The 72,089-nt window shown below is 33.9% G+C and overlaps 3 protein-coding genes across 5 annotated transcripts; 1 reads left to right on the top strand and 2 right to left on the bottom strand.

The window, feature by feature from the left end:
* The first annotated feature begins 23,214 nt into the window (after nt 1-23,214).
* LOC130956191 (carotenoid cleavage dioxygenase 8 homolog B, chloroplastic) lies at nt 23,215-28,657 on the top strand. The gene is made up of 6 exons (XM_057883235.1): nt 23,215-23,558; nt 26,496-27,239; nt 27,340-27,533; nt 27,652-27,841; nt 27,957-28,059; nt 28,167-28,657. The coding sequence occupies exons 1-6, from the start codon at nt 23,247-23,249 to the stop codon at nt 28,310-28,312; spliced, it is 1,689 nt and encodes a 562-aa protein (XP_057739218.1). The 5' UTR covers nt 23,215-23,246; the 3' UTR covers nt 28,313-28,657.
* Nucleotides 28,658-28,821: 164 nt separating this feature from the next.
* Nucleotides 28,822-32,894, bottom strand: LOC130956192 (probable transcriptional regulatory protein At2g25830). 3 transcript variants are annotated; one of them, XM_057883236.1, is made up of 8 exons: nt 32,761-32,894; nt 32,517-32,677; nt 32,242-32,411; nt 31,912-31,973; nt 31,397-31,553; nt 30,421-30,698; nt 29,346-29,466; nt 28,822-29,066 (listed from the first exon to the last, which is right to left on the bottom strand). In XM_057883236.1, the coding sequence occupies exons 2-8, from the start codon at nt 32,605-32,607 to the stop codon at nt 28,974-28,976; spliced, it is 972 nt and encodes a 323-aa protein (XP_057739219.1). In that variant the 5' UTR covers nt 32,608-32,677; nt 32,761-32,894; the 3' UTR covers nt 28,822-28,973. The 3 variants fall into 3 exon arrangements, with proteins under 3 accessions (XP_057739219.1, XP_057739221.1, XP_057739220.1); XM_057883238.1 differs by having other exon boundaries at nt 32,517-32,674; nt 32,761-32,777; XM_057883237.1 differs by having other exon boundaries at nt 32,517-32,671; nt 32,761-32,776.
* A 15,376-nt stretch (nt 32,895-48,270) lies between these two features.
* Nucleotides 48,271-49,344, bottom strand: LOC130957526 (F-box/LRR-repeat protein 4-like). Its single transcript, XM_057884378.1, has one exon. It carries the CDS (start codon nt 49,342-49,344, stop codon nt 48,271-48,273), a length of 1,074 nt encoding a protein of 357 aa, XP_057740361.1.
* Nucleotides 49,345-72,089: the final 22,745 nt, after the last annotated feature.

Genomic DNA, 72,089 nt, shown 5'->3' with positions numbered 1-72,089 from the left:
GCACAACTAAAGAGTTTGAGTTTGCAGCGGCTAAATTCATATTTGTAGCATCCATGGATCAGAACCACAGTTCTAATACCATGAAAGGTCCCAGGAACTTGGTGAAGTGTGGTTAAAAGAATGAAAAAAGAGAGGGAAGAAACTAGAAAAGAGAGAATTGAGTCATAGAAAATTAAAAAAAATGAGGTGTATTTCACTTATTTCACGGAGATAAATTATATTTATACACATGTGAATGAGTTTATGATTAGTGGGTGACTCTAACAGGTATAATAGTTCAATTAATAGATTAACTAACAAACTTGTGCCAATTCACTAATTACTAATAATATCTAACTATTTTGTCACTTCTGTTGCATGATGTCTAACAAATAATTTTTGTACACGAACCAACTCATTATTCTATCTATGTAAGTTGGTTTAACAATACAATTAATTGATATTAATGTTGTTTATAGAAGAAGACACACAAATTTAAACATTAAAAAAATGATTGAGTAATTTAAGTGATGGTCTCTTGGAATGATCTCTAATAATAAGCAAAGTAAGGTATAACATTTTTTTGAACGAGGAAGACTAGCAAATGAATTACTAATCAGATAGAGTATGTAGTAATAGAGTATCCATGAGTAGGTGTATTTAAGTTATTTTATGTTTCTTTGATAAGCTCCACATTATTGTGTTGTGTTATTTTATTAAAAAAATATAATATTTCCTAAAGAAAATTTTATGCGGCCATCAACTTTTTATAATTTTGGTTATTATTTAACTATTATAAATATAAAAATATTATTTATATGTTTGTAAAATCTAAAAATATATAAGTGTAAATTGTATTAATTTATGTGTATAAATTTGAGTAAATATAAGTGTAAATTATATATTTTTTGTGTGCAAACACTTATAAGTATGGGTGCAAATTATTATCGTCAAGTGCTGGTCCAAAATCATGTGTGCAAACTCTGTAAAATATAGGTTAAATTGTATTGATTTATGTGTGAAAACTTTAGTAAATATAGCTACAAATTATATGTTTCTTGTGTGTAAATACCCGCAAATTATTGCCGACCAAATAATGGCTAAAAATAATAAATTTTAATGGCCCTCAAACATTCTTCATTTTTTAATTCACTTTTTGTTTACTATATTTGATGAAATTATGAAATTATTTAATGGCCCCGCGCATCTGCTACAGCACACCGACGCGTACGCGTGGGTAGTGAAAACGACACGTACGTGTCGGTCACGCCTATGCGTGGATGCACGTTTTGCCAAAAAATTTTCTAAGTTAAAAGCTGCAGAATTCACATATTCAACCCCCAATATTCCGACAGACATAACTCATTCATTTTAAATAATTTTTCGCCCGTTCTTCGAATGGCATGGACATCCCGGATCCAATTTCATTTCTAAATAAGTTTGGCACAAAACGGGAATTTGGAGTCCAAGTTATGGCCCCCGTCAAAGTATGCCCAAAAACCATATTTTCATACAAACCACAAAGTGCCATTTTCAAAACAAACCAATTTCATCCATTTTCAAAATCAACCCAAAACATACCAATTTCAACCCTTTTTGAAATCAATCAAAATATACCAAAAATCAACATTAAACATCCTCAACTCACACATTAACACTTTGCCACAATTTACAAAACCACCATCCAACCATTTTACCCATTACAATCAAATGGCTAAATTACAAACACATTAACATGTTATACATCCTTCCTCATCCCAATTTTCCAACAATACTATTTCCAATCAACCATCATTATACATAATCAATATCATACTCATCATCAACATGTTTTCACCCACAATTCAACCTCAACCATTCATCAAGTATATATCACAACATGCATTTTTCTCATATATCACACCATCAAGGCATCAATATTCATAATCACATATATGACCACATCATATATCTCAACCATTCAACAACATCAACAATTTAATACCTATCTTAGGGCCTCTAGCCTAAGTTTTCACACCACATTACATTTTAGATACAGAAAACCGAAACCATACCTTAGCCGATTTTCCACGCTCAATCGGAGCACTTCCAAACCACTTGTCCACAAGCTCTCAAGGTCTCAACACCTCCAAAAACAGATTTTTCCACACCAAAGCCCTTATTCAAGCTTTTCAAAATCCCAATCAAGCTCCAATATTCACATATACACTACCTAAGCCATAATTATCATACCCAAACACAACATCTCAATACCCAAATATCATAGAACATCAAATTACACTGGAATTAAGAATTTTACTACACCCAAAGTTCAAGAAGAGAAGATTAACCTTCTCCTTCAAGAGAGTTGGGTCCTATAACATCAAAGAGCCCAAAATCTCAACATATTTCTCCATGAAACTCAAAATTTAGGGATAAATAACTGAAATAATTTCATAGCTTACCTCAAGAATAAAGTAATGGGTTTTGTAGAGCTCTTTACGGTGAACGCGTGGCCACAAATAGTGCGGTAATCGGGGCTCTAGATCAAAAGTTATGGTGGTTTGAAAATCAAATGAGAGATAGAACTTGAAAAAGTGTTATTCCCCCCTTCCCTTCCATTTTTCATCATGAATTAGTGTATTGTGAGGAGAGAGAGTGCTGAAAATTAGGGTTTTGGTTTAGTTAGGTTGGGCCAAGGGCCCAATATGGGTCCCGTTGGCTCGATTTGCCCCGTTCGGTCAAATCTTGGTCCGATTTCAATAAAATTGGTACCGAAATTCTTGTCTCAATCTCCTCTATCATATTAAGCCATAAAATTTTGGCTTTCTAGAATAAATTCTTATTTATGAGCTAATTAATTGTTAATTAACTGAGTTTTACATTAACAATATTAACTTTTAAAATACATAATTTTATAGTATATATAACATCGTAATCATCATAACAAAAAAGTTTACATATATCTTTACTAAATAAGTTAAACATTTTAGAAAAGTGCTTTTATGACAAAAATTATACTAATATAATCCATATTGAATTTAATTTTAATGTATTATTAATAAATAATTTTTTTGTGAATTGTATAAATTAGATTTATACATGTATCTAATTAGGTATCGTTATATTAGTAAAAATATCTGCCTTTTACATTCATCGCATACATGATTTTCAAAAAAAAATAAATATAATTAGAGATTTTATAAAATATTTTACACTGTAAATATATCAAAATTAAACTTGTAACACCCTAATATTCAAATTCTTATGCTCGAGTCATAAGTCAATTATAATAAGGTGGTACGACACTCAATGTGGATTTTTAATACATAATTATAGGTATAACTGAAAGGAGTATTAATCGAGAAGCCTGAAAAGAATAAAAATAAAATCGCGAAGTCGTATCACTCACGCATCGACAACTAAAAGATAAAGCGTGAAGTCGAAAGCGATATACAGATAAAGGCATAAAGGAGACTAAGAGAATGACAGTATATAGATATATAACATAAGTAAATAGCCACTAGTCGCGACCCGCGAACCTTAGGCCGGCTAGGATACAGTATGAAAGTAGTTGTCAACAAAATCTCCTAATCTCTCCCAAAAGAAACATAAGAGCCTCTATAGGCAAGTTCAAAAGAGTTCAATACATAATATAAGCTTTTCAAAATAAAGGTGGAGAGATTCTAAACAAAATATAAAGTAGAGAATATAAAGATCTTCGCCATCTCTCAGATGAACCACAACTCACTTCTAAGCACTTGGACATGTATCTAAAAAACAAGAGATATATACGGAATGAGAACCCCCGACCCATGGGTTCCTAGTACGGTAAAAGTGCCAAATAAATACAATGCATTGTAATAAAAACTCACTAAGCATCCTAAACTTCCTTTCACCAAATATTCACCCTATGTTCTCGCTAATCCATAAACAGGCAACTGACATAAAGGAATGCTAAATCTAATTCATATATTTAATGCTTCCCAACTTTCTAACTCTCCAACAAATCAAAATCAGAATCACAAACAAAACCATCACCAGTTATTCTGTCTCAGCAATTCTATATCAATAACTCATATCCTCACTTGGAGCAAGTGAAATCACTTCACTGCGTCTACCTAGGGAGCTCAAATTATCTCAATATCAACCTGGAGCAGTGAAATCACTTCACTGCGTCTACCCAGGAAACTCATGTTAACTCATTCTCTACTTTGAGCAAGTGAAATCTCTTCACTGCATCTACCCAGGGAGCTCATGTTAACTCATTCAATAATCAGCAACATTATTCAATTACATCATCAACTCATCTCATCAAGAACAGCCCTCAGTGTCGACCGACACCAGCATGAGGGACCTCTCAACTGTACAAACACAAGCAATACAGGCAAGTAATACACAATAAGGTACAAGTAAAACTAGTAGCACATAATCAGGTAATATAGCATATATGATATAGCAATCCAAAACAAATAGGGAAACCCAAACAATTCAAACATATGCAAATGATGTATGCATGTCCTATGGCTGATGAGTCTCATCTATCGATTATAAAGCCAATCCGACAAGTCCTGGTAGCTAACCATTAGACTGTCCCTCTGTCGTGCATCCCCAACTTGAGTTATTCTCAATCATAAAAATAATCATAATCATAATCATACAACACCCACACTGGTGTTTATCCACGAGGACAAGTTCATCCAGAACTTTCACAATGTCTAGCCACACTTATGACATAGGGTCAGCAGAGTATCGAGTCTCAACCTGGAGCACGTGGTGGCTAGTCACTGCATCTACCCAAGGAAATTCGAAACTCAGATAATTTCACAAATCACAAATGAACCTCGATTGGGAGCAAGTGGAGGCTAACCACTACATCTATCCCAGGAGTTGCAAACCAAACCCGGGGTAAGTGGAATCAATGCCACTACATCTATCCAGGCAGGTATATCTCACCACATCCTGGAGAAAGTAGATCAATGCCACTGTATCTACCCAGACAGGTATATTTCACCACATCCCGGAGCAAGTGGGGCGAAGCTACAACCCTTACGTCTACCCGAGGAGCTTCTATACTAACCAACCTAGAGCAAGTGGGGCGCAACCACAACCCTTGCATCTACCCAGGAGGTATGTTCTCATATGCCCAGGAGGAACCAAGGAGGGGATCCTAACCTCCCACCATCTCGCTGGGGGTGATTTTACAATAACAGGAAGAACAAGGAAGGGGATCCTCACCTTCCTTCATTTCTCTAGGGTCGCACTTAAGAGAGCTCAAGATAAAACAATCATTCAAAGTCATATTTTCATTTTCAGCCATAAATCAATATTTATCATAGCTATCCGGCTCATAACATAACCCATAACCAGCCAATAATCATTATTAAATACAGCCCTTCGGCTCACGGCATACACCGCACTTCTATCATCACCCTCAGTAACTCATACAACCATCATTCCTCATCATTCATTATTGATTCTCACTTTACTTCATCCACAAGTTATCACATGTCCTAACTTCTTTTCATTACTAGGCATACTATAAAAGATTTAGGACTTAAAGGGTGAGAAAAAAGGCTTAAAAGTCTGAAATTCGGCTTTAAAAACTCAAAATCAATTTTTGCTGGAAACGGGATCACGCGTTTGCATCGCCCACGCGTATGCGTAGAAGATGGAAAAGTAGAGTGACACATGAGCGTCGCCCATGCGCGCATGTGAGATTCAGAAAAGCAGAGTGACACGTGCGCGTCAGCCACGCGTACGCGTGGGTACGTTTTGTGCTCCTCGAACAAATCCAACGCAGTACCCGCGCAGCTCTCTGGATTTTCTACGAGGCATTCGCATTAGTGCAGCGACGCGTACGTGTCGGCCAGGTGCATGCGTGAGAGAGTAAAAATCGTGAGTGACGCGTGCACGTCGGCTATGCGTGTGCGTCGGTTACGTTTTACCAAAAATTTTACTAAGTTAAAAAGCTACAGAATTACATTTTTAAACCCCAAACTTCCAACACACATAACTTCTTCTACAAAATTTCTTTTTCAACCATTTCAAAACCGTTGGAAAGATCGTTGAATCAACTTTCATAAAATCCAATTTTAAAGAGTTCCAAACTCCGTGGATCGAGTTACGGACTGCCAAAGTTGGTCAAAAATCAGTTTTTATCCAAAAATAGAAATCACCAATTTTTTCAATGTTCACGAGCCAAATTCATTTTCACTCATCCAAATAACCACAACCCAACCACATTCACATAATTACACTCAACCAAAATCAAACCTACCTCATCTACACAATTTCACCCAAAACTATCAAATTCCACACCTTAATTCCTCAAACCTTATTATTCAATAACCAAACCAATTATACACACATTCAATATCTTTAAACCATCCAATCTCTCATATCATCATACAATACACACATCAACATACCTTTCTTACCTCTTTCTGGCCTCCGACGCAAAATTCACAACCTCCGGCCCAAATTCACAACTTAAATGCATATTCTACAAACCAATATTCATTATCTAATTTATCAAATCCTCAACACACCAAAAATACAAATTTACACAATTCTCAACCAAATCATTAATTTACATTATGTATCAACAATGCATATTAGTACCAACCATTTACACAATCCAAACTTAATCCTAGGGGCATCTAGCCTAGGAATTCTCATCACACCACACGGTACTTAAATAAAACTTAAACCATACCTCTTGTAGCCAAAATAATTGAGCTTCTTCTTGAGAGTCTCTACCAACCGTTAACTCCAAGCTTCACCAAGGCTCCACAAGCAACACCAACCTCCCAATTATGCACCAAGGTCAACAAATACTCTAACATAACCAATTTCACACTCACCATCAACCTAGGATTCATGAAAATGATAAATCACAAGGGTTTGAACACTTCTTACCTTATCCCATTTGAAATAGCAATATAACTCACTTAGAATCTACGTTAGAGTATCCCTAAACAAGCAGAATTACAAGATTTTAACACTAACTACTCAAAAATGCGTAACCATGGGAATTCAAAAATTGGGCAGAGATGAATGAAATAATCACCACAAAACTTTGATAGAATTTTTGTAGAGGATGAGAAGAATGACGTGTGGCCATAAATGGCTCGTCAATCGGATTTCCGGAGAGAAAGTTATGGTGATTTGAAGTTTGATGGGATTATAATTTTCTCTCTTCTTCCTCCCTTCTCTATAGCTGCGCCCCAAACCCCTTTTTTAGGGTTAATGAGCTGAAATGCTCATAACTGATATTTATATATGTTGGATCTTGGGTCCACTTGGGCCCGGTTCACTTATTTTTTCCCGTTGACCCAATTTTGGGCCAAAACCTTTAAGATTAGAGTTTTAAATCGCATTTTAAATATTTCTATCTTTCCAAATTATAAATTATTATTTCTTAAAATTATTCACTTATAATTAATTTTCTCTGCCACAGTACCGAACAGATTGCAGCCGGTACTGCCGGTCAAATTTTCAGTGCGCGATTTTGTGCAAAAAACTATGTTTTCTGACTCAGAAAAATCCACTAAGCCCAAATATCATATTTAAATTGTCAAATTTTGATTGCTAAATTTTCTAACCATATTCGCTCCTATTTAATTTATTATTTAATTAATTACGGTTTGACTAGGTTTTACAAAACTCATACATATTTGTGTAATTATACATTTATTACATCTATTACATATTTATTTCGGTGATAATATAATTAATTATATATACAAGCATTTTTGTAACCAAGCCCAACCAAGTCCATATAGTATAAAAATTTTTGCACATAGCACCCTAAATTTTTATGAATGCTTTTTGTTAGTTGGCTGAGTCAATATTCTGCATATATGGTCCTTCAACAATTTTTTTGTACTGTGCACTAAAATTTTTTGCCATGACTAATATATGTGTTGCATACCAAAATTTATGTGTTGTACATATTTTGTTAGTTTGGTGTCAATATTTTAGGATGTGGTTCTTTAAAAATTTTTATGCTAGACATCAAATTTTTTGTGCTTTGCACCAAAATTTCAGTGTTGAAACCAAAATTTATGTACTCTAGTTGTTTGAACATATTTATAAGAAGAAGATGGCGACAATGACGATGGTGATAATGAAGGAGAATGAGGAGGAAAAAGAAAGAGGAGAAGAAATTAAACAAGAGAAGAATTAAAGACAATAACAACATTGCTGAAGAAGAAGCAAGAAGAAGAAGAAGTCGTTGAAAAAGCATGTGTGAATACCAAGAGAACTTAGTTAGACTTAATTCAAAAAAGACTTGGTCGTCTAGCTTTATTGAATTAATAAAGAGGAAATTATCAATTATGCCCCCAATTTTTAGAAGATTAACAATAATACTCTCAACTTTTGTGAATAATAATTATACCCTCCAAATATTTAAAAGTGCTACAAATATGCTCAATAGTAAGAAAAACTTTTCTTCATTAAATAGAGCTTAGTAATGTGGCAAATAAAAATCCAACGTGGGAACCGTTTAGGGTTACAATCCCATTTCAAACCAATATTCTGAATTCATGAAACCATAATTATCCAATTTAAATTGAATGACCAAATTAACCTTATATAGGAAAAGATCTTATTTGACCCTAACTACACTCAACGTACAAACTAAACAGTCTCTTTCTATTCTTCTTTTCCTATTTTTCTCTTTGTCTTCTTCTCTTCAAATTGATAACGTCGCATGCACACTCATCACCTTTTGCTGACATTTGGCATTGAAGAGGAAAGGTTGCCGGATTTAGGTTATACTAGGTATAATGAGGTGTACTGGTTAGAGCCAGGGATGGATTTAACTAAAGGGTTAAGGGTGATAAAAATGAATTCTGATGTGTTTAAGATGTGTGATGCTGTATTGAATAATGGAAACAAGGTCCACCTATATTTTGAGCATCCATTAATGCCGAATGAAAGTATGTTGATCAAGTTCTAGTTTCTGTGCGTGTGATGTGTGTAAGTGTGGCCTAGGGTTGGAGCCTGTCTAATTCATCCGACCAAAAAATAAAAAGAGGCTGGTCCAATGCATGTAGGGCCTGATGTTGAAGAAGTAGAGGGACTTCCTTCAAGAAACCAGGAAGAACAGCATGAATCTCCCCCAGTATGAGGAGGATGAACTAGTGTTGAACAACAATGGGAATGAGGAGCAGTGACAAAAATAAAGGGTTTATTGAGGTACAACCTAATCCAAGTCAAACAGCAACAACCATCACCAATGAGTCTCCCAATTTAGGAGACAATAATGCACATACGATAAAGCTCAAAAGAGAAAATCTAACCTTGAGGAAGTTGAGTGCAGTGGAAGGAGACATAGGAAGTTAACATTCAAGACCCAAACTATCTTGTAGCGCAGATCCTGCACCATAGAACAATAGTGATGCACATGCAGGTTAGTAGTTTAAATATTATATGATGTGAAAACTAATAATAACTTTTGTATTTTATTTACAAGTCCACACATAATAACTTTTGTATGATGTGAAGTAACTCAAATGAAAACTTTTGAAAGGTGATTTGGGAAGGCAATTGGTTGATGAAATGAGTTGTTATCAAGAAGGCCTCATCCCAAAACTTGAGTGGCATGGCTGCCTGAGCTAGAAGTGCAAGCCCAGTCTCTGTAACATGTCTGTGTTTGCATTCTGCTGGTGTGTGTAAGGATAGCTTAGTTTTTGGGCTATTCCATTTTGATGAAGAAACTGCATGAATTTTTGGGAGATAAATTCTTTTGCATTATTATCGATTTGGAGGGTTTTGAGCTTGTTTCCAATTCGATTTTCCATTATTTGCTTGTATTGAGTAAATGCTTAGTAAACATGTGCCTTGTTTCGTAGTAAGTAAATACTTGTGAACCTAGTTATTGCATCAATGAATGAAATATAGTATCTAAAGCCTGAGTTATAGATGATAATAGCTTATCCACATACATCCAAATACACAAGCTCCAAAAAGTTCTATAAACTATACTTTAAAATAAAAAAATGAAAAGTTATGATGCTTTCCTTGACAACAAGCATTACACTATGATTTAATCACCAAACTTAACTATTCATTAACTTTGCTAATATCAATATTACATAATTCCAGTACTAGCTTTACAACCTTGGCTGTTGGATATCCCAGCCTTCTATGCCATACATCATACAAATCTACAGAACTACATGTATCAGCTGCACTAACTTCAATATCTCTATTATTGCCACTAGAATTACTATCATTTTGATGCTCAACATCAAAAACAAGAACTTCTACAGCCTTATTTATTTCAATTGAGCTACTAGTATCTTGGTTCTCAACATCAGAATCTCTGTTTTCTACAACTATACTATTCTCTAAATCAGCGACATTAGAAGTGCTTACAATGCAATTCGAATCTCTTGAACTTTGTGAGTTTTGAGTAGGCACTTTATCAAAACTAGTTTTTTACGTGCAGTTTATTGATGTAACCTTTACAATGATACCAATGTTATCAAAATGGTAGAGTCCTCCCCTATGAGAGCCTCAGAGCAGAATTTTCCTGGTCACCTGAGATTTCACAAAGCAGTCAAAAGGATGAAATTCAAAAATACATGGTTGTCACGGGCAAACTTGGCTACACTAACAAGGTTCCTGGTTCTTAAAAGGTTCAAAGAGCAGGTTTAACCATTTGAAACAGGATAAGGGATGAGACTTATAAAATAAAACAGATTTACCAATACCTCTTATGTTCATACCTTGTCCATTACCTGTGAATACCTGATTTAAGCCTACAGAATCTGAGCTTCTGATGAGGTTGTTGCTGTTAAACATGAGGTAGTGAGAAGAATCGATATCCAAGTACTAGGCTCGATCTTTTAGAGGAGTTGAAGGTAGAGCAGCAGCAAGAAGAGCTCTAGCTTGTTGTTCCTGTTGTGACTGTGATTGATAGAAGGAAGTGAGGGAGGTATTGGTGAGTGTGAGGTTGTGCCTCGTGAATTCAGATTGAAGAAGTTTTGGTTGATTCTATGGTAGCATTCCCAAAATGTATGACTGAGCCTTCCGCATAGTTGACACTGGATACGAGCTTTATAAAAGTTAGATCTACCTCTATAGAAGTTAGATCTACCACCTCTGAAACCTCTTTATCTAAATCTGCCTCTAAAATTCTAACCTCTTGCTTGATAGCCTTGTTGTTCCTAATAGCTTTATTGTTGTCCTTGACAAACCATTGCTAGATTTGCCTTAGACTTAGTTTTTTGTGACAAATTCACTTGAGTAGCTCTTAATTCTACTTTCTTGAATCACTCAACTATTTCTTCTTGACTCACAAGTAGTATCTACACTTCACTTTCAATGATAGTTTTAGCTCTTGATGGGATTATAGTGATGAATGCACTGTATTCCTCAGTGAGGCCATATGTTAATGCTTCTACAAATTCTTCGTTAGAGAATGACACTCTTAACGCTGAAAGAGTGTTGGATATCTTCTTTATTTTTGTCAAGTATTCAGAAACTGACCTTTACAATTTTAAGATTTTCACTTGCATATTTAATTGCTTGGCCTTTGACTTCATTCTTTTAGCAAAATAATCATCTAATTTGTTCCAGATCTCACAAGTTAATTTACAATCCACTAATAGTGAAACCTTGATCTATTGAGGCAAAGAACCACGACACGAGAAATTGATAATCCTGCTCCCACTGTATAAACTCTTTTGTTTCAATTTCAGCTAGTCTGTGTTCATCAGATTCATACTGCACCAAAATTTTTCTTGCGTTGAGGTGATCTTTGAGACCGTTCGACTTCACAAACGCTAGAACTTAGCACTTTTATGGTACAAAGTTGTTCTCATCTAATTTGAACGAGACGGTATTAATTGCTACTCTGAAGTTTGAATGCACAACTAAAGAGTTTGAGTTTGCAGCGGCTAAATTCAGATTTGTAGCATCTATGGATCAGAACCACAGCTCTAATACCTTGAAAGGTACCAGAAACATGGTGAAGTGTGGTTAAAAGAAAGAAAAAAGAGAGGGAAGAAACTAGAAAAGAGAGAATTGAGTCATAGAAAATTAGAAAAATTGAAGTATATTTCACTTATTACACTGAGATAAATTATATTTATACACATGTAAATGAGGTTTATGATTAGTAGGTGACTCTAATAGGTATAACAGTTCAGTTAATAGATTAACTAACTAACTTGTGCTAATTCACTAATTACTAATAATATCTAACTATTTTGTGTCTTCTGTTGCATTATGTCTAACAAATAATTTTTGTTCACGAACCAACTCATTATTCTATCTATGTAAGTTGATTTAACAATACAAGTAATTGATATTAATGTTGTTTATAGAAGAAGACACACAAGGTTAAACATTAAAAAGATGATCGAGTAAGCTAAGTGATGGTCTCTTGCAACGATCTCTAATAATAAGCAAAGTAAGGTATAACATTTTTTTGAATAAGGAAGACTAGCAAATGAATTACTAATCAGATAGAGTATGTAGTAATAGAGTATCCATGAGTAGGTGTATTTAAGTTATTTTATGTATCTTTGATAAGCTCCACATTATTGTGTGTTGTGTTATTTTATTAAAAAAGATAATATTTTCTAAGAGAAATTTTATGTGGCCATCAGTTTTTTATAATTTTGGTTATTATTTAACTATTATAAATATAAAATTATTATTTATATGTTTGTAAAATCTAAAAAATATGAATGTAAATTGTATTAATTCATGTGTATACATTTGAGTAAATATAGATATAAATTATATATTTTTTGTGTGCAAACACTTTTAAGTATGGGTACAAATTATTATCGTCAAGTACTGGTCCAAAATCATGTGTGCAAATTCTGTAAAATATAGGTTAAATTATATTGATTTATGTATACAAACTTTAGTAAATATAACTACAAATTATATGTTTTTTGTGTGTAATACCTGCAAAATATTGTTGACCAAATAATGATCAAAAACAATAAATTTTAATGACCCTCTAACATTCTTATTTTTTAATTCACTTTTTGTTTATTATATTTGATGAAATTATTAAATATATAATTAATTTTTTATTTATATTTAACAATATTAACTTTTAAAATACATAATTTTATAGTATATATAACCTCGTAATCGTCATAACAAAAAAGTTTACATATATCTTTATTAAGTAAGTTAAACATTTTAGAAAAGTGCTTTTATGACAAAAATTATACTAATATAATACATATTGAATTTAATTTTAATGTATTATTAATAAATAATTTTTTTTGAATTGTATAAATTAAATTTATACATGTATCTAATTAGGTATCGTCACATTAGTAAAAATATCTGTCTTTTACATTCATCGCATACATGATTTTAAAAAAAAAGATAAATATAATTAGAGATTTTATAAAATATTTTACACTGTAAATATATCAAAATTAAACTCATATATATTTATGTAATTATACACTTATTACATCTATTACGTATTTATTTCGGCGATAATATAATTAATTACATATACAAGCGTTTTTGTAACAAAGTCCAACTAAATTGGCACAAGTTCCGAAAAAAATGTATACAGATCTCACTGTTTCTCCTTTACTATTTATGTAGCACAAAAAAATTTTTGTTGGAGAGAACAAAAACTTATTGATATAGAAAAAAATTTTACACATAGCACAAAAATGTTTGTACATAGCATACAAACTTATCCATATAGTATAAAAATTTTTGCACATAGCACCTAAAATTTTTATGAATGTATTTTGTTAGTTGGCTGAGTCAATATTTTACATATATGGTCCTTCAAAAAAAATTTTTGCCATGACCAATATATGTGTTGCATATCAAAATTTAAGTGTTGTACATATTTTTGTTAGTTTGGTGTCAATATTTTAGGATGTGGTTCTTCAAAAATTTCTATGCTAGACATCAAATTTTTTGTACTAGGCACCAAAATTTCAATGTTGACATCAAAATTTATGTATTCTAATTTTTTGAACATATATATGAGAAGAAGAAGATGATGAAGAAGACGGCGACAACAACGATGGTGATAATGAAGGAGAATGAGGAGGAAAAAGAAAGAGGAGAAGAAATTAAACAAGAGAAGAATTGAAGACAATAACAACGTTGTTGAAGAAGAAGAATGGAGAAGAAGAAGTCGTTGAAGAAGCGTGTGTGAATACCAAGAAAACTTAGTTGGACTTAATTAAAAAAAGACTTGGTCGTCTAGCTTTATTGAATTAAGAAAGAGGAAATTATCAATTATGCCCCCAATTTTTAGACGACTAACAATAATACCCTCAACTTTTATTAATAATAATTATACCCTCCAAATATTTAAAAATGCTACAAATATGCTCAACGGTAAGAAAAATCCTTCTTCATTAAATAGAACTTGGTAATGTGGCAAATAAAAATCTAACGTGAAATCCGTTTAGGATTACAATTCTATTTTAGTCCAGTATTCCAAATTCATGAAACCATAATTACCCCATTTAAATTGAATGGCCAAATTAACCTTATATAGAAAAAGATCTTATTTGACCCTAACTACACTCAACGTACAAAACTAAACAGTCTCTTTGTATTCTTCTTTTTCTATTTTCCTCTATTTTTCTCTTCGTCTTCTTCTCTTCAAATTGATAACGTCGCATGTAGACTCATCATCTTTTGCTGACGTTTGGCATTGAAGAGGAAAGGTTGTGGAATTTAGGTTATACTAGGTATAATGAGGTGTACTGGTTGGAGTCAGGGATGGATTTAACTAAAGGATTAAGGGTGATGAAAATGAATTCTAATGTGGTTAAGATGTGTGATGATGCATTGAATAATGGAAACAAGGTCCACCTATATTCTGAGCATCCATTAATGCCGAACGAAAGTATGTTGATCAAGTTCTAGTTTCTGTGCGTGTGATGTGTGTAAATGTGGCCTAGAATTGGAGCCTGTCTAATTCATCCGACCAAAAAATAAAAAGTGGCTGGTCTAATGCATGTAGGCCTAATGTTAAAGAAGTAGAGGGACTTCCTTCAAGAAACCATGAAAAACAGCATGAGTCTCTCCCAGTATGAGGAGGATGAACCAGTGTTGAGCAACAATGGGAATGAGAAGCAATGACAAAAATAAGAGATTTATTGAGGTACAACCTAATTCAAGTCAAACAATAACAACCATCACCAATGAGTCCCACAATTTAAGAGACAATAATGCTACATAAGTTAAAGCTCAAAAGGAAAAATCTAACCTTGAAAAAGTTGAGGGCAATGAAAAAAGACATAGGAAGTTAACATTCAAGACCCAAACCATCTGGTAGAGCAGATCCTGCACCACAGAACAATAGTGATGCACATGCAGGTTAGTAGTTTAAATATTATATAATGTGAAAAGGAATAATAACTTTTGTATTTTATTTACAAGTCCACACATAATGATGCAGAGAAATAATTTCACTCTTTTTATGTGCTCCATCATCATCATTTGATCTCCATATAGCATCTCAGCCTGAATACTATTATATCTTCCTTTCAAATATCCACTTGCATTGTCTATTGGTGTTCTATTCGCTGATCATTCCTCCACACCAACTACATCGTCATCAGTTTTATCCATCCATTAAAAGTAATGACACTCAACATTCTTCTTCTGTCCAGCACAAAATCCAACCATGAAAATACAATTTTCGGTAATGGAGATCAAATGAAGCAGTAAATTCATACATACCTTTCAAAGAGGACACCTGAAAAACTATCTCTCCGGATTTGTCGTCGTCTTCAACTTTAACACCACCACCTGAAGACGGCTGAAACACGTCCCATTGTAGGGCTCACTTTCATATTTTTTGAATTCTTTGTAGCTATTATTTTTCATTTTTTGACTTCTCCGATTTAAGATGAACATTTCTTTGCTTCGACATGCATAACAATGGTGTCTGTTTTAGGGATTGGGGACTTACCCATTCAATTACTTTCGCACCGGACGTTCCCCAAATGGATACTCTCAGGTCGAGTGAATTTTATAATAGACGTCTGTTGGCATTCCAACCTTCCTTCTCCTTTCAGTGTTATCCGAAAAGAAAGAGAATTCAGTACTTCTTAGTCGTGAATATTTAAATAGGACAAACCGCCCCGTAGATATCTTTGCTTCGGAACAAAACAATTAGAATTAAGCTTGCCTTCGAATTTTAATTTTGGGTGAAATTGAAAAACAATAGAGAAATCTCATATTTAAATAAAGAAGAAAACATTTTTCTTTATTATCACGTTAAATTTTCATTTGCTACATCATCAAATTTTGTTTAACGAGAAAAATTCTCCTTATCATTAGGCTTATTTGTAGAGTTTTTAAATATTTAGAAAATATGTCGTTAACAAAAATTGAAGTTATTATTATCGGTCTTTTAAAAAATAAGGGATATAATTAGTAATTTATTTATTAATAAATATAGAATTAAGTAACTTTGAATTAATTTTGGTTGATCTTTTTTTCAAATATTTTTGGTGTTGTTTACACGTAACAACCTCAAACACTCGTTTACATTGCATAAAGATTAAAAAATTGTGTTTAATCTGTTATGATAAGAATGACAGATGGATGCCCCTTAATGCTGAAGTTTTCAAGAGAGAAAGATGAGATTATTATGTAGACCAACTTTAATAAAAGCTGAATTTGTAAAGCTATAAATAAGGCTTCATAGCCTTACGTACAACATACAGCAATAAAAAAAAGAAAGCTAATATACTCTCTCTCTCTCTTCTTACGAATACTTCTCTCTTTTATGTTGCAATCAAATACCCTTCTTCTTATATTACTATTACAATTCTTTCTCTTCTTTTATTTTATAAGTATTTTAAATTCTATTTTCTATTACTCTTTACATATAATATTAATAGCTATATTAACCATCTTTATTATATTGAGATAGTATCAAATGCAAATTTCTCTCTCTTTATTTTTAATACTTTTTCTTATCTTTGTATATATATACACAATACAACATATAATATTATTATATATATATATAATAATTATTGAGCTAATTATATTAATAATAGAGTCTTCTATTTATACATCTTTATTTTATCTTTTATTTATTTCACAATACGTTATCAGCACGAGACTCTGATCAAATTTTTAGGAAGACTCAGGTAACAATTTTTCATTATGTCGAAGCTCTCTCATCTTGAATTCAATGCTCTTGATATATCTGGAAACAATTATTTATCATGGATATTAGATGCTGAAATCCATCTTGATTCAATGGATCTTGGAGATACCATTAAGGCTGAGAATAATGCATCCCAGAAGGATAAAGCTAAAGCCATGATTTTTTTCCGTCGTCATCTTGACGAAGGATTGAAAAATGAATATCTCACATTAAAAGATCCTGCAGATCTTTGGAAAGACCTTGAAGAAAGGTACAATCATCAGAAAACGGTGATACTTCCTCAAGCCCGGTATGAATGGACGCATTTGCGTTTACAAGATTTTAAATCTATAAATGAATATAATTCTGCAATGTTTCGAATCACCTCACGAATGAAATTGTGTGGGGAAAAAATAACTGATCATGATATGTTGGAGAAAACTTTCTCAACCTTCCATGCCTCGAATGTGCTCCTGCAGCAACAGTATCGAGAAAAAGGGTTTAAAAATATTCTGAGTTAATTTCTTGCCTTCTTTTTGCCGAACGCAACAATGAGTTGTTATTAAAAAATCATGAAGCGCGCCCAGCTGGCGCCGCCCCATTTCCTGAAGTAAATGCGGCAAATCATTACCCCAGAAGAGGTAAATGGCAAGCTTTTAATAACAAGAAAAATTATGGAAGGAAAAAGAATTATGTTCAAAAGAGAGGATCTCACCAGAAGTGGGACAAAGAAAGGAATATCGGGCAGAATAAATCAACCGAGGAGAAGTGTTTCCGCTGTGGTGGAAAGGGCCATTGGTCACGTACCTGTCGTACCCCAAGGCACCTAGTCGATCTTTACCAGCCATCTTTGAAAAAGAACGACAAAGGAAAGGAAACAAATTTTGTTTCAAATGATGCTGAGAACTCCACCACTCATTATGATGTATCTGATTTCTTTGAGGACCCTGAAGGAAATATTGGTCATTTGATCAATGATGGAATAGTTTAATATGTGGGATTGTGAAGTATATATGTAAATAAATAATGTAAAGAACTTATTGTTAAGTTTTATTTTCTATGTATTTAAGTTTCAAATTTGATGTACATAAATAATAAAATATTAATATGAATTTTGAAATTATTAAATGTGTCAAATTTTAAAATAAAATTTTAGTATATGACATTATTTTATGTACAGTGTTTCTTAGAAAAATAATTCTGATCAAGTACTCAAATTTAACTGTGCATACTACTCATTTTATTATTATTTGTTTTTGAAGAATGGCAAGGATATGTAATGAAGATGTATGCCTTGCGGATAGTGCAAGTTCGCACACTATTCTCAAAAGTGATATATATTTTACCCATCTTGTGCCAAAAGAGGAATATGTTAATACTATTATTGGCTCAGGCAATGTGATAGAAGGCTCCGGAAGAGCTGTAATTTTGTTTCCTGGAGGAACAAAATTTATAATAAATAATGCACTATTATCTACCAAGTCTCTGAGGAACTTGTTGAGTTTCAAAGATATTCGCCGAAATGGATATCATGTTGAGATGATGAATGAGGGAAATCATGAGTATTTATGTATCACAATTCATGATTCAAATAAGAAAGTTATATTAGAAAAATTACCCTCTCTTTCATCTGGGTTGTATTATACCAAGATTAGTGCAATTGAATCACATGCCACTGTAAACCAGAAGTTTACTAGCCCAAAGGAATTCATAACTTGGCACGACCGTTTGGGTCATCCGGGAACAACCATGATGAGGAGAATTATTGAAAATTCTCATGGACATTCACTAAAGAACCAGAAGATTCTTAAAACTAGTGAATTTTGTTGTGCTGCATGTTCTCAGGGAAAGTTAATTTTAAGGCCATCACCAGTAAAGATTGGATTTGAGTCCCCTGAATTCCTAGAAAGGATTCAAGGTGATATATGTGGACCTATTCATCCACCATGTGGATCTTTTAGATATTTTATGGTTCTAATAGACGCATCTTCGAGATGGTCACATGTGTGCTTATTATCTTCTCGCAACCTGGCGTTTGCGAGATTACTGGCTCAAATTATTCGATTAAAAGCACAATTTCCAGAAAATCCAATCAAAGCAATTCGTCTTGATAATGCTGGTGAATTTACTTCCCAAGCTTTTGATGCTTATTGTATGGCTAATGGAATAAGTGTTGAACATCCAGTAGCTTATGTTCACACGCAAAATGGGTTAGCAGAATCACTTATTAAGCGCCTCCAATTAATTGCTAGACCCTTGCTTATGAGAACAAATCTCCCAACCTCGGTTTGGGGGCATGCTATTTTACATGCCGCAGCACTTATTCGTTTGAGGCCAACGAGTTATCATCAATTCTCTCCTATACAATTAGCTTTTGGCCAGCAGCCAAATGTTTCCCATTTAAGAATATTTGGGTGTGCAATATATGTTCCCATTGCACCACCTAATCGCACCAAAATGGGACCCAAAGAAAATTGGGGATATATGTTGGATATGATTCTCCTCTATAGTGAGGTATCTTGAGATACAAACTGGTGATGTGTTTAAAGCCCGGTTTGCGGATTGTCATTTTGATGAATCAAAATTTCCAACATTAGGGGGAGAGAATAAGCTTCCTGAAAAGGAACTTAATTGGAATGCATCATCGTTGATGCATTTAGATCCTCGATCAGGGCAATGTGAACTAGAAGTTCAAAAGATTATACATTTGCAAAGGATAGCAAATGAATTGCCTGATGCATTTTCCGATACAAAGAGGATAACCAAATCTTACATACCAGCGGAAAATGCCTCAATTCGAATTGACGTCCCAGTAGGACAAGTAGCCACTGAAGCAAATTCACGCCAAAAGCGTGGCAGGGCGGAAAATGCCCCAATTCGAATTGATGTCCCAGTAGGACAAATAGCCACGGAAGCAAATACATGCCAGAAGCGTGGCAGGCCTGTCGGTTCCAAAGATAAAAATCCTCGAAAGAGAAAAGAGGTAAATACGATTCCTGTTGAAAAAGACATAGTAAAGACACCGGCAGTTGTCCAAAATTCTAATATAACGCCAGAAGACGTTCAGGTACCTGAAAATTGTGAAAATGATGAGATCTCAATAAATTATGTCTTTACAGGAGAGAAATGGGACCGAAATAAGACAATTGTCAATGAAATATTTGCATATAATGTGGCATTAGATATCATGCATGAAAGTAAGGATCTTGAGCCAAGATCAGTTGAAGAATGTCGACAAAGAAATGATTGGCCAAAATGGGAAGCAGCCATGAAGGCTGAATTAGACTCACTTGCAAAACGTGAAGTCTTTGGACCTGTAGTCCGTACACCTGAAGATGTAAAACCTGTTGGATATAAGTGGGTATTTGTGAGAAAACGAAATGAGAAAAATGAAGTTGTGCGCTATAAAGCCCGACTTGTGGCACAAGGTTTTTCACAAAGGCCCGGTATAGATTATGAAGAAACGTATTCACCTGTAGTGGATGCGATAACATTGCGTTATTTGGTCAGTTTATCTGCATATCATAAACTGCATATGCATTTAATGGATGTGGTAACAGCCTATTTATACGGCTCATTAGATCGGGATATCTATATGAAAATCCCTGAAGGACTAAAGATATCTAAACCATCCAATGAATATTCGCAAGGGTTATACTCAGTCAAATTGCAAAGATCTTTATATGGTCTAAAGCAATCTGGACGAATGTGGTATAATCGTCTTACTGAGTATCTGGCCAAAAACGGATTCAAGAATGATGATATCTGCCCATGTGTTTTCATAAAGAAATCTGCATCTGGATTCGTTATAATTGCTGTGTACGTTGATGATTTAAATATCATTGGGACTCCTGAAGAGATTCCAACAATTATAAAACTCTAAAAGAAGAGTTGAGATGAAAGATCTTGGAAAGACTAAATTTTGTCTCGGCCTGCAGATCGAGCATATAAAAGACGGGATCTTTATTCATCAAACAACATACACAGAAAAGATCTTGAAAAGATTTTATATGGATAAGTCACATCCATTAAGTACACCAATGATCGTAAGATCTTTGGATGTGAAAAAGGATCAATTCCGTCCTAAAGAAGAAAATGAAGATATCCTTGGTCCTGAAGTACCATATCTTAGTGCCATTGGAGCGCTAATGTATCTTGCTAATAATACGCGACCTGACATATCATTCGCGGTGAATTTACTAGCAAGGTATAGTTCCTCTCCAACCAGAAGACATTGGAGTGGAATTAAACAAATTTTTCGATATCTTCATGGAACGGTTGATATGGGATTGTTGTATCCCTATGGATCCAAGTCACAACTAGTTGGCTATGCAGATGCCGGATACTTGTCTGATCCACGTAAAGGGAGATCTCAAACAGGATACCTGTTCACATATGGTGGTACAGCTATATCTTGGAGGTCCACGAAACAGACGATTGCTGCAACATCCTCTAATCATGCTGAAATACTGGCGATTCATGAAGCTAGTCGCGAGTGTTTTTGGCTGAGGAATCTGATTCAATATATTCTGTCATCATGTGGACTGATTGATCATAAGATAGCTCCAACCGTCCTGTTTGAAGATAATACAGCATGCATTGCTCAACTTAAGGGTGGATACATCAAAGGTGATAGAACAAAGCATATTTCTCCCAAATTTTTCTTCACTCATGACCTTCAAAATCAAGGGACAATTGATGTCCAACAGATCCGTTCAAGTGACAATCTGGCAGATTTATTTACAAAGTCACTCCCAAAATCCTCCTTTGAAAGATTGGTACATGAGATTGGGATGCGCCGATTTCGAGACGTTAAATGATGTCGGCAAGAGGGGGAGACTGTACTCTTTTTTCCTTGGTCAGGTTTTTTTCCCATTGGGTTTTTCTTGACAAGGTTTTTAATGAGGCAGTCCCCATCACTAATGGATATTGTACTCTTTTTCCTTTACTAGGGTTTTTTTCCACTGGGTTTTTCTTTAGTAAGGTTTTAACGAGGCAATAATCCTAAATGGTCATCCAAGGGGGAGTGTTATGATAAGAATGACAGATGGATGCCCATTAATGCTGAAGTTTTCAAGAGAGAAAGATGAGATTATTATGTAGACCAACTTTAATGAAAGCTGAATTTGTAAAGCTATAAATAAGGCTTCATAGCCTTACGTACAACATACAGCAATAAAAAAAAAAAAAGCTAATATACTCTCTCTCTCTCTTCTTACGAATACTTCTCTCTTTTATGTTGCAATCAAATACCCTTCTTCTTATATTACTATTACAATTCTTTCTCTTCTTTTATTTTATAAGTATTTTAAATTCTATTTTCTATTACTCTTTACATATAATATTAATAGCTATATTAACCATCTTTATTATATTGAGATAGTATCAAATGCAAATTTCTCTCTCTTTATTTTTAATACTTTTTCTTATCTTTGTATATATATACACAATACAACATATAATATTATTATATATATATAATAATTATTGAGCTAATTATATTAATAATAGAGTCTTCTATTTATACATCTTTATTTTATCTTTTATTTATTTCACAATATAATCCTACTTAATTATTGCAACTTTTTCTTATTTCTTAATCACTTACAAGGAGTCAAGATATCAACATCATATGCCTATCGATCAACAATCCATTAATAATCTCTTGTGTTTTGAGAGACAATATATATTATTAGAAAGGTAAGAGAACAGGATAAAAAAAAATATGTGTATATTCAAATTGTGTGTAATTATTCAATATATAAAAATATTTAGATATATTAAATAATTTTAATAAATATTAATTGATATAACATAAATAAATATAATAATAACTGGATCGGACAAATAATATTTCCCAATCGATAAACGTAGAAAGACTTATTTAAAAAAGAAAAATAAAGCTATAGTTTAACGGGAGCGAAGGAAGGGCCCAAGAAAAAAACAAGGCATGTCTCGTAGTGAAAAGGATTTCCACCAATACAAGATTGAAGATTCCCATGGCCACAAAGAAAGCATAGTTCTCTTTGTACATTTTTTATTGTCCCTTGCTTCATTGCCAATACCGTCCTATAAATACCTCACTCTCCCACACTCCCACTCACATTTCTCCTCACTACTAAGAAAAACAAGTTCATATATTTTAATTTATATGGCTTTCTCAGTCTTACCCTCCTCACTATCAATCAGAAGCTCCATTTCATATCCAAGAAGCATGGTTGTTTCTAATAAAATGTCTGATAATAAAATTAATAATGTTGGAGAAGGGTTCCTTTCACCTCCAAACAAGGGCATCTACAAAAGCCAACGCTCCCTTCAAGACCTGACCGTTGCGAGTGTTGCGAGTCGTCTACCGCCTCCGTCAGTGGCGGAAGGGCACTGGCACCATAGCGCATGGACTAGTATCCGTCAAGAGAGATGGGAAGGGGAGCTGGTTGTTCAAGGAGAAATACCATTGTGGCTGGTAACTTGTAGTTTTATATGTCTTATGACATGAGCACTTCAATGCTATATACTGCTATCAATTATTTTTAATATCAACAGTGACAAATATAAAAATTACGCAAAAATTAATACATATAATATTTAATTTCTTATATGTCTTTGATATAAAAAAAAAAACAAAATTGTTATCTGTACATTAATAATATCAGCTACTAAAATCATCCATTATCCATTATGTATTTATATATAAATATATGTTATTTAATTAATTTTTAATATATATTTAATATTTTAGTATATATTTTATATTAATAGTTAATTTTAGTAGTTGATTTTAATGTATATGTAGTATGGTTGAAAAAAAAAATTACATTAACAAATAAAAGCTTGTTTTATTGAGTAATAATTTCAATAATTAATCTCAAATGAGCCTCCAAATGCTTGACGTAAATAAATACAGTTTAATTTTGTCCCAAGTTTGTGAGCTATTATATATGTCCTAAGTTTAATTCTCCTAGTTAAAGTTATTGGATTTTTCTGATTCTTTCACATATGTAAAGTAAGAATTCTAATGACTTTTGCTACTGTAATCTTCACCCCATTTGTTTTTTCTTTTTGATTTTAAAACATTTAACGACCAAGAAATTTTTTATTTATTTCTTGTTTTTTAATAACATGCATAAAGTTAATTATTTTTATTTGGTATATAATTGTATGCGAGTTTATTTAAGAAAATTTCACTAATAATACATAGAGAGATAACCTATAATTTTTATGAATAATACTCCTCCAATTTTAATTAATTTGTAATAAAATAAAAAAATTTGAACTTTAAACCGTAAAATAAAATTTAAAGAACGTATGAGTTAAAGTAGAATTTAATTTTATTGCATTGATCATGTAAAATATTTTATATAAACATTTAATTATATTATTTTTTAAATAAATATTCATATGATCAATTAAAAAACAATTATTTTTATTAATATAATATTATATAATTAAATATATGTATAAAACTGTGTTTTCAAGAATACATCAAAATTAAATTGTGTAAAATAACTTTTGTTAACTTAATTGGATGAAAGTGATACATGGACCACTCATCATTCAAATCTCTATATATATATATATAATTAAAAATCATTAGTAATGTGCAAATTAGTTGAATTTCGGACCTTATGTAATTGAATTCGAGTCAGCGTATTAAGCGTCATAAAAATTTAGTAAAAACACAGACAAAGTGGGAAGGGAAAAACAGAAGGGAAAGAAAAAAAAAGAAGAAAGAGAAAGAAAAGGAAATCTCATATCCTCGTTTGTAGCAAAGAAAAAAAAGCTTCTTTCCTTTGGAAATTCACAGTATCCATAAACCATAATCCATCCATAAACTAAATACAAATGAGGAAACAAAAGTCTGCTAATAGGACACGTAATATAGGGTTTAAGTATTAAACTAGCTACTATGTGATTGTTCGCATATAATGTGTCAGAGAATTATGTGAAGCCACCAAAGTATATTCCTACTATAAATTAATTAAATAATAGATGTTCCAATTAATTGATTAGAATTACATCAACATCAATAGATCTTAGAATTAAGTATGCCTATCATTGATTCTCACATTCTCTCCCCCTTTTCTTTTTAGTTGTTATCATATTCTAAGTTTCATTATATGTATGGACATATATAAATTTTAACCTAAAACGTATAAATAACTGCATCGACAATTTTAATTTTGTATTCTAAAGTGTTTAGAAGTCGGAATTTTGTTATTTTTTAGTCAAAGTTGACACATCATCATATGCATGCTTTGACTCTCAAATGTAGAGTGCATAATAGTGATGTAGTAGAATCAACTTTTGTCCTATTCGATTTCTTCCCATCTTATAATAACCAACATAAAATTTATTCCATTATCATTTATAGAGAATAAAAAATTAAACTGTAATCTATTTCATTCCTATAATTATCAAAAATTAAAAATAAAATTTTAAAATTTATATAATCATAATTACATATATAATATAAATTATAATAAAAATTTAAATATATACAATATTATTAATTATTTATATATATTATATATAAGAACAAATAAAAAAGAATATTATGTAAATTCGATCCTGTCCTATTTCATCTAAAATTTTATCCTGCTAAAAATCCTTTTAAAAAAATGAACAGATAAAGACGAATATCTGCAAATTCGAGATAAATACATGTGTGGTAAATAATAAAAGATCAAAATATTAATTTTATTTTAATAATATTCTTTTATATTGTCAGTATACAAGAATTGGCTTAATTTATATTAAAAAATTTAGTTGAAAAAGTAATTGTTAAGATAATTTATTTTGCTTAAATTATAAGAAAAAAAATGTTTATTTGAGCTGCCATTTTTCGGGTCTTATATATGAAAACAGTTTTGATTATTATCATCAGGTGGAGTTATATATATATATAGCACAATTATGATTTAGCTGAATTAAAGTTACAAATTACTTGAATAATAACTAAAAAAAATATTATTCACATCAAAATATTTTTCTATCAAAATAATAATTAAGATATAAATATATATTATATTAAATTTGTTAGTCAAATTATCTAATAATTTTCTGTTATTATTTTTATATAAATAATTACCAACTAAAAATTATCCAATTAATAATTTAAAAATTCATAAAAATATAAAACGGTTAAACTATTTACATTACACATATGAATATTATATTTGTATCTTTACATAAAAAATTATGTAATCATTTTCATCTAAATTTTTGACAAATTATAATACTGTGAAAACTCACATGCATCTATTTTAAGTTTTTAACTAAATAATAATAATTCTTAACTACTAATTTTGCACTAAGAAAATGAATTTCCACCTTATTACAGTTTTTTATTCTTGGAATTATTCTACCGTAAAATTAACATTATGCAACCAATTACATGCAGAAAGGAACATACCTGAGGAATGGGCCAGGCATGTGGCACATTGGAGACTACAACTTCCGGCACCTCTTTGACGGTTACGCCACCCTCGTCAAGCTCCACTTCGAAGACGGCCGGTTAATCGCCGGCCACCGCCAACTGGAGTCACAAGCCTACCAAGCCGCCAAAAAGAACCAAAAGATCTGCTACCGCGAGTTCTCGGAGGTACCAAAGGCGGAGAACTTCTTGGCATACGTGGGAGAATTGGCGAGCCTGTTCTCCGGCGCATCCCTGACGGACAACGCCAACACCGGAGTGGTGAGGCTCGGCGACGGCAGGGTGGTGTGCCTGACGGAGACACAGAAGGGGTCTATTGTGATAGACCCCGAAACACTGGAGACTAAGGGAAAATTCTCCTACAGCGATTCTTTGGGGGGTTTGATTCACTCGGCGCATCCGATTGTGACGGAGGAGGAGTTCTTGACTCTGTTGCCGGATCTGGTGAAGCCTGGCTACGTGGTGGCAAGAATGGAGAAGGGAAGTAATGAGAGGAAGGTGATTGGAAGAGTCAACTGTAGGGGTGGACCTGCACCTGGCTGGGTCCACTCTTTCCCTGTCACCCAGAATTATGTTGTTGTTCCCGAAATGCCCTTGAGGTACTCTGCTCAGAATCTTCTTAAGGCTGAGCCTACCCCTTTGTACAAGTTCCGCTGGTATCCTCACAACAATGCTTACATGCATGTCATGTGCAAGTCCACTGGCAACATTGTAAGAACTCTTTAAAACACTTTTTTAACCCTCCTCTTATGAATCTTCACATGAACAGCTTTTCTGTGTGCTAGTTTTATATTGTGGTTGAGTTTTGAAGGTGGCAAGTGTGGAGGTGCCTCTGTTTGTTCAGTTCCATTTCATAAATGCATATGAAGAGAAAGATGAAGATGGAAGAGTTACGGCGATAATCGCCGACTGTTGTGAGCACAATGCAAATACCGACATTCTTGAGAAGCTCAGACTAAACAACCTTCGTTCCTATAATGGTGAAGATGTTCTACCCGACGCTAGGTAATAAAATTAAATAACAATTAGTTTATGCATATGAATTGATCGAACTGAATTGAAATAGTCACGCTAATAAGTAATTATCACTCATTATAATTTGTTGATTTTTTATTATTAACAGGGTTGGTCGATTCCGAATACCATTTGATGGGAGTCCATATGGAACCTTGGAGGCAGCATTAGATCCAAATGAACATGGGAGAGGCATGGACATGTGCACCATAAACCCTAATTATTTAGGAAAGAAATATAGATATGCTTATGCTTGTGGAGCACATCGCCCTTGTAACTTTCCCAACACCATCACCAAGGTCTCATTTGATTCATTATTATTACATCCTAATTATTAATTTTCTGTTCCAAATGCAACTGGTTTTTCCCTTGCCTACATATTCAGTGGAAAGTTCTTTGGCATGTAATATGCAGATTGATTTTGAGTTGAAAAAGGCTAAGAACTGGTATGAAGAAGGTACTGTGCCCTCGGAACCATTCTTTGTAGCTCGGCCGGGTGCAACCGAAGAAGACGATGGTAAGAACACTATCCTGGTACCTTCGCGCTCTCTTTCTTTTCATCTATATGTTAATGTCACATTTTGTTGGAACTTCTATAAACTATCTTAATTTCTCTCATGGCAGGCGTGGTAATCTCAGTAGTTAGTGAGAAAAATGGAGGAGCATATGCGTTGGTGTTAGATGGTTCCACTTTTCAAGAGATTGCTAGGGCCAAGTTCCCTTATGCAATTCCATATGGGTTGCATGGATGCTGGGTTCCAAAAAATTAGCAACATATATGGCTATAAATTGATGCTTTAATTACGTTGCTTGGACATGGATCCACAAGAAATAGTGCTTCAACTCGAAGTGCATGCATGGTTAGGAACCGTGGTTCTATATATGAGTGCAAGCTGAATAGCTAGCTGATGGTGGTGAAAAGCTAAGTTTATGTGTATGATATAAAGTAGCATTTAGGGAATTCGTTTATCCCGCTGCACTATAAATTATAATATACACTTTGTGGATTATATATTGATAATTCATAAATTTTATAGGTTTAATAATATGTTATGAATCCTTGTTCTAAATCAAGAGTATTATATGTTAATAAATAATTGACTTTGATGGTGCCATGTATGTTCTCTTGCAAAAGCGTTTCTTAAAGCCGTTAAAAATAACAATAACTATATATCAGATTCTTAATTGGCACGTAGATATGAGTACATGAGGGTATACAAAAATCCAAGGAAGTCGTTGCAAAGAAATTGCTCTAGGATCAATGTACAAAACCAGAAAAAGGATCAAAGGTTAAATTGTTTTATTATTATTCAGGACAATACTTCAAGATCCTGTGTTTTTAATGAAATAATTTCCACATGAAATTCTCCCTTCCCGAAAGCATGCTTCTAGACATCTATCAATACTCAGCAAAATAAAACTAACAAATGATTATTTCTGGTCTGTATAAACAGCATCAACATCATCAAGCTCAAGTAATTTGTTCATAAGTTCCTTGTTCAGGTCCATAGCTTCATCATCTACCTGGAAATCAACAATAATAGGCTCCAGTAAGTTTTCCCTAATTGCTTTCTTGTTAAAAGGTACACAATAAAAGTATTTGATGGACGAACCATCTTCACAAATTATGTAATGAGCTTGACATGAGGCTATATCAAAGGTATTTTGTAAGATTGCATACCGCCATGTGACATATTATACCTACAACCTAGGTTGTTTGAAAGTTGAAATTTGTATATGCCATATAAAATCAATTACGCGTATGAATCAATTACGCGTATGCTACAGCCAGTTGGTACAAACCTCAATTGTAGCATTTGGAAGTAATTCAGAACCATTATCAGGCTCAAAATTTATGCCTTCCTCTCGCAGCTTTGACAGTATAGTAGCATAGTTATCAGAAGAACCTACAATTTTATAATACCTGGAAAAAAAGAACAAAAATGAATCCATGTGAAGATCCAAACGAATAAAACAACAGAAGCTGGAATTTACTTTATGCAGATAAATTAATCGAGAGACTACAAAATCAATCAATCCCATGATGTAAGACATGCTTGACCTATACACGTGACATATCTCGGAGGCCAATCAACTTGATACTAATGTGAGACTTTGGTATGGATCCAATAAAATATTAGAAATGGATCTTCTCAATTTTTTCTCTGAATTGATCTTGTCCAAGTGTTGATTCTTTACCATGCACTCTCTAAATGGAACCAAGAGAACACATGAGAGAAGATTTTGTATGGTGGGAGAGCACACCTGAAAAGATCCAATCCCCTTATACATCCAATAACTCATAATGGAGAGTAATATGTTGATTTTACTTGACAAATTCCAGAACATCTGAACAAAACTCTATTCAAATAGTTGACATTTTCTTTTTGTTTCAGCAACAAGTTATCTAGATATCAGAGACCACTATTTCCTCTGCGTCATGCTAGCCTCGTACTTTGCCTGGAGATAGCAATTCGCAAATGACCAAGGGCACTAGAGATGCATTTGCTTAAACTATTAGAACCTAGGGTTTCAATGCAGGTCATCAATTTCTGTCTTTATTCATACATCTAATGACTTGAACAATGAAGGAGTTCTAATTGTGTTCATTGGATGCTGACTGTTGACCTGAGAACTCACATTTGAATCCAAATGACAACTGTACCACAGAAACCCCAAGCTCATCCACATTATGTAAAATTGTAGAGCATTGCTTTTACTGACACTGTACTAGATATTATTCAATAATTTGGTTTTTGCCGAGTAAAATTATTAACCTCGTATAACTAGCTCTCCCAAATACCATGCCCATGACAAAGTGTTAATAAAAATGATTATTCGAATAAGAAACCCAAAAATAATAAAATTGATCTTTTACCTTTCTGACCTATCCTCTTCAGTGTCATCCTCATAAGTTGAAGGTTCAATTACATCCTCTGCTCCAGCATCTAATGCAATGGAAAGCAGCTGATCTTTGTCAGCATCAGTGACTTTTATATTTACTACCCGAACACGTCTAAACTTAAATGTAACAGATCCAGAGTCTGCCATCTTTCCTCCACAGTCCTTCACCACTTCTCTAATCTTTGCCACTGATCGATGTACCTTATCAGTTGAGACCTCAACTACCATACTAACCCCTCCATAGCCATAAACCTGAAGAATAATGAACGTGATTGGTTAAAGACCTAAAATAAAGTCCCAGTAACACAGCCCATAAAATAAGGGTTGGTGATTGATCGGTTGTATAGTAGGTAATATAGTACTCAAGCCATTGGCAAAACAAAAAATAAATGCACTCCCAGGCCCCGCCCACAGTAAACTGAATACAAAAAAGGCTACATTCCCCTGCACCCAACTGTTTGCCTAATAAGCTTGTGGCTGAGAACAAAACTAACAATACCATCAAACAAACATTGTTCTTAAACTTGTTAAACATCTCAAACTTCCAAAAACAGTGCTATTAGTATGACTGACATGAAATGAATCTCAAGGAAATGCGTTTTGAAGATTAATATTGAAATTATGACTTTTGGAAGACTAACTAGTGAACTTCTGCAAAAGTAATTTGTCAAACGAGTGTATTTCAGATAGCAATGGGTAAAATCATGCATGGGGAAAAAAATCAGAAACTAGTTGAAACTATATTTTAAAAGCTTAAACAAAGGAGATGGGGTTGCAAACTAACCTTACCTAAATGTTACTTCTACTCAACTCAGGTGCAACTTTGAAACGTTTTGAATATTTCTGCTCAGCAGAGATTCAAGATGTTTAAGGAACCATAAGTAACTTTCGCTATGGGAATAACCCGGCCCGCCCTTTAGAAATCAAATCAAGATCATTGTTAAACTAACCTCATAGACTTTCTCAATATAAGCCTCCTGTCCCTTCTCTGAAGCTCTTTTGATGTTACGCTCAACTATATCTTTTGGCACATCAAGCTCCTTGGCTTTCTCAAGTATAGCGGCTAACAATGGATTAGATGTTACATTTGGACCACCTTTCTTGACACTGCCCATCAACGTTATGAAAGTCATGCCCATTATGGTCCCTTAAGCAAAATGAAAAAACAGTATACCAACGTACTGGTCTAATAAAATCAAATAATCAAATTAAAGAACGGACACTAGATATGGATTGATGATTAGATTTTGAGATCAAGCAACAATCTGGCACATGGTAAAGAATACCCTAAAGAAAAAAAAAAAAAAAAAAAAAAAAAAAAAAAAAAAACTCCAGATAACCAAACTCGTGTCTTTCATGTCCGAGCATTGGAAGGATAATTTTGCAGTAACAACATGAATATATAATAACTGCTTTATACTCGTGGTGTATTAAAATTCCAAATATTAGTTGAAGAAGAACTTACGCAGACACAACCTCCTTTCCCATCCTCGAGTACAATTTAGCCTTTTTTGCATTTTGGGCTTCCTGTATTCGAGGCAAACACAAAGATTTAATATACCAACATAAACATGAACTATAAAGAAAACAGAAAATTCATACATATCAACTACAGACCAACTTAAAGCCAATGAAGAATGGAAGATACTCGATTACACGTACTAGTTATGATAGTAGGGAATGGGACTTGAAAAAGGGGTAAACTTAGAGAGGATTTTCATCAAACACTTGGCATGCAGAGCCAGCATGACAGTGATGAAATCAATAGTAATTAAAAAAAAAAAAAGTGAGAGACCTTTCTGCCAGCGATTTTGGAGGAGCGCCTGCCCATGCAAACGGGAGGAAAAGTGGATATCCTCCTAAATGGTAAGTTGCCATTGGAGAAAGTTGCGGCTTCCAAAGATGGCGGCAATGACAATGGCGGTGGCGATATGAACGACAAGCTTCTGTTCCGCAAAGCAAAACCTGATGGGTGGAAAATGTCTGATTCAGGAACCAAAAAGTAATGGAAAAAAGAAAATGAAAATTGAAACGAAGAACAGAGAGAGTTGGGATAATAGTATTATATACTCTGTGGGTGAAGAAAGAGGGAAGCGGGTCGGGTAGAGGAAACCCGAATGGGAAGTGTTTGAAGGTGAAGAACCGCTCTGAATGCTATCATCGAATCGTGTAACTAACTAAGTAACAACACGATGAGGTTGCTTTGTTTCCCGCCAAGCTTGGTTCTGCTGCTGCAAATGCAATTCAGCTCTCATACAATGCAGAGACAGACACGGTGCTAAATGTCAATAAATTACCAAGTGAAATTACGTACCTGCCTTCCCTTTGCCCTGGATTTTTTTTCTACTATAAAATAAAAATATATATATTATTTTTCTAAAAAAAATATCCGAACTTTAATTTTTAAAATACTATTTTTTGCGCATTTCACTCAAGTTTGCTGCGCCTCGCGCGAACTCTACGAATTATATAAAATTCGTCGTTTCCCATCAAACTTCACATTAAGTTTGCCTAAATATAAAAAGCGCGGAAGACCACTTGATTTTTCATATTTTTATTTTACCTTACCACTTGGTTTTTCACATTTTCATTTCTCCTTTCTAACTCTTTTCACTCTCATTCTCCCTTTTGTCGTCAAGGTTATTTTTTTGACATTGTTAAAGTTTTTAATCTCTTCAATTAGTTTAGATGATTCTGTTGTTCTATTTTTTTTTTAATTAGTTTGTAGTTGTTATGTTTCTCATATTTCACGTTTCTATTTCACATTTTTACACTATTTGCTCTCATCTTCTCTTATTTATTTTTTTAGGTTATTTCTCTGGCATCGTTAAAGTTATTGATTTCTTGAGTTCGTCAGTTTTACGTAATTCTATTGTTATGTTTATCTTTTTTGTTTAATTTGTTGTAGTTTATTATTTGAATATGTTTGTTAATTAGTTTGATAAGTCGATGATACATTTATTTTACATGATTATGTATGTGTTATTAATTTAGAATATGTAAAACGATGATATGATTGTGAATAGATGTTAGATAAGAAAAAAATTGATTTTGATTATTGTTTTGTTTGAATTAATTAGAGTTAATTTTGGTAATTTCGTTATGTTATTTTTTGTTTCATTTTATTATTGTCAGATGAAATTGGCAATATAATATAGTTAATTTTAAATTAAGTTATTCTATCTAAAATTATGGTATAGGTGCATTTGATTTTTTTTTAGATTTACTTTTAAAGTAAGTGATAAAAATTTAGTTAATGTGAAATAATTTAGTTAATTTGAAATAATTTAGTTAATTTAGTTAATTCAATTAATTTTAAATGAAGTTATTTTAATTTGTTCTGTTAGAGTGTAGTTTTATGGAGTTATAATTATTGGGCTACGAAGATATTTTGTATAGACTGGATCAGGTTGACCATATTGCAGGCATATTTGACCGAGTGGTACATATTGTAACTCGTGTCGTTTATATATTTAAAATTTGAATTTGTGTTGTCACTTGTTGATTCTTTTTTATTCTACTGATTTATTTTATTTGGTAGGCATTTAGGGTCTTGCATACCAGGAGAAATTTATTAAGATGTTCAACCGAGCATGTTGCTTACATGGTGGAGTGGGAGCATGATTGACTATTGATCTCAGCTTTGATCAAGAGATGGCGACCCGAGTCCCATACATTTCACTTGCCATGTGGGTAGTGGGTAGATGACCATCATTCTACATGACGTGATGTACCAGCTGGGTCTCGTCATTGATGGAGATCCAGTCAGTGGATGCATCGGTAGATGGGAACAGTTCTATCAATGATGGTCCATTGAAGAGTTGTGCAGCAGTTATTGGGAGCTTTTCTGGGCCCCGATAATAAACAGTCACAGAAGAAGTGAACTGTCATGCTGAGTTGGTTTCAGAACACTGTTTGTGGGGATCTGGAGGAACATCCAACTGAGGAGTGCCTCTGCGTTATACTAGGAGTTATATCATGCGGATGATCAGGGCATTTTGTTTTCGGATTCCTCTTACTCAAGAGTGCACATTAGATAGTTACCTCTTTTGGAAGACCTTGATTGATGTGGGAGATTATCATGGAGCTCAATAGTGCTGGCCTAACTTTATCGCTAGATGTGCTGAGCTACGGATTATCGACAGCAGAATCTGGGTAGATGCGATTGTTTGTTAGTGTCATGGGCATATCACTATATACCACTGCTGAATCCAAAAGGATATGTCACGCGCCATTTTTTCTTCTTGTAAAGTATAATTTTTTTTGTAGCATCTTTTTCGTAAGTTACTGAAATAATTTTGTGGTGTCATAACTATAGTGATATTATAGGTGAGCGAAGTTGCAGCCAGATAATGACAGAAGTGAGAATAGACTTCATACTTACAGACGCTTCCTCAATGGACTAGGGATCCTTAACGTAAGTAATAACCATAATTGTTATGAATTATTTAGTTATTATATTTGTGTATTAATTAAATTTCGAACTTGAATATTATATTGTTTGTGTTTTTGAACAGGTTGACTGGTCGGTCATACAGTTGAGAAATGGCAGGCTGTGTCAATGCAATTTGTGTGTCACCGTAATAGTTCATCTTTTTCTTCTCCTCACTCTCATTAGAAATTTTTGTTGGCTCAACCTCAACATCTTCACCGTCATCAGAATCGACTTGATAGGAATCCGTCATTGGGTCTCTAATCGCAAAATTCTCATGACTTTCAACATCAGATAGCATCATGCCATCATTAGAATGTTCAATATTTGATCCTTCTTGGCTACCTTCAGGTGGCGTATTTAGGATAACCATCGTCTTTCTATTATTTTTTCTAACTACTCCACTTAAAGGGCTATCATCAACAGTATCCGTAGATGTTCCTCGTCTACCTAACTCAACTAGGAAACAAATAATTCCAACAGATGGACATTTATCCAACGGTTGTGCCACACGCTTATAAGACATATGTCCTCGTCATCACGTAGTCGATACCTAAATAAAAAAACATAAATTATTCTCAAAACCTCAACTATAATACAAAAAATACAAAAATAAGAATCACAACATCTATAATATACCTTTTGTAAAACAAAATATTATCTATTTCGGACGAATATCAGTAGTAAATTTTTTTATTCTTTTTGTGTGTTGTTGCCCAATGAAATGTAATATTAAATTCTTCAATGCTATTAAACTGTTGACTTCGGGTGCCACGTATGCAATCACTAGTTGAGCAGGCCTAAATACGATAAAACCTTTTTCATCATATACTATTTCACCATCATAATAAATGGATAACAATGAAACTTTAGACGTTGTAAAGAGTTAATTAAAAAGATGAGCAATATCAAAGAAAAGAATAAACAACTCGTTAAATTTGCACGGATATTTATGGGCGAGGTGGGTTATAATTCATAGAGTTCGTCGGGAGTGCAGCAAACCTTATTAGTATAATGAGGTTCGTCAGGGATATGGAAAACTTGAGTGAAATGCCAATAAAACAAAATGTATTCTAAAAATTAAAGTTCGGATAATTTTTTTGAAAAAATAATATTTTTTTTATTTTATAATAAAAAAATTTCTTTGCCTTTGCCCTTGTTACTTTCTTTTTTGGGTTCTTATTCGGCCACTTTTTCCCATTTTGGTTTGGAAAGTAGAGGAGAGAAGTGATTCTTTGTGAGAAAAATCGAGAAAAGTGATATATAATTTTAATATCTTCTCTCATTTATTTTCTTAGTTCCACTTGAAGAATATAAGTTAAGAGATCGACTTTACTAAATAATTAAAAAATTAAAAGAAAATTCATTTCTATATATATATATATGATGGTGTTAGGATTTGGTTGAATTAGTCTCACATTGCTTAGGATAGCAAATGGAGTGGGTGGCCTAGGCTATAAATATGAGACTAAGTTCTCCATTTGTTTTTGCACCAGTCATAAACACTTTAAGCTTGTATCTGATTTTTTCTTTTCCTCTGTACTCTTTGATTAGAGAGTGTTGTGAGGTGTAGTTAGATATTTGCTTTGAGAGAGTGTGGGTGTACTGGGGTGCCGGTGTTAGAGAGAAAGAAGTCTATGTATTGTAACAATTTTCACATAGTGATATTCTCTGGTTGTCATTTGACAACGGCCATGGTTTTTTCTCCGGTAATTGAAGTTTTCACGTTAAATTCTTATGTTGTGATTGTGTCTATTTTATTTCTCTGTCAAAGGTGTTTTCTCAAGGGGAAATGGTGTATTATTCCCAACAGATGAATTCAACACTATAATATTGTGATTATGAAATGTCTTTTTTTATATTTCAATAATATATATTTGATAATTATTGTAGTATAAATATACTAGAATAATTATATATATACAACAAAGTTTAGAAATAGTAAAAAAATTGATACAATAAAGAGGAATAGATAATAGAATGAGGTAATGTGCCTAAACTCCATTAATGTTACATGGTAGATTCTAAATTTGAATTTATCTAAAATTTAGAACTTATCTAGAATCTAGATAAAGAAAGAGAGTTGTATTAAATTATCAATGGCCAATATAAAAAACTTTGTCAAATCTCTACGACAAGAATAAAAAATAATATTGCGCTAAAGCTAAGTCGTTTTCAGGTGCATTATTTTTCTTAATTGTTAAATGAGCAAGATTATTTTAAATTACTAATTTAATATGTTTGTTATTTAAATAGTAATGTTCCAAGAATTTAAAGTTAGAAGAAGAATGATAAGACATTTATCTTTTGTTCCGATGATTACTTGAAACTGATTGCTTTTGAGCTTGAACGTGAAGTCCAAACGCCTTTGAATGGTCTGTCCGGCGTCTTCTCCGATGAGAAGGAAACCATCCGAGTTGTATGTGAAGACGTGGAGGTAGTACATGTAAGGGACTCCAATACTTAAGTTAGCAAGGCTTTTGACCTGAAGGTGTCAGTGTATTTATAGTAGAATTAATAACTATCTTTTAAAGTAGTTCCATCTTTGTTGGTGGGTGACCGTTCTCTTTTTTAGAGAAGTCGCTGAGATCTCCATTTTAGATGAATGAGAGATATCTTAGGAGTCGATTATTTATTTGGATAAGTAGAGCCAGACTCTTATCGTTGCGTCCGACCTCTATAAGGTTGGATAGATGTAGACTAAAGCAGACCTCTTAATTTGGGCATTTTTCAATTTAGGCCTGACTGTGTTTTTGGATCAGGATAAGAACATCTTTATTTGTGTTATTTTAATTTTATTAAGGACTTGATGATCATGTTATTTTATAATTTTATATTAAATTTCTTTAAAATTTTATTGTTTTTAATTTTAATTTGAACTTAATTTTTTATTTTATTAATATGGATGAAATATGGAATGATTGAATTTTATATTTATTTAAAAATTTTTTATTTTTCTGCAAGTAAGATTGGGTAGGATAGAGTTGAGAATTTTAGAGTGCGGATAGGATTAAGGTGGAGAGATTTTCAACTAATGAATAAGGTAGGATTGAGTTTTGAAAAAAATTTTAATCCATAGATAAAGTTTGAGATTAGAATAGAGTATAAACTCTACTTTGTTTTACCCTATCCTATCTTACTTTACCATTGTGAGTCCTAATAATATCATTTTATTTGTATAATTGAACTTATTTAAATTTAGGGCTGACAATATATACTCTATCTGCGGGTATCTAACTCAGACCAACCTGTTCGAGTAGGGTTGTCTACCCGCACCCCTAATATATATATATATATATATATATATATATATATATATATATATATATATATATATATATATATGTATGTATGTATGTATGTATGTATGTATGTATGTATGTATGTATGTATGTATGTATGTATGTATGTATGTATGTATGTATGTATGTATGTATGTATGTATGTATGTATGTATGTATGTATGTATGTATGTATGTATGTATGTATGTATGTATGTATGTATGTATGTATGTATAGTGAAAAAAGTGAGTGTTGAACTCACAATTTTTCTCTTATAAAAACTTGAAATAACCACTAAACTAGTTGATGATCATATTATTTGTAATTTTATGTTGAATTTCTGTAAGATTTTATATTTTTTAATTTTAATTTGAACTTAGTTTTTTATTTTCTATTTTATTAATATGTATAAAATTTAGAATGGTTGAATTTTATATTTACTTAAAAAAATTTTATTTTTTTTGCGGGTAGGGTCGGGTAGGATAGGATTTAGAACTTTAGGGTACGGGTAGAGTTAGAGTTGAGAGATTCTCAACTTGTGGTTAGAATATGGTAGAATTTTAAGAAAGTTTTCAACTCGCGGATAAAGTTAGGGTAGAGTTCAAATCCTACCCTATCCTACCCATTGCCAGCCTAATTTAATAGATAAAAACTTTGTTAATGTTAAATTTTGTTGCGAGACTATAACTCTAATTTTTATAGGGTTTTTTTAGTTATTAGTTTTAATAAAAAAATTATTTATTTAAATTATTATTTTGAGTATATAAAGATATATAAACTAGAGTATCTTGAAATTTTTTTTTCGGAGATCTTATTCATCAGAGCACAGTAGATTAATTTCTTAAATTTTATTTTGACATTAGACTTGTAAATATCACAAGTTTAGAAAGATAAACCAGAATATTTGAAACTGGCTGACATAACAAATAAATAGATATATTCATGCAATTTTTCCCTTTCTCTTCGTACTAAAGTTAAGTGATGATATAATATTTAAATTGGTTCTTAAAATTTATCACAAATTTTAAATTAATTTTTAAAATTTTAATTACTTTAATTTGGTATTTAAATTTTTTAATCTATAATTTGCATTTATGTTAGTCCGTGTCACGTGTCAGAATAAGATTTGATTATGTAAAATAAAGAGATGCGGTATGTTAAAATAAAGGGGCACTCTACTATACAGATTGGATGGTATAGAGAGAGAATATAAATTCCTTTTATAGTTATTTTTTATTATTTTATTTTTATTTAAAATGTGAATCCTACTTTTATCAATTTCTCTTTTATCCTATTAAAGGAAACATCTTTAAACTTACATCTGTACCTTATAATTCATCTAAAATAAATCGTATCGCGTATCAGAATAAGATTTGACTATGTAAAATAAAGAGATAATAAGATTTGGGGGTTACTAGTGTACAGATGCAATTCTGTACAGATTTACAGATTTTTGTCTTTTAGTGGCTTTAAAGCGTGTCATAAAAAAGTGTTGTTTAAATGGAAAATGTTGCTTTTGAATCGTTACTTTGGCTCTGATACCAATTTTTGCAATTGTGATCAAAAATTTTTGCAATTGTGATCAAAATTTGAAATACTGTATTTAAAAATTTTGTTTTGCTCATATTTAATAACAAATTTTTGAAATATCTTTCTTGCAATTTTTGAAATATCTTTCTTTGGTTGGGTTTGTATTATTATATTCTTCTATTTCTTCTAGCAATTTTTCTATTTCTCTTGTTATACAATCTATACAATTTTTACAAAATTGTTCTACTTCTTCTCTATTTCTTGTGTAAATATTACTATTCTGTAATCTTATTTCATAATATCTTTTTTGATTTTTCTGAAAATCTAAATCATTTTTTAAATCTTGTAGTGTTTGATTTGCTATACCAGGCATTTAGATTATGGGATTTTGTATGGGTGATAAAGGCTCTTGTAAATTTTGTTCGGATTCAATTTGAACAATTTGTAAAGATTCAGGTTGCATTACTTGAATATTTTGAACATGTATTCTTGATTCTAAAGCTTGTAATGCAATCATGCTTTGAATATGAAGATAATGTAATCTTCGACTATGAAAAATACGTTTATTCTTAATACTTTCTTTTAGATTTTTAACTGTTTTCTTGGTCCTTACATGTTGTAAAAGTTTTCTTGTTTTAATTATTTTTTTAGTTATCTTTTTAATTTCTACTTCCAATTCTGAAGATTCAATTGTTAGTTTTCTTATTTTCATGGCTATAGCCAAAACCCTTGTTTTCATATTTCTTTTAGTATTTTTTAAGGAAATAAGTCTTTTTTGGAAAACTTTCATATTGAAATTTCAGCATCTTCTGCCATAGATTCATGATTATTTTCTAAAGATTCTATTATTTTTTCTAATTCTTCGACTTCTTTTTCAGATTATTATAAGATAATACTAAAGCTTCGAAAGCTCTTTGATTTATTTCAGAAAACCTTAAGTATTTCAAGTGATTTTCTCTTTCAACGAGTTCTTGTTTCTTATTTTGATAAGATACATATATTTCTTCTTTATTTATCGTCATAACTTATTATTCAGAGTTTCATTCAACTTTTCAATTCTTTTTGTTAACTCTTTTATTTCAGAATCTTTTTCTTCAGTTTTTAAATGAGATAAACTTAGAGGACTATTGATTTTAGATTCTCTTATTCGAAAACTAGAAGAACATGATTTTCTTGATGGATCCCTTAATAATAAAACTGGTTTTTCAATAGGTTTGCGACTTGGTGTTTCAGTTTTGACAACCTTTTGGAATAAATCATCAATATAAATTCCTTCTTTGTTTTTAAATTCTATACTATGATGACTATTGGTTAATGCATAGTTTATTGCATATGTAATTGAAAAAGGTTCGTCGTTTTGTTCCATCAAACTTTGTCTATGAAATTTATAAGCTAAGCTTATGGATCTATCAAAATTCTTTGTTGATAAGGGGATAGCATATCCAATATGGGTATTAAATTTAACATTTACATTTGCCAAATTTCCATGAATAATTCCAATTATTTGATCTGTGGGATCAATAATTCTTTTATCACAGATTGCTAAACTTATTGGTGAATTAATTCCTTTCATATATGTTGATTTTACTAAAACTTGGATAGTACTAATATGAATCCATCCAATCTTAGATCTTTTTTGTTGATCTTTAATTTTCTTTATTTGTTCATTTATTTGTTCTTCATCTATTAGAGCTATTTCAAGTTCTCCATTAGCAGATTCTATTTTTACAGGTGCTTCAAACTGCATTTTTCCATAATATATTATGTTCTTTCTATTAAAAATTTCTTTTAAAAAGCTTTGTTTAAAATTCTCATTTGCTTTGAGATCTAGTTCTGATTTTAAAATAGCTTGTTTTTCATTATCAAGTAAAGCAGTTATTTTATAATAATCAGATTCTTCAGTTATTTCCAAATTTTCTAAGTAATTCATAATAAAAAGATTGAGATGAAGATGTACCTTTTCTGGAGATGAACTTTTATTTAACGTTATCTTACAATAGGTGTTTTTCTCCAGAGGGGAGATTTTACAAATTAACTCCAGAGGGGAGTATCTTAGAATTATTTTTCTAATGGATCAGACTCCAGAATCGCCTCAGCTACTTCCTCTTTGCCCTCCTGGCCTGTGAGTACTCTAAGCTTCCTGCTTTCTGATTTCTGATACTATAACAAATGACTTAACACTCTATTTATAATGGTTGGGTCTGATGGACAAATTCCATCTTTACCCTTCTTGTGACGTTATTGCATGCGTCACTGAGCACTTAGTTTGCACCAACTACATTATTGGTGCTTTTGTGACGTAAGCTCTTACGTCATTCAACAATAATGTTGATGGATGACTCAGATGTCTCATCCTCTTCTTTTCCCACGTGGGTGGGGTCTTCAGCATTGTTGCTTTCTTCAGACATTTCTGAGGTGCATAGCTGGCACCTATGGTCTTCTTTGTCTTTTAGTAAATGGCATAGATTCCTTCTTATCCCGTCAGGAAGCTTTTCCAGTAATCCAGAAAAGTTGTAAAATGCTGATTCGAAATCTACTAGGAGTCTCATTTCTCTTGATTCAATTTGGTTTTTCTTACTAGAAACAATTAGAGTGTTTCTGCTTTTATAGTTTATTCTTGTTCTGGATTCTTTGTTTATTTTTTGGGCTCTCTCGAAGACTCTTGCCAATGTACTGGCCAATCTTCCTTCGTCACTATAAATTGATAGATCTTGAACTTGTTCTATTGGTTGAAAGTCTCCGGGGAAGACTGACATGAAAACTACTTGAAATGCTGGGATTAGACATTCTCCTTCTTCATTGAAGATTGGTTGACTACTTGTGAATTTTAGGGATATATCCCTTGGTTCTCTTGCATCAATCATACTTTTAAACTTTTTCACTGCATCTATGAAACCTGCAGGAAATTCTTTAATGATATTTAAATTTTCAAAAATTAGGATTGTATCAATTAATCCGTATTGGAAAAATTGATATGTATCAGAGGGTGAAGCCTCTGGGAAGATTACCAGCTTTGTTAGCTGTTCTTTGTTTATGGGATAATATCCCAATGTTGCTCTTTTTCTAGAGTCCAGTTTAGAATCAGATTAAGGGTTTCTCTACAGTTTGATCTGCAGACCCTTTTCTTGTCATTTATTTCGGCCTTTGTGGGAATATTTTTTAGCATTCCTGTTCGAACTTGGACTGGAGTCCTTTGGGCTTGGACTGGAGCTTTGTCAGCTCTTTTTAGAATTTGCTCTGGGTGGAGCACTTCATATTCTCTGAGGGATTCTTTTGCTTCATCTATTGTCAAGAATCCTCCTTTGTGAATAGTTTTGGGCTGATGGGTAAATGGGGCTGCTTTTGCCCAATCATCATAAACTCCTTTCATTGGGCCATTGTAAATAACATAATATTTTTTGTCCTGGGTCGATTTTTTAATTATTTCTGCCAAAGTTTTATTTTCAGAAATTTTTTCAATTTTTGGTTCAATTTTTGGTTGGTCCACCACGCTTAGCTGGCTGAACTCTGATGGTGTTGTCAGCATTGGTATTGGAGCAGGTAATGTTGACTGCTGGGTTACCTTCATGGCTTCCATGGCCTTCTTAATGGATTGAATTTGAGCTCTTAGCTGCTGACAGTGATTGCATCTTTCAAGCTCTTGTTCAAGCTTCTGGATTTCTTGATTCATTGTGTTGACAATGAACTCCATTCTCTTGTCAATGTATCTGCAATAATATTTTTATTTCCCTTAATGTACTCGATTTTTATCGGATATTGTAATAAAAACATTTGCCATCTTACCAGACGACCCTGATTATAATCAGATTGTAAATTATATCTAATAAAACCTGTTAAATAACTTGAGTCTGTTCGTAATGTAAATTCCTTTGGAAGTAGATCAATCCTCCATTTCTTAATAGTTTTTATTGCTGCTAGAGTTTCTTTTTCATGAGTAGTATACCTCTGTTCTGTTGGTGTAAACGTTCCAGAAATATATCTGCATAGTAGTTCCTTTGAGGAATGTTTAGAATCTAGTGATTCTTTTTCTTTGTTCAAGCTTTTTTCAGCTTTTTTAGCTTTTAGACAGCCTGACCAGGTTTTGTCTGAAGCATCTGTTTCTACTATTAAATAGTCATCTTCTTCTGGAATATAAAGTTCTGGAAGATTTTTACAAAGTTCTTTAATTTTTTGAATCTGCAGGCTATCTTTTTCTTCCCATTTCCAAATCTTTTTTATACTTATTTTTGAAAATAAGTTTTTAGTATAATCTGTTATATTTTTTAAAAATCCTTGTTCAGAAATATAATTTATGCATCCTAAAAATCTTTGTAATTGTTTTCTATCTTCCATTTTATCAGGAAATAAATCTACTTTTTCTAATACATTTGGTTGAAGTTTTAACTTCCCTTCAGTAGATAGAATTAATCCAAGAAATTCTATTTCTTGTTTTGCTATCTTAGCTTTCTTTTTACTAAGGACTAAACATTTTTCCTTACATCTTTCTAAAACAATTAGTAATTTTTGAAGATGATCTTCTTTATCTTGTTTTGTAAAAATTAGTATATCATCAATGTAAACTAGAACAAAATCATTTAAATCTTTTAAATTTTCTTCCATAAACCTCTGATAAATACCTGGAGCTTGTTTTAGTCCAAATGGTAAGACATTCCATTCGTAGAGTAATACTCCTGTTGATTCTTTTGTTGGACAAGTAAAAGCAGTTAATTTCTTTGTTTCTTCGTCTAAACGAAGTTGCCAATATCCTGATTTTGCATCGAGCGATGAAAACCAAGTTGCTCCTTTGATTTTTTCTAGAATGGAATCCTTTCTTGGGAGCTTATGAGCATCACCTATAGTTGCTTCATTCATTTTTTTGTAATTAATAACCATTCTTCGTTTCCTCTTTTAATTTCGTTATTGTTTTCAACATAGAAAGCTGGGGCCGCATGAGGGCTTTTACTTAGTCTTATAATTCCTTTATCCAAAAGATCCTTACATTCAGATGAAAATTCTTCCTTGTCTCTAGCTGAATAGGGAATTCTATTTGGAACATTTATTTCTCTTGTAGGATCCTTTAATTTAATACTTATTAATTCTTTGTTTGTATTTTTAATATCTAAAGGATTTTCAGCACATACTTCATTTAAAAGTTCTTCTATTTTACTTTCAAGGTCATTTTTTGGAATTTTTATCTGGAAGTATAAGTTCAAATAGCATTCTTCTAAAATTGAAAATATTTTGAATTTTAAAATTTCATTTATAGTAGTAGTCGGGATTTTTATTAGTTTTGCCTTTTGATTTAGAGAAGAATCATATGGGGCTTTTAGAACTATATATGTTAATTCTTGGATAAAAGGGTGATATAGTTTTAGGAAATTATTCCCTATAATAAAATCTATTCCAGATTCTAATTTATATATAGATGGAATAATGAATCTGTAATTCTGAATGAAGATTTCAACCATTTCTGCTTTTAAATTGACTTTGTGTATGGATTTATCGGCTATTCTAATTCTTAGTGGATTTTCTAACTTTTTCCAGTTAAGTTTTATATTTGAACTTGCAAAACATTTTGTTGCCCCTGTATCTATGAAGGCATTAATAAACTTTTCTGTAATTTTTACAGTAATAAATGTAGCGCTATTACTCACTTCCTGAGTTTGTTTCTGAGTCTGTTTCTGAGACATATTCAAAAATATATTTTAGTTCATTATCAGATTCTTCTAAAGGTTCCATAAAACAAGTTTTTGCAACTTCCAGTTGTTTAGTTAGGTCTTTTTTATCCTTCTTTTTGGACATTCATTTGCATAATGTCCTTCTTCTTGACAATACCAACATTTGCAGTTTTCTTTTTTATTTGGGCAATAGTTCTTTTGTTTTTATTGATACTTCTTTCCCTAAAATATCTCTTTTTTCTCCAATTTGGATAATATTTTCTTTTTCTAAAGTAATATTTTCTTTTTCTTTGAATATTTTTGTAAGGATGGTATTTCGAATATTTTTATTAGAACCATATTTTTGAGGAATTTCCTCATTGTCTTGACATTCTAATTATATTATTAAATCTTTTCTGAGTAGCTTCTTGCATCCAGCGTTCTTTTATTTCCTCTCTTATAGCAAATGTTGCTCCACCGAAATTATTTTCAATTGTTTTATTATTTATTTCTCTTATAAATCTTCCCATAATAATTTCATTAACAGGATATGGAAGTTTTGTAATATACATGCTAAGATAATGTTTTTTATCTTCTTCTTTTAGTTTATAATAATATATTCTGTATTCACAAATATAGGATTCTATATAACAAAGATCGAATATCTGAATATTGGCCAAATGATTTTTTGCTTCTAAATACTCTTTTTCAGAAATTTCATTTCTATGATCTATGACATTTTTTCCAAAGAATTCTTTATATAAAATTCTCATTATGTGTGCTATTTTATCATAAGCTGTTGTCTTTTCATCTAATTCTTCTATTATTTTATTATCTACTGATAACATATAATTTCTTATAGTTCCTTTTGTGTGGAAACCTATGAAATTCCAGATATCTAATCCAGATAATTCATTTAATTTTGGGTTTGTATAAGCTTCTAATAAAAAGGAGTTCATCCAATCTTCGAAAATTTCTTTTTCGTTCCTTTTGCAATCTAGATCAAGCATTCTTTCCCCTTCTAGTTCTTGAATTTTGGAATATATTTAGATGGTATTTTAGTATATTTTGAATTTTTGCTTATAAACCCTTTTTTGAAAGCATAATTTTCAAAACCTGTTTCCCATTTAAATTGGGTTTGATTACTATTCCCAGATGTTCCAGCTTCATCCTTTACTTGTACTGGATGTACTGGTTCTTCATCACTTGAATAGTCTAAAACATATTCTTCTCTTTCAGAAATTTCTGGCTCTTCTTTAATCTGAAAACCTTGTTCCATAAGATTGTCTTCTTGAGCCATTTTTAATTGTTTAAAAAGCATTGTAACTTCTTCTAATTTTTCATCAATATTCATAATTTTAGAGGTGGTCTAATCTTTAGATTTGTTGTATCGATTTTATTTTGGACTTCTTCTTTCTTAGGAATTTCTTTATGGAAATGTTTATCAAGTATCTGTTCAATTTTATTTATTATATTAGGCTCTTCTTTTTCTTTATTTTTCTGAAATTTTATAGAAACTAATATCTCTTCAAGCATATCTATTATAGAATTTAATTGTGGATTAAAAGTATGATGAAGATGGGGATAATTATCTCCATGATAACATTTTTTAGAAACTCCGTGTGAAATATAAGTTTTTTCAGGTTTTTGAATTCCTTCAATAAAACTTAAAGTAAAATTAAGATTTTGAGAAAAATCATTTTGTATTGATTTTAAAAATTCAGTATCATTACAATTAACATTAGTTAAAATCATTAGCTTTTGATCTATTAATTGTGATAAATTAGATATTTCTTTTCTTAAATCTTCTAATCTACTAAGATTTTCCATTAGATGACGCTTTTCTTTGTTACACTTTTAAAAATGTGGCTTTATGATAAAAAGTGTGGTTTAAGCAAAAATCTTTAAAATCTGTATGGTTTTTGTCTTCTAGTGATCTGTACCTTAAAATTCTCCATAAGATTTTTATTCTGACAGGTAACACTACCTGTTTATATTAGCATGCCACGTTAGTACAGTGTCAATGAAAATAATATGAGGAGCTAATGTGAATTACAGACGGAATAAAAATTTAAGGGTTAAATTGAGGTAATTAAATTTTAAGGGCCAATTTGAAACTCAAATAACTCGTTGACTGTTGATACAAAGTGGTGCCTTGATTGTGAGAGCAACAAGAAGGTAGAAAGCAAGCATTTCAAATTCTAATAATTGTTCTTCACTTCATACAATCAATTACCTTGACACCTTTGACAGGAGAATCCTCAATCTGATATATTACATTTCCTCTACCAGACTATAAATCCAGTTTTTCTCCACATACAGGTACTATATATATATATACAAGTGCGTCTCATATAGCACCATAGCTCTTAATTTTGTCACCTTTGTACTTCATCTCCAACTAATCTCCTTGAGTGTTTTTACTTTTTACTTGCCATAGGCAATGTTAACGTATTTTGTAACTTTAGCAAACAAAGGACGGGGGGAAAAGATCTTTCAAAGTTTAAACTGAAAAATCTGTTGAGCATTTTGATTGTAAAGTGTGAACATTTCTACAAACAAAACCAGTTAATCAAAATACTCAACAACTAAAAAGTAACAACCACTCGTAATAATAATCTAAGTTATTACTAGCATGTCTGGTTTAAACTTTGGGGGATCAAAAATCAAAATCATATTTTGAAATAGAATCACAAGAAACACTAAATTGTCGTACAAAATCATAATGCGGACAGCCATTTTCAAGAGCTGTTTCTAAACTCTAGCAGCAAAAGACCACACTATTGGACATTCAACACCCATGGTTTTACCGCAACATTGCAGTGACAAATGCTGCCCTTTTATGCAAGATTTTCCGCAATTTTGAGCATCACAGAGCAACTACTACAATCACAATTTAAAACCACTGTATCATCTAAGGCATTAGGCATGCCAAGAGACATATTCAGCTCCAACCTAAGTCACAGAACCTAGAAATTTTCTCTTGTGTCTCCAATGGCAACCAAAACATAAGCCCCTTATCAAGCTCAACATACTTCAAAGATTTGCATCCAAGAACCGCACATTCTAAATCACTGGCACTTGTGTAGTGGCAACCAGGGATCACCAGAGACTCCAAACATCCATGTCCCTCAAATGCCTTAATCCCAACCCCACTCACCAACTCACACCCTGTCAAGTTCACCGCCACCAGCTTCTGCCCGTGCTCCGCCATCGCAACCACCGCAGCATCAGTAACGTTAACAAGCCATGACAAATTCACCTTTTTTAGCCCAGTAACCGCCTCGAAAACCGCCACGCAACCAACATCCGTCACCTTGGGCCCACACTCCGCAAGATTCAGCTCCTCCAGAGAGGAAAAAATTTTCAAATTGGAAACCCCAGTGTCGGTGATTCTATCGCACTCCACAAGAACCAAAACTTTGAGAGTTTTGGTCAATGGCCCAGAAGCTAAAAACCCTAACCCAAGATCCGTAACTAACGAACAACCCTCCAAGTTCAAAACTTGGAGAGAATTCAAGCGCCCGATCGCCTCAAGCGCGCCGTCTCCGACGAGGGAGCACCGCCCCAGGTCTAGGTGTCTCAGGTGGTTCGAAGCGGCGCAGATCGCGGTGACACCAGCATCAGCAACACCGGTTCTCCGACGGAGTGAAACCGCGGACAAGAGGCGGCATCGAGAAGCGAGGGAGGAAATGGCGCGGTGCGAGAAGTGGCGGAAGGTGCGGCGGAGGGAGGAGGGACGAAAGGAGAGGTTGAGAGTTTTGAGGTTGGGGCATGTTTTTGAGATGAAAAGGAGGTTATTGTCGGAGAGAGGGGCGGAGCAGTGGAAGTGGGTGAGGTTGGGGAACCTCGGGAGAAGAGAATGGAGGGAATCTGGTTCGATGAGGCGAATGGAGGTTCGTGTGAGAGCGTGTATTGTGAGGAAGCGCTTGCAGACTTCGGAGAAGGAGGTTCTATCATGGGGGTCTTGGAGATGGCTCAGGATTAAGGTGAGTTCGTCGTCCCCTAGCTTCATCATTCTTTTGATTCCTCTTTCTGTCAAATCGTCTGCAGTTATGCGACTAATCTCATTCCTATATTTTGATTAATGGGTGCAAGCAGCCTGTGGTTCGGTGCTTGGTTATTTTCTTATGTTCCTAGTGGTTAGAGTAAACACATTGCTACACATCTCAAATATTACTGTAATCTAACTTTAATTAAGTAGAATCAATATTAATAAAAATTATTCTCACTAAAAGATCGTGATTATAAGTGCACGAATCATTCTTTCGACTAAATTATTTACATTGAAACTTTACGTTATCTTTGTCATCGTCGTCTTCTTTGCTTTTCTCTTTCTTTCTCTTTTCTTTATTCTTCTTTTTTTTTTCTTTTTTTTTCCGCATGTTTTTTTTACATTATTCTTTTGTTGTTGGTGTTATTATTTCATTTTTTTCTTTTTCTCCTCCTCTCCTTAATGATTTTAAGGCATTATGTATTTCTTTTTTTGTCTTTATTTGTTTTTTTTTCTCTTTTTTTTTTGATTTTATTTCTCTCAAGAGAAAAAAAGAGAAGAATTATGACAAAATGAAATAAGAAGAAGATAAAGAAAAAAAAGAAAAAGAATGAGTAATAAAAGATGAGAAGGAAGAATTTTGAATTTGTAGAACAATGAGACTAAATACACCTTAATTCACTCATAAATAAACCAAAATTAAATTGAGAAATGAACCGAAATTTTTTAAGGAACAAAAAATTTGGTCAATACTTAACAGCAGCATCAAGTGACCTCAATTAATTAACAAATGAATCGAAATTAGTTCAGATTTGAACAAAATAAACTAAACAACTACACATGAACAAGTTCAGCAAATTCAGGTGAACTGAAACAAATTAAACCTAAATTAAACTGAAAAATGAACCGCAATTTTTTAAAAAATAAAAAATTTGGTCAATACTTAACAGCAGCATTAAGTGAACCTCAATTAATTAACAAATAAACCCAAATTAGTTCAGATTTGAACAAAAACTAACTAAACAATCACACATGAATAAGTTCAGCAAATTCAAGTAAAACGAAACCAAATGATCCTAAATTAAACTAAGAAATGAATCGAAATTTCTTAAGAAATAAAATATTTGCTCAATACTTAACAGCGGCATTAAGTGAACATCAGTTAATTCACAAATGAACCGAAATTAGTTCAAATTTTAACAAAACTAACTAAAAAACCACACATGAACAAGTTCAGTAAATTCAAGTGAAACGAAACTAAATAAACTTAAATTAAATTAAGAAATGAACCAGAATTTCTTAAAGAATAAAATATTTGGTCAATACTTAACAGCAGCATCAAGTGAACCTCAGTTAATTCACAAATGAATCAAAATTAATACAGATTTGAACAAAAACTAACTAAACAACCACATGTGAACAAGTTCAGCAAATTCAAGTAAAATGAAACCAAATGAACATAAATTAAACTAAAAAATGAATCGAAATTTCTTAAGAAATAAAACATTTTGTCTATACTTAACAGCAACATTAAGTGAACCTCAGTTAATTCACAAATGAACCGAAATTAGTTTAGATTTGAATAAAAACTAACTAAACAATCACACATGAACAAGTTCGACAAATTCAATCGAAACGAAACCAAATGAACCTAAATTAGACTAAGAAATGAACCAAAATTTCTTAAAGAATAAAAAATTTGGTCAATACTTAACAGCGGCATCAAGTGAACCTCAGTTAATTCACAAATGAATCAAAAATTAAATTCCGAATGAATCGAAATTATTTAATGATGACGATACACAAACAAACTCATTTCAAAACAAGCACAGACTAAGTAAATTTCGAACAAAATTAATTTTGAATCAGACAATGTCATAAATATGGCAAAAATTCGATGATAACGATAACAATAACGACAATAACGATAATGACGATATGTATTAGAAGAAGACAATGACAATGATGGAGGAGCAGAAGGATGAAAAGGAAGGAGAAGAAGAAATTCCAATAAGAAAAGGAGGAGGATGAGGTATTGTTGGTGACGATGGTAACGAAATTGAAAAATAATGAAAAAGAGGAGTAGAAGAAGAAAACGTAGCATTAGGAATAAAGAAGAATGTGCGTGTGTGAATTTGAAGAATTTGAAAGAAGAAGAAGAAGGAGGCATGAAAAAGTAGCACGTGAATCTAAGAGACTTGGTTGGACTTAGTTGGTTAAATTATTTATATATGTGGAGCTTTATTGTAGAGTAAATTATCAAAATAGATTAGAAAAATTTTTAAGTGTACTGGTACATCGTTGTTTTAGATATTTTCAACCATGGTTCTTAATTATAAAAAATATATAATATACATAATTAAGATCAATGATTAAAATTTACGAAAATATCAGTGTACCGATATACTTAAAAACTTTCCAATAGATTAATATGTCAACTGGTACTCCAATTAGTGAGCTCCACGACAAAGAAGTTAGGTTGCGTTTGTTTTTTAAAACTGAGACTAGAAAACTGAGATTGAGTATTGTATTTAATAATTACAGAAAGATTTTATCTATCATATGCTCTAATAGCACATGTTAACATTACAAAACAAAAAATTTTTCATTGAACATATAAAAAATTTAAGTTTTCAATACATTTGTTTTGCATTCATTAAATAAAAATATTTAAAATTTTTCACTACTAGTAAACTTATCATGTAAATTTAGGGCACGTATTAGCTAAACCCTTATAAAATATTCAGTTTTTGGACACAATTTTATTTTATCCCTTCCACCATTTTTACTTCTCCAACCTCACCTTTCACAATCGTCACATCTCTAACTTCACGTCCATATACCTCAATTTACCATCGTAACACCACCCTTAATTGAAACAACACAAAAAATTTTTGCACATCAATACAATACAATACATAAAAGGAAAAAATACTACATGATCTATCTCCATAAATCTCCCTTGAAGAAGAAAATTAAGATGATAATCCACCACCTACATGCTCAGATCCTGAAAGAAGATAAAAAAAAAGCAGCAACAATCATAAAGATAGTGGCAACAAAAGATGAAGTGATGGCAGCAACAATAGAGGTAGGGCTCGGAGTCGGCGAATCAGCGCATGAACAGCGCCGAAGATGGCGATAAGTTTGCTATTGTGGCCATGATTGCGAGTTTACTAGAAGCCATTGATAATGCTTTCTTTCTTAGGGTTTAAATTTAGACCACTGATTCTGAGAAGAGATTTAGAGATACTATTGCAACGAAGTTAAGTTTGATGGGAAAGAACTGTGTTTAGTGCTTAACACTATACTGGCCTTGTTTGTGATTTTGTGGGAGAAGGTGAAGTTGATTCTGATGATGATGATGAAGCGAGACTAAGGTTTATTTTGTTGACCTTAGGACATCGCCTATGTATCTGAAGACCCTGAATTAGTCTGTTTTGTTATGCCTTGTGTAGCAAGAAGGAGAGACCTTCTGTACATAAAAGAAAAAGATAGGGAGATAGAGGATCTCATTGTTGAATACCTCTATTTGGTTTGAAGAAACCATAAGGTTGTCCTTCCACAATAACAGAATAAGAAACAATTGTCACTAATTGTCGAATCCAAATGATCCACCAGGAGTCAAAACCAAACTTCTCCAATATAAACCAAAGAAAGTGCCATTCCACGCTATCATATGCCTTACTCATATCTAATTTTAGCGCCATTTCATTTTTGAGTCCCCTTTTTTTGTTCTTCAAGTAATGCATACACTTGTGAGCAATTAGGATATTATCAGAGATTAATTTGTCATTAATAAAAGCACTATGCGTAGGGCTAATTAGTCTATTAATCATACCCTGAAGTCTATGTACAAATACTTTGGAGATAATCTTGTAAAAGACTGAAGACTGGCTTATTGGTCTTACCTGAGTCATATCTTTAGCATAAGAAATCTTGGGAATAAGACAGATCTGAGTGTGATTAAAACCCTTCAAAATTCTGCCCCCTGAAAAGAAGCTCTTAACTGCTCGAAACACATCACCACTAAGTATGTTCCAGAAGCTTTGAAAAAATTTTGCTGTCATACCATCACCTTTTGGAGCACTTTGAGGATGAATGCTAAATGTTGCACGTTTCACTTCTTCCATAGTCACTGGTCTTTGAAGCCTACGGTTCATGTGAGCTGTAACCTTAGGTTCAAAATTAGTAAACAGAGGTTCAGAGTTCTCATGAGAAGTGGAGGAAAAGATGTCCTTGAAATAAGATTCAGCCACAAAAGTAATACCAGCATTTGAAGTAGCCACTTCACCATCATTGCGAGTTAGTTGCCAAATTCTATTCCTTTGAGTTCGATTTCTAAATTTCTGATGGAAGAAAGCTGTATTCTGATCACCGGATTTGAGCCATTTGACTCTAGACTTATCTTTCCAATAAGATTCCTCATTTTGCAATGCTTTTTCAAGTTTGTCCTCTATTTCTGAAATGATGTCGCCTCCATGAATTCCTGCTAAACGAAGTTCCTCTAATTTAGACTGTAATAAATCAATCTCCACCTTCGAATTAGATATGTGTTCTTGCTGCCGTCTGACAATCTTATGCCGACAACGCTTTATTTTTTGAGCTAGGATATACATGACTGAACCATCAATCTGTTCGTGCCAAACCTCTCTAACAATCTGCCTTATTTCATCATTGGAACACCATCTTTCTTGGGATTTGAATTGGGGTTTTGATCTCTCTGTTCTTGGATTAGAGTCTAAGAGAAGAGGGGAGTGATCCGAGCCCGATTTTGACAGTCTAAGAACCGTTGCATTAGGATAGAGTTGTTGCCAATCAACTCCTACCAGGAATCGGTCCAGTCTTTCCTGTATCAACTCATCACCCCTCCGTCTATTCAACCAAGTGAATTGTCTTCTGACCATACCAATATCAATTAGGGAATTATCATCAATAAAAATGTTAAAGGTTTCAATAGAAGAAGGAGATTTAGCACCCCCACCTGCTTTCTCCAATTGATTATGGCATTAAAATCACCCATTAACACAATCTTACCATCGAACTGTTGGGTGACTGAAGTTAATTCAGCAAATTGAGCCATTCTATGTTGATCATTTGAACTGAGATAAAGACCTAGGACACCATAGGAATCATTAGAACCATCTGTCATAACTGATGCCGCAATAAAGAATCTACCATGCTGTAAAATCTGAACAGTGCAACCATCCCTCCATGCCATTGCCAAACCCCCTGATAATCCATCCAGATCCACAATAAACCATTCATTGAAACCACAAGATCTTAGTTTTCCTTCAACTGAGATTGATTTTTTGTTTCACAGATAAAACCAACCTCGGGGGAGTAGGATTTGCAAATCCCTTTAAGATTGAGGATTGTCAGGGGTCTCCCCAAACCCCGACAATTCTACGAAAGCAGTTTCATATTTCTTTGGGTGCCACTTGAAGGTTGGCACCCTCCACCGTCATAGCATCAGAGACAATATCATTAAGGCAAATTTTCTTTGAAATATCTTTAGTACCATTACCTTCACTCCTCCATTTGAAACCTATCACAGACTTTTTGGCAAGTTGTTTCAGGTTTGGATTTTTGTTCTCCTTTTTAAGCTTGGATATGACGTTGTTATTGTGTTGGACATTATTCATGGGATAGGATATCTCCAATAAAGTATTAGAAGAGGAATTAGTATCAGTAGCCGTACTTGTGTTTTCTGATTCACCCTCATTTTCTGCCCTAGAATCCGAATTGGCAGCAATTTTTTTATTATTCTGTTTTTTCTGATCATCTTGCACACTCATTTTTGAGAAACTATCAAAAAGCCAAGCAGGTGGAGATTTTTTCTTCGGTTGAGCTGGAATAGAACCATCCCGAGGTTGGTTAGGATTGAAGTAAGCTCTCTTTTCAGTTAAACGCCTACCGACTTGATCTGTCTTAAGCCATTCACCAACTATATCTTTCTTGATATTGTTTTGGGCAGAATCATCAATAAAAAATTAGCAGTTCTTAGATTCATGCTCCAATTTTGCACAATAAGTACAAAATATATCTATACGTTCATAGCGTACTCCAATTTTCAACATTTGTTTATTAGGATCAAGCAATTTCAGTGTATCCCTCTCTCTTTTATCACCGTTTAGTTTCACTTTAGCATTCACTATGTGTGTATCTTTGCCTCTAACTTCAAATAGAGCAACATCTTCAATTTGACTAAGTCTCCCACCCAATTTTTGGCCAACCTCAAGCGTTTTGTATTGTTCAGGTAATCCCCAAAACTGTGCCCATACAAGAAAAGAAGAGTTGTGATTATCCTCCATGTTTATTGACTGCTTCCATCTGGGAACATGAATAACAAAACTCTTGAATAACCAAGGAGAACCCCTCTCAATTCGAGTCACATCAGAGTTATTCTCAAAGAAAAATTGAAACTGGTTCCTGGATTTTTCGACTACTCTGAATCTTTCTGATTTATTCCATATTGCATAGAGAGCTCTTTCCATGGTACCTACGAAAAAGATCCGATCTGAGAAAATTCTTTCGGACAGGCTCCGTGTACTGAATTCCTTCAGAAACATTTTCGTAAGTTAAAACGATCAAATCATTCTCCTTATCACTATCAATTATATGAGGATTCTGAGTCTCTGATTTGTTGCTCATGGTGTAGAGAAAATTAGAATTGGTATTTAATGATACCAAAGAGAAATAAGATATATGGAATGGGTGAATTAGAAAACGAAATGAATTAAAAGAGGAATAAATTAAAAGAAAAATGAATTGGGAGAGAAAACGAAAATTAGGGAACTAAGAGGAAAAGAAATTAAGAGAAGAAAGTAGAAGAAGATGAAAAAGATTTTGAAAACGAAAAAACAAAAAAAGGTGTAACCATGGAGGCGGCGCAGTGAAACCCTATCAGAGCGTGAACAAATTCATGGGGGCGCTAGATGAGGAGTACGTACTCCTGCTAATTGAATAATGTGATTTAAAAATTCTAAAAAAAAGTTTATTATCCTAAAAAATATGAACTTACATTCTTTTATTACAAGTTATTCACACACTTAACCAATTAATTCTATATATTTTCGCATCAATATACTACTAAGAATTTATTTGGATAAAGTTTTAAGAAAATATTATTTTTGAGTATTTGAAAAAAAAAATAAAAATAAAAATAATTTAATACTAAATATCTCATATAAAATATATTTTTATTTATTAATTATATTTAAATTTAATAATATAAAAATATTTTTATTTATTTATTATATTAAAACATCTTTTTTTAAGTGAATTTTTTTACGAGATATAAGTTGTAGCTTTGAAAAAATGATATTTTTTATTTTCCTAATACTTTTATTTATATTATTAAAAATTTGTTAAATATATTAAAAAGTAAAAAAAAAAGACATTCTCTTACCAATTTAATGACACCTAAACAAATTCTAAGTCACTACAAGAAAAATGTTGAGTATCGGAGGATTTTTTGTCGGAACGAATCCGACGGTATAACTTTCGCTGGTAATTAATTATTGTCGAATTTTGACGCTCTACTAGTTTCGTTTTTGCCAGTAATTCTGACGTTCCACTATTTGTTTTTCCGCCTAATGATCGTTGGAATCGTCCCATGATAAATCTGATAGAAAATTTATTTTTTTAAAAGAAAAATTAAACACAATTAATGGTCAAATTCTTTTTTATTTTTTATTTAAATTTATTTTTTGTATAATTAGTAGTCAAATTCTAAATAATAAAAACCAAATATGGTAAATTAAATATCAAGTGTACAAATAAAATAAAAAATCAAATAAATAAAATACAATGAAACAATCTAGAACAAAACTCTAATCAGTAAAAATCCTGATAGTCGTTGTCGTCATCTCCTAGTTGGTCTTGCTAAGGCGGTGATGTTGGTGCCCCTCCAGCATTGCCGCTGCCACGTGCCACCGGTGCGCATATGATCTTAGTACACCGCTATCTGTTGCTCCATCCGCTGAAACCGCTCCAACTCTCGCCTCCACTCCAGCTTGAGAGAATTTGTGTCTGACATGTGTGTGAGAATTTCCTGATACCTTTTCTCAAACTGCTGCAGGTGTTGACCTTATTGGTGAAGGCTTCGGGTGAGCTCCAACACCTACTCCCTAAATTAACATCGTGCTCGGAATTGACATGCCAGCTGGTGGCAGAGATAGTTGATGGTCTCAATGTGAAAGTGCAGAGGTTGTTGGCGAAGAACGATCCCAACACTTAAACGCGATTCTTGTACAGCTCATATGCGGTCTCGCGCCAAACCGTGTCAGGATTGACTTCTAATGCAGTAGTCAGTAGAGTTGTTGTCATCGTCTCCAATATGCTGAGATTGATGGGTTGCGACTTCCAATCTCTGTGTATAGGACTCTTGTGTAATACATATTATGATTAGGACTGTAGTTAATTGAAAACTTTATATCACATGATGGTTACTCACATAATAATCTGTAGACTGCTGATCAACAAATCTCTCCTTGTTCTCCTTCAAGGTGCGAGTATACTTGAAGGCCACTGCCATCGTCACATCACGATCCAACGATTTAGACTATACATGTTGAAACAATATGTTAAATTAAATAATAATGACATTATATTTCAAAGATAAAACGAACTTAATAACAAAATTAAACAAGTTACATATCAGCCTGACCTTTGTCTTCATAAAAGTCATTGGCCTACCAGTATACTTCGATGATCTGGGTGATGCCCTGTTGGCTCTATTCGTAAGACGGCGATGCCTGAACCTCTCATCAGTCTCCCAATGGACGTACAGTGCCTTCTCGATGTCTAGGTGGAGCCAAACAATGACGTGGTTGCACTTCTCACATACGTTCTCCATCATCTGCTGAATCCATCTAGTCATCTGATGGTCGAAGATCTTCCTAATCATGGCATCGTGAGTCTTGTCCTATATAAATTTTTCTTACACAAAGAACATTTAGCATTAATAAATCAAAATTAAATACATAATTAAACAAAATAGAAGACATAAACTAAAATTTGAATATGTTGAGTTTTTACTGCCCAGGGCATTTTTAAAATCATCGCTCTCTAGTCTTAACAGGGATCTTCTTGTAGTTCGACCATAGGTGGTCGTCCATCATCTTGATGACATTAGTACACTATTGTGTACATGCATTGTTATTTGGCACAAATCTATCAATGGAAAATTTAATATTAGTAGTTTACTAAAAGAATTATTTGAAGTAACCTATAAACTTCAATTATACTTAGATTTTTTAGAAATTTTGACAAAATTTCATCTATAACTAGAAGGAGCTAAAAACTCTATCCATCAACAATTCACTTAAACAATTCACAAACAAATCAATATGAAATTATATGACTTAAGCAGCAACATCCATCAACAATCAAGAATTCTCAAACACTTTCAGCAGTTCAAAGTTACTAACCTAAATTGAACATATCTTAACAATCTAAATCCACTAAAACTAGAAAATTACTAACTAAAATTAAACCAACATGGAATTATATGACTTAAGTAGCAATATCCATCAACAATCAAGAATTTGCAAACCCTTTCAGTAGTGGAACCTATCTTAACAACCTAAATCCATTAAAATCAGAAAATTGAATCTAACTAAACTAAAATAACTACATTTCATTGAAAAAAAATTAAAATATTACTCAAGTCGTCAAACTATCAGGCCAAATCATCATCCATACGACGGGTGGTGATAGAGGGGCATTGGGCTGGGATCCATGAGATGAATCCGGCACCACGGGATCTGTCGCTGGAGGTGTCATCGTCGTCGAAGTCGGTGGCTGCTGACCGGATGGAGGTGGTGGAGGAGTCCACTCTGGTGAAGCATTCGGACGACTTCTTGGTGGCAGGGATGGCACGACAGAAGGAGGCACGTAATTGGGGTTAGACACCATGATGAACGGCTAATCCTAAGCCCCAATTGCCTGTGGCGTTTGATGAGCAGATAATTTATACGGTTTTTGGCATTATTTTTAGGTATTTTTTAGTAGGATCTATCTACTTTTAGGGATATTTTTATTAGTTTTTATGCAAAATTCACATTTCTGGACTTTACTATGAATTTGTGTGTTTTTCTGTGATTTCAGGTATTTTCTGGCTGAAATTGAGGGACCTGAGCAAAAATCTGATTCAGGCTGAAAAAGGACTGCTGATGTTGTTAGATTCTGACCTCCCTGCACTCAAAATGGATTTTCTGGATCTACGGAACTCCAAATGGCGCGCTCTTAATTGCGTTGGAAAGTAGACATCCAGGGCTTTCCAGCAATATATAATAATTCATACTTTATTCAAGTTAAGACAACGCAAACTGGCGTTCAATGCTAGTTCCACGCTGCATTCTGGAGTAAAACGTCAGAAACACGTCACAAACTGGAGTTAAATGCCAAAAACACGTTACAACTTGGCGTTTAACCCCAAGAGAAGCCTCTGCATGTGTAAAGCTCAAGCTCAGCCCAAGCACACACCAAAGTGGGCCCCGAAAGTGTATTTCTGCACTTAGACTTATTTCTGTAAACTCAGTAGCTAGTCTAGTTTAAATAGGACTTTTTACTATTGTATTTTAATCGGGGAATTAATCTTTGGAATATCCTTAGATCATCTTTGGACATTTAGTTCTTAGACCTTGGGGGGCTGGCCATTTGGCCATGCCTGAACCTTGTTCTTATGTATTTTCAATGGTGGAGTTTCTACACACCATAGATTAAGGTGTGGAGCTCTGTTGTACCTCGAGTATTAATGCAACTACTACTGTTTTCTATTCAATTCATGATTATTCTTGTTTTAAGATATTCATTCGCACTTCAACCTAATGAATGTGATGATCCATGACACTCATCACCATTCTCAACCTATGAACGCGTGCCTGACAACCACCTCCGTTCTACTTTCGATTGAATGAGTATCTCTTGGATTCCTTAATCAGAGTCTTTGTGGTATAAGCTAGAATCCATTGGCAGCATGCTTGAGAATTCGGAAAGTGTAAACCTTATCTGTGGTATTTCGAGTAGGATTCAGGGATTGAATGACTGTGACGAGTTTCAAACTCGCGAGTGTTGGGCGTAGTGACAGACGCAAAAGGATCAATGGATCTTATTCCGACATGATCGAGAACCAACAGATGATTAGCCGTGCTGTGACAGAGCATTTGGACCATTTTCACTGAGAGGATGGGAAGTAGCCATTGACAACGGTGATGCCCTACATACAGCTTGCCATATAAAGGAGTAAGAATGATTGGATGAAAGCATTAGGAAAGCAGAGATTCAATAGGGATAAAGCATATCCATACACTTATATGAAATTCTCACCAATAATTTACATAAGTATCTCTATCTCTATTTTATGCTTTATTTATCTTTATATTCGAAAACTCCATAACCATTTATTATCCACCTAACTGCGATTTACAAGATGACCATAGCTTGCTTCATACCAACAATCTCCGTGGGATCGATGCTTACTCACGTAAGGTATTACTTGGACGACCCAGTGCACTTGCTGGTTAGTTGTGCGAAGTTGTGACAAAGTGTGATTCACGTTTGAGAGCTCCAAGTCTATTGGCGCCATTGTTGATGATAACAATTTACGCGCACCAAGTTTCGGGCGCCGTTGCCGGGGATTGTTCGAGTTTGGACAACTGACGGTTCATCTTGTTGCTCAGATTAGGTAATTTTCTTTTCAAAAATCTTTCAAAAATTTTTTTTATTTGTTTGCGTTTTTCCAAAAAGAAATTTTCGAAAAAAATCCAAAAAAATTATAAAATCATAAAATCAAAAAAATATTTTGTGTTTCTTGTTTGAGTCTAGTGTCAATTTTTAAGTTTGGTGTTAATTGCATGTTTTTAAAATTTGTGCATTTTTCGAAAAACTCATGCATGGTGTTCTTCATGATCTTCAAGTTATTCTTGGTAAGTCTTCTTGTTTGATCTTCATATTTTCTTGTTTTGTTTCTTTTGTTGTTTCTCATATGCATTTTTGCATTCATAATGTCTAAACATGAAAAATTTCTTAGTTTGGTGTCTTGCATGTTTTTCTTTTCTTGAAAATTTTTCAAAAATAAGTCTTGATGTTCATCTTGATCTTCAAAGTGTTCTTGGTATTCATTTTGACATTCATAGTGTTCTTGCATGCATCATGTGTTTTGATTCATAATTTTCATGTTGTGGGTCATATTTGTGTTTTTCTCTCTCCTCATTAAAAAAAATAAAAAAAAAATTATCTTTTTCTTATTTCTCTTATAAATTTTGAAATCTTTGGGTTGACTTAGTCAAAATTTTTTAAAATAAGTTGTTTCTTGTTAGTCAAGTCAAGATTTCAATTTTAAAAATCTTATCTTTTCTAAATCTTTTTCAAAAATCAAATCTTTTTCATTTTTTTTATTATTTTCAAAAATTTTTAAAATCTCTTTCTTATCTTTACTTCATATTTTCGAAAACTTTACTAACAATTAATGTGATTGATTCAAAAATTTGAAGTTTGTTACTTTCTTGTTAAGAAAGGTTCAATCTTTAAATTCTAGAATCATATCTTTTAGTTTCTTGTTAGTCAAGTAATCAATTTTAATTTTAAAAATCAAATCTTTTTAATTTCTTTTTCAAATCTTTTTCAAAATATATTTTCAATCATATCTTTTTAAGCATATCTTTTTCAACACATATCTTTTTCAAAATCAATTTCAAAAATCTTTTCTAACTTCTTATCTTTTCAAAATTGATTTTCAAATCTTTTTCAACTAACTAATTGACTTTTTGTTTGTTTCTTATCTTTTTCAAAACCACCTAACTACTTTTCTCTCTCTAATTTTCGAAAATCACCTCCCTCTTTTTCAAAATTCTTTTAACTAATTGTTTCAAATTTTAATTTTAATTTTATTTCTTCTCTTAATTTTCGAAAATCACTAACTATTTTTTTCAAAAATAATTTTCGAAAACTCTTCTCTCTCATATCTTTCTATTTATTTATTCATTTACTAACACTTCTCTTCATATTAAAATTCGAACCCTCTCTTCCTCTCTGTGTTCGAATTTTTCTCATCCTTCTTCTATTCTTTTCTTCTTCTACTCACATAAAGAAATCTCTATACTGTGACATAGAGTATTCCTCTTCCTTTTTGTTATCTTCTTTTTCATATGAGCAGGAGCAAGGACAAGGACATTCTTGTTGAAGCAGATCCTGAACCTGAAAGGACTCTGAAGAAGAAGCTAAGAGAAGCTAAATCACAACAAATCAGAGAAAACCTTACAGAGAATCTCAAAAAAGAAAGAGACATGGCCGAACCCAATAACAATGGTGGAGGCGCAAGGAGGATGCTTGGTGATTATACTACGCCTACTTCCAATTTTTATGGAAGAAGCATCTCAATCCCTGCCATTGGAGCAAACAATTTTGAGCTGAAGCCTCAACTAGTTGCTCTAATGCAACAGAACTGCAAGTTCCACAGACTTCCATCTGAAGATCCCTATCAGTTTTTAACTGAGTTCTTACAGATCTGTGATACTGTTAAGACTAATGGAGTAGATCCTGAAGTCTACAGGCTCATGCTTTTCCCTTTTGCTGTAAGAGACAGAGCTAGAACATGGTAGGACTCACAACCTAAAGATAGCTTGGACTCTTGGGATAAGCTGGTCACGGCCTTCTTGGCCAAGTTCTTTCCTCCTCAAAAGATGAGCAAGCTTAGAGTGAATGTACAGACCTTCAAGCAAAAAGATGGTGAATCCCTCTATGAAGCTTGGGAAAGATACAAACAGTTGACCAAAAAGTGTCATTCTGACATGCTTTCAGAGTGGACCATTTTGGATATATTCTATGATGGTCTATCTGAGTTCTCCAAGATGTCACTGGACCATTCTGCAGGTGGATCCATTCACCTAAAGAAAACGCCTGCAGAAGCTCAAGAACTCATTGACATGGTTGCAAATAACCAATTCATGTACACCTCTGAGAGGAACCCTGTAAGTAATGGGACGCCTCAGAAGAAAGGAGTTCTTGAAATTGATACTCTGAATGCCATATTGGCTTAGAACAAAATGTTGACTCAGCAAGTCAACATGATTTCTCAGAGTCTGAATGGATGACAAAATGCATCCAACAGTACTAAAGAGGCATCTTCTGAAGAAGAAGCTTATGATCTTGAGAACCCTGCAATGGCAGAGGTGAATTACATGGGTGAACTCTATGGAAACACCTATAATTCCTCATGGAGAAATCATCCAAATTTTTCATGGAAGGATCAACAGAAGCCTCAACAAAGCTTTAATAATTGGTGCACGAATTTGCAATCCGTACAACTAACCAGCAAGTGCACTGGGTCGTCCAAGTAATACCTTACGTGAGTAAGGGTCGATCCCACGGAGATTATTGGTTTGAAGCAAGCTATGTTTATTTTATTAATCTTAGTCAGGATACCAATAAGGTTATTTGGTTTTAATTGTAAGAAGTCAAAGTATTTGGAATAAGGAATTGTTACTTTATTAATGGAGAATATGTTGGGGTTTTGGAGATGCCTTGTCCTCTGAACTTCAACTCTTCCTTGAAATCCTTTTCCCACACGCAAGGTTCCTTCCATGGCAAGCTCTATGTAGGGTGTCACCGTTGTCAATGGCTACTTCCCATCCTCTCAGTGAAAATGGTCCAAATGCTCTGTCACAGCATGGCTAATCATCTGTCGGTTCTCAATCAGGTTGGAATAGAATCCATTGATTCTTTTGCGTCTGTCACTAACGCCCAGCCTTCAGGAGTTTGAAGCTCGTCACAGTCATTCAATCCCAGAATCCTACTCGGAATACCACAGACAAGGTTTAGACTTTCCGGATTCTCATGAATGCCGCCATCAATCCGGCTTATACCACGAAGATTCTGATTAAGGAATCTAAGAGATACTCATTCAATCTGATGTAGAACGGAGGTGGTTGTCAGGCACACGTTCATGGATTGAGGAAGGTGATGAGTGTCACAGATCATCACCTTCTCCATAATTAAGTGCGAATGAACATCTTAGATAAGAACAAGCGTGTTTGAATGGAAAACAAAAGTAATTGCATTAATTCATCGAGACGCTGCAGAGCTCCTCACCCCCAACAATGGAGTTTAGAGACTCATGCCGTCAAAAAGTATGTAATTCAGATCTGAAAATGTCATGAGGTACAAAATAATTCTCTAAAAGTTGTTTAAATAGTAAACTAGTAACCTAGGTTTGCAGAATATGAGTAAACTAAGATAATTGGTGCAGAAATCCACTTCTGGGGCCCACTTGGTGTGTGCTGGGGCTGAGACTAAAGCTATCCACGAACTGAGGCTTTTCTTGGAGTTGAACTCCAAGGTATAACGTGTTTTGGGCGTTCAACTCCGGATCATGACGTGTTTCTGGCGTTTAACTCCAGACAGCAGCATGTACTTGGCGTTCAACGCCAAGTTACGTCGTCTATCTTCGCGCAAAGTATGAACTATTATATATTGCCGGAAAGCCCTGGATGTCTACTTTTCAACGACGTTGAGAGCACGCCAATTGGACTTCTGTAACTCCAGAAAATCCATTTCGAGTGCAGGGAGGTCAGGATCCAACAGCATCAGCAGTCCTTTTTCAGCCTAACTCAGATTTTTGCTCAGCTCCCTCAATTTCAGCCAGAAAATACCTGAAATCACAAAAAAACACACAAACTCATAGTAAAGTCCAGAAATATGATTTTTGCCTAAAAACTAATAATATTTAACTAAAAACCAATTAAAACATGCTAAAATCTACATGAAATTACCCCCAAAAAGCGTATAAAATATCCGCTCATCACAACACCAAACTTAAATTGTTGCTTGTCCTCAAGCAACTAGATAAATAAAGTAGGATGAAAGAAATTAAGAAGTAATAATATCTAAGAGTTTTAAATGGAGCTCAGATTCTTATTAGATGAGCGGGGCTTGTAGCTTTTTGTTTCTGAACAGTTTTGGCATCTCTCTTTATCCTTTGAAATTCAGAATGATTGGCATCCATAGGAACTCAGAATTCAGATAGTATTATTGATTCTCCTAGTGTAGTGTGTTGATTCTTGAACACAGTTATTTTATGAGTCTTGGCCGTGGCCCTAAGCACTTTGTTTTCCAGTATTACCACTGGATACATAAATGCCACAGACACATGACTGGGTGAACCTTTTCAGATTGTGACTCAGCTTTGCTAGAGTCCTCAGTTAGAGGTGTCCAGAGCTCTTAAGCACACTCTTTTGCTTTGGATCACGACTTTAACCACTCAGTCTCAAGCTTTTCACTTGGACCTGCATGCCACAAGCACATGGTTAGGGACAGCTTGATTTAGCCGCTTAGGCCTGGAATTACTTCCTTGGGCCCTCCTATCCACTGATGTTCAAAGCCTTGGATCCTTTTCACCCTTGCCTTTTGGTTTTAAGGGCTGTTGGCTCTTATTCCTTTTCTTGATCCAATGAAATATTTTTTTTACTGCTTTTTCTTGCTTCAAGAATCAAATTCATAATTTTTCAGATCATATAATATTTTTCGTGTTCCTCATTCTTTCAGGAGCCAATATTCATAAAATTCAAGATCAAAATCATGCACTGTTCAAGCATTCATTCAGAGAACAAAAAGTATTGCCACCACATATAGTTAACTATAATTTTTATTATTAAGAACTCGAAAAAGAAAAATTACTTCTTTATTCTAATTATCTACTATTTTATTCATGCCTGATGATGATGAGAAAAATAAATTATAACTTAATTGGGAATAAAACCAGAATAGATATACTAATTACTACTACTATATATATCTCCTAAGGTAAATTTCTATAAAAATACTATCACAGAGTTAAAGCTAAAAATTGGAACTCAACAACCTGTTGTTTTGAGGAGTAGATGTTCCTCTAATCTGTGGGGTGCTTTTCAAGGATTAATTTTTGGCGCTTTAGCTCCCTTAGATCACGCCCTTGCTCTTCCTGTTCCTTAAGCAGTTTGCAAAGCATGCTACTTTGATTGTTCTGTTTTTCCTTTATTTGGTCCATAGCTTCTTGCAATTTAGAAATAGAAGCCTCAAGATGTCCCCAATATTCGAATTGAGGGAGTTCTGGGAGGACTTCCTGTGCTCTCCTCTTGATTGAATCATCCTGCAGCTGTTGTCTGTCCATTGATATTCTAGTGATTGGCCTCTCAACTGAGATATACTCTGTTATTCCCATCTTCACTCCGGCATCTTTGCAGAGCATAGAAATTAAGCTTGGATAGGCCAATCTGGCGTCCTTGGAATTCCTGTTTGCTATTTTGTATAGTTCACATGAGATCAGTTGATGGACTTCTACTTCTTTTCCCAACATGATGCAGTGAATCATTACTGCTCTTTTAATGGTAACTTCAGAACGGTTTCTTGTGGGCAATATGGAACGTCCAATGAAATCCAGCCAGCCTCTGGCTACTGGTTTTAGATCTTCTCTTTTGAGTTGATTTGGGATGCCAGTCGTGCTGGTGGTCCACCTGGCTTCAGGGATGCATATATCCTCTAGAATCTTGTCCAGACCTTTATTTACCCTCATCATTCTCCTATTAAAGGAGTCTGGGTCATCTTTCAGTTGAGGAAGCTTAAATATCTCCCTGATCTTGTCAGGATGGGTATGAACAATCTTTCCTCTGACTAAGGTCCGATGGTCATAGAGAGCAGCTCCAATTATTCTTTGCCTGTCTGTCTGCCATAGATTAGCATAGAACTCCTGAACCATGTTCCTTCCCACTTTCGTTTCAGGATTGGCTAGAATTTCCCAGTTCCTGTTTCGAATTTGCTCTTGGATCTCCGGATATTCATCTTCCTTTAGATCAAATTTGACTTCCGGGATCACTGATCTGTGACTCATTATTTTGTAGTAATGGTCTGAATGTTCTTTAGTTAAGAACTTCCCTTGATTCCAAAGTGGCTTTGGAGTATTCTCTTTCTTGCCTCTTGGGGTGGGTTATTTTCCTTTAGGAGCCATGATCTTAATGAGTATATTTTTGTGATCACGGATAAACACACCAAACTTAGAGCTTTGCTTGTCCTCAAGCAAAAGAGAAGAAAGGAGAGGGATAGGAGGAGAGCAAGTGTGGCATGGTGATGATGAGAGGGGCGCCAAATTCAATATATAGGGAGGGGTGGGAAATTTCGAAAATAAGAAAAAGATAAGATAGGGGATATGATTTATAAAAGATAGATATGATAAGAAAAAGATATAGTTTAAAAAGTGAAAGATATGAATGATATTTAAAAAGATAAATCTGAATTTTTAATTTTGAAAAAGATTTTAAAAAGATAATTGAGTTTTGAAAACAAACTTAAAAGAGTTGGATTAGATTAGAAAACAATTTGTTTTTATGGATTAAGACATATTTGATATTTTTGAAAAAGGGATTTTAGAAATTAGGGTTCTTAGAAAACTAATTTGATTTTGAAGGATGACATTTTGAAACATGTTTATGCAAGAAATCATGAATTGAAACATAAAAATTTAGAAAAATTGTAAAGAAAAATGAATTTTACCTCCTCCCCACCATCCTGGCTTTAAACGCCCAAACGCTGCATGTTTTGGGCGTTTAACGCCCAAATGCTGTTTCTCCTGGGCATTCAACGCCCAGCTGATGCTTCTTTCTGGCGTTGAACGCCAGGAAGTCCTTTGTCACTGGGCGTTTTTCTGGACGCCCAGGATGCTAACAATCTGGCGTTAAACGCCCAGAAGGTGCTTCTTTCTGGCGTTCAATGCCCAGAAGATACTCCTTTCTGGCGTTTAACGCCCAGATGGCTACCCTTACTGGCGTTGGACGCCCAGTGGGTGCTTCTTTTGGGCGTTCAACGCCCAAAATGTTTCTTACTGGCTTTTTCACGCCAGTGAGCTTCCAAATTTTTTTGAAACTCTGTGAATTCAATCAATTGCTATTTTTACCCTTTGAAGATACTTGGACACATACCTGTAAAAAAAGGAAATTTATTTAATTAGTAAATAAACTTTGTAAATGGCTGGGTTGCCTCCCAGCAAGCGCTTCTTTATTGTCTTTAGCTGGACTACCACTGAGTTCTAATCAAGTCTCAGTTTGGAGCATTCTTGCTCGAAGTTACTTTCAAGATAATGTTTAATTCTCTGTCCATTAACCATGAACTTTTTGTTAGAGTCATTATCCTGAAGCTCTACGTATCCATATGGTGATACACTTGTAATTACCTATGGACCTCTCCACCGGGATTTTAATTTCCCAGGGAATACTTTGAGCCTAGAATTAAATAGCAGAACTTTCTGCCCCGGCTCAAAGACTCTGGATGACAATTTCTTATCATGCCATCTTTTTGCTTTCTCTTTGTATATCTTTGCATTCTCGAAAGCATTGAGTCTAAATTCCTCTAGCTCATTTAGCTGAAGCAATCATTTTTCTCCAGCTAACTTGGCATCAAGGTTCAGGAATCTGGTTGCCCAGTAGGCCTTATGTTCTAGTTCCACTGGCAAGTGACATGCCTTTCCATACACAAGCTGGTATGGAGAGGTCCCTATAGGGGTCTTGAATGCTATTCTGTATGCCCACAGAGCATCATCCAAGCTTCTTGCCCAATCCCTTCTACGGTTAATTACAGTCCGTTCCAGGATTCTTTTGAGTTTTCTATTTGAGACTTCAGCTTGCCCATTAGTCTATGGGTGATATGGAGTAGCTACCCTGTGGCTAACTCCATAACGAACCAAAGCAGAGTAAAGCTGTTTATTGCAGAAATGAGTGCCCCCATCACTGATTAACACTCTAGGGGTACCAAATCTGCTGAAGATGTGTTTCTGGAGGAATTTTAACACTGTTTTAGTGTCATTAGTGGGTGTTGCAATAGCTTCCACCCATTTGGATACATAATCCACTTCCACCAGAATATAAGTGTTTGAGTATGATGGTGGGAAAGGTCCCATGAAGTCAATGCCCCATACATCAAACAACTCAATCTCCAAGATCCCTTGTTGAGGCATGGCATAACTGTGAGGTAGATTGCCAGATCTTTGGCAACTGTCACAATTAAGCACAAACACTCGGGAATCTTTATAGAGAGTAGGCCAGTAGAAGCCACTTTGGAGGACTCTTGTGGCTGTTCGCTCACTTCCAAAATGTCCTCCATATTGTGATCCATGGCAGTGCCATAGGATCTTCTGCGCTTCTTCTTTAGGCACACATCTACAAATTACTCCGTCTGCACATCTCTTGAAGAGATATGGTTCATCCCAAAGATAGTACTTCGCATCTGTGATCAATTTCTTTGATTGTTGCCTACTGTAGTTTGCAATGTCTGTAAACCATGGCACCTCCTGGATGGCAAAGAGTTGCTCATCAGGAAAGGTTTCAGAGATCTCAGTGAGAGGGAGGGACGCCCCTTCTACTGGTTCTATTCGGGACAGGTGGTCTGCTACCTGATTCTCTGTCCCTTTTCTATCTCTTATTTCTATATCAAACTCTTGCAGAAGCAACACCCATCTTATAAGTCTGGGTTTTGAATCCTGCTTTGTGAGTAGATATTTAAGAGCAGCATGATCAGTGTACACAATCACTTTTGATCCTACTAAGTAGGAACTAAACTTGTTAATGGCGTAAACCACTGCAAGTAGCTCTTTTTCCGTGGTTGTGTAGTTCTTCTGGGCGTCATTTAGAACACGACTGGCATAGTAAATGACGTGCAGAAGCTTGTCATGCCTTTGTCCCAACACTGCACCAATGGCATGGTCACTGGCATCACACATTAGTTCAAATGGCAATGCCCAGTTTGGTGCAGAGATGATTGGTGCTGAGACCAATTTAGCTTTCAGAGTCTCAAATGCCTGCAGACACTCTTTATCAAAGATAAATGGCGTGTCAGCAGCTAGCAGGTTGCTTAGAGGTTTGGCAATTTTTGAAAAATCCTTTATAAACCTCCTATAGAATCCTGCATGCCCCAGAAAGCTTCTGATTGCCTTAACATTGGCAGGTGGTGATAATTTTTCAATTACTTCAACTTTAGCTTGATCCACCTCTATTCCCTTGTTCGAGATTTTGTGCCCAAGGACAATTCCTTCAGTCACCATAAAGTGACACTTTTCCCAGTTTAAGACCAGGTTAGTCTCTTGGCATCTCTTTAGAACAAGTGCTAGATGGTTAAGGCAAGAGCTGAATGAGTCTCCAAACACTGAAAAGTCATCCATGAAGACTTCCAGAAATTTTTCCACCATATCAGAGAAAATTGAGAGCATGCACCTTTGAAAGGTTGCAGGTGCATTGCACAGGCCAAATGGCATCCTTCTGTATACAAATACTCCAGATGGACATGTGAATGCCGTTTTCTCTTGATCCTGGGGATCTACTGCAATTTGATTATAACCTGAATATCCATCCAGGAAGCAGTAGTATTCATGACCTGCTAGTCTTTCTAGCATCTGGTCTATGAATGGTAAAGGAAAATGATCCTTTCTGGTGGCTGTACTGAGCCTTCTATAATCAATACACATACGCCACCCGGTAACTGTTCTTGTAGGAACCAGTTCATTTTTTTCATTGTGAACCACTGTCATGCCACCTTTCTTAGGGACGACTTGGACAGGTGGTGCACGAAATTGTGATCAATACTTTTACACAGAACAATCCCCGGTAATGGCTCCAACGACTTGGTGCTCAATACCATGGCATAAACACAACTTCGCACAACTAACCAGCAAGTGCACTGGGTCGTCCAAGTAATAAACCTTACGCGAGTAAGGGTCGATCCCACGGAGATTGGTGGTATGAAGCAAGCTATGGTCATCTTGTAAATCTCAGTCAGGCAGACTCAAATGGGTATAGTGATGAACGAAAATAACATAAAAGATAAAGATAGGGATACTTATGTATATCATTGGTGTAAGAGCTTCAGACAAGTGTATGAAGATGCTTCCCTTCCGTCTCTCTGCTTTCCTAATGTCTTCATCCAATCCTTCTTACTCCTTTCCATGGCAAGCTTGTGTAGGGTTTCACCGTTGTCAATGGCTACCTCCCATCCTCGCAGTGAAAGCTAATGCACGCACTCTGTCACAGTACTGCCAATCACCGGTGTGGTTCCCTCCCCTACTGGAATAGAATCCAGTGATTCTTTTGCGTCTGTCACCAACGCCCAGCAGGTTACAGGTTTGAAGCACGTCACAGTCATTCAATCATTGAATCCTACTCAGAATACCACAGACAAGGTTAGACCTTCCGGATTCTCTTGAATGCCGCCATCAGTTCTTGCCTATACCACGAAGATTCCGATTAAAGAATCCAAGAGATATTCACTAAGCCTCAGATGCTTGTAGAACAAGAATGGTTGTCAGTCACCTTGTTCATAGGTGAGAATGATGATGAGTGTCAATCATCACCTTCATCAGATTGAAGAACAAGTGATATCTTGGTAAAAGAACAAGCGGAATTGAATGGAAGAACAATAGTAATTGCATTAATACTCGAGGTACAGCAGAGCTCCACACCTTAATCTATGGTGTGTAGAAACTCCACCGTTGAAAATACATAAGAACAGGGTCTAGGCATGGCCGAATGGCCAGCCTCCCAAAGTGAGTTCAATCATCAAAACATGATCAAAAGACTCTCTATATCTCTTACAATAGTAAAAGGTCCTACTTATAGAAAACTAGTAGCCTAGGGTGTACAGAGAAGAGTAAATGACATAAAAATCCACTTCCGGGCCCACTTGATGTGTGCTTGGGCTGAGCAATGAAGCATTTTCGTGTAGAGACTTGTCTTGGAGTTAAACGCCAGCTT

The sequence above is a fragment of the Arachis stenosperma genome, chromosome 10 (genome assembly GCF_014773155.1).
Source record: "Arachis stenosperma cultivar V10309 chromosome 10, arast.V10309.gnm1.PFL2, whole genome shotgun sequence".
In the NCBI taxonomy this organism is placed as follows: Eukaryota; Viridiplantae; Streptophyta; class Magnoliopsida; order Fabales; family Fabaceae; genus Arachis; species Arachis stenosperma.
The sequence above is the reverse complement of the archived record's forward strand: the minus strand, read 5'-3'. Positions and strand labels throughout refer to the sequence as shown.

What these genes read in the sequence shown, in the direction of transcription:
- LOC130956191 (XM_057883235.1), top strand. Translation starts at nt 23,247, where the DNA reads ATGGCTTTCTCAGTCTTACCCTCCTCACTATCAATCAGAAGCTCCATT. An exon ending in GATGTTCTACCCGACGCTAG is followed by an intron (nt 27,534 to 27,651) that starts GTAATAAAATTA and finishes TATTATTAACAG; the next exon opens with GGTTGGTCGATTCCGAATAC. An exon ending in TGCAACCGAAGAAGACGATG is followed by an intron (nt 28,060 to 28,166) that starts GTAAGAACACTA and finishes CTCTCATGGCAG; the next exon opens with GCGTGGTAATCTCAGTAGTT.
- LOC130956192 (XM_057883236.1), bottom strand. Translation starts at nt 32,607, where the DNA reads ATGATAGCATTCAGAGCGGTTCTTCACCTTCAAACACTTCCCATTCGG. An exon ending in CCAAAATCGCTGGCAGAAAG is followed by an intron (nt 31,974 to 32,241) that starts GTCTCTCACTTT and finishes CCTCGAATACAG; the next exon opens with GAAGCCCAAAATGCAAAAAA. An exon ending in TTCCAAATGCTACAATTGAG is followed by an intron (nt 29,067 to 29,345) that starts GTTTGTACCAAC and finishes GTTGATTTCCAG; the next exon opens with GTAGATGATGAAGCTATGGA.
- LOC130957526 (XM_057884378.1), bottom strand. Translation starts at nt 49,344, where the DNA reads ATGATGAAGCTAGGGGACGACGAACTCACCTTAATCCTGAGCCATCTC.